At 46.9% G+C, this 71,062-nt stretch overlaps 4 protein-coding genes, 1 long non-coding RNA gene and 1 pseudogene across 6 annotated transcripts in view; 3 read left to right on the plus strand and 3 right to left on the minus strand.

The window, feature by feature from the left end:
- LOC120644778 (GDP-mannose 3,5-epimerase 2) overlaps window positions 1-930 on the minus strand; it is a 4,833-nt gene extending 3,903 nt beyond the window's left edge. Inside the window, exons 1-2 of the mRNA XM_039921487.1 lie at window positions 756-930; window positions 1-42 (exon numbers count right to left, since the gene is read on the minus strand). The exon at window positions 1-42 is cut by the window's left edge and continues 354 nt beyond it. Coding sequence (XP_039777421.1) covers window positions 1-41 — 41 coding nt within the window. The 5' untranslated portion in view covers window position 42; window positions 756-930. The remainder of the gene's footprint in view (window positions 43-755) is intronic.
- A 6,153-nt stretch (window positions 931-7,083) lies between these two features.
- On the minus strand, window positions 7,084-10,692 carry LOC120644779 (3-ketoacyl-CoA synthase 20-like). Of its 2 annotated transcripts, XR_005663954.1 has the most exons (3): window positions 9,832-10,692; window positions 7,488-8,387; window positions 7,084-7,174 (listed from the first exon to the last, which is right to left on the minus strand). XR_005663954.1 is itself a non-coding variant. In XM_039921488.1 (2 exons), exons 1-2 carry the CDS (start codon window positions 10,606-10,608, stop codon window positions 7,572-7,574), a joined length of 1,593 nt encoding a protein of 530 aa, XP_039777422.1. In that variant the 5' UTR covers window positions 10,609-10,692; the 3' UTR covers window positions 7,390-7,571. The 2 variants fall into 2 exon arrangements, 1 of the variants encoding a protein (XP_039777422.1); XM_039921488.1 differs by lacking the exon at window positions 7,084-7,174 and having other exon boundaries at window positions 7,390-8,387.
- Window positions 10,693-12,299: 1,607 nt separating this feature from the next.
- LOC120645781 lies at window positions 12,300-27,709 on the minus strand. The gene is made up of 5 exons (XM_039922522.1): window positions 27,557-27,709; window positions 14,243-14,580; window positions 13,739-13,806; window positions 13,503-13,600; window positions 12,300-13,402 (listed from the first exon to the last, which is right to left on the minus strand). The coding sequence occupies exons 1-5, from the start codon at window positions 27,707-27,709 to the stop codon at window positions 13,100-13,102; spliced, it is 960 nt and encodes a 319-aa protein (XP_039778456.1). The 3' UTR covers window positions 12,300-13,099.
- A 1,740-nt stretch (window positions 27,710-29,449) lies between these two features.
- On the plus strand, window positions 29,450-41,042 carry LOC120645782 (annotated as a pseudogene).
- Window positions 41,043-48,104: 7,062 nt separating this feature from the next.
- Window positions 48,105-50,236, plus strand: LOC120644780. Its single transcript, XR_005663955.1, has 2 exons — window positions 48,105-49,194; window positions 49,989-50,236. It is a non-coding gene; the product is annotated as an uncharacterized LOC120644780 (long non-coding RNA).
- Window positions 50,237-55,820: 5,584 nt separating this feature from the next.
- On the plus strand, window positions 55,821-59,571 carry LOC120644781 (disease resistance protein PIK6-NP-like). Its single transcript, XM_039921489.1, has 3 exons — window positions 55,821-56,766; window positions 56,938-58,849; window positions 59,234-59,571. The coding sequence occupies exons 1-3, from the start codon at window positions 55,970-55,972 to the stop codon at window positions 59,258-59,260; spliced, it is 2,736 nt and encodes a 911-aa protein (XP_039777423.1). The 5' UTR covers window positions 55,821-55,969; the 3' UTR covers window positions 59,261-59,571.
- The last annotated feature ends 11,491 nt before the right edge of the window (window positions 59,572-71,062 follow it).

Below are 71,062 nucleotides of genomic sequence, written 5' to 3' on the forward strand. Positions count from 1 at the left end.
TTCTCCAGCTCCGCGTACGTGTACTCCTTGTTGAGCGCCATTCTGCGTGAGCCCCAAAAGTCAAGGTTAAGATGAAAAACTACTCAAGCAGAATCATTTGTGACCTAGCTCAGGGGCCATGAGAACAAACACCCAATCTTTCTAGGAAATTTCCAATGCTCTTCTCGGAACACAGGGGCCAAAGCCACCGGTACTGTTTCTGCTAAAATCGTAACAAAAGTATGAAAAGCATCCACAGCAGTCGTGCGCTTCACAGAGGCTCTCAATTGACACAGTCCAATCAAATCTATTGATAGGATTTTCCAACAGTCAGTACTCAGTAGTGCCACTGTTGAACTACCTGTTGAGCTACTATGGTTTAAGAATCTTGCTATGTCCATACTAGCAACTAAAACATCCCCCCTCTATCCACCTAATACGTCCTACGGGTCAACGCGGATCGATCTTGCGCGATGGACGCAGCAAGAAAGATTCGGATCTGATCGGTCTCGGTGAAGGAATCACCTCCTACATTAATGCAATCCATACAACCAGGCGAACAAGTAAAAGCCGGGGTTCCTCTCGAAATCAAGAAGAGGAATGTGCCGGCCTTAGTGTCCCCGGCAACGGCCCGAGCGAGGCACCCAATGCCAGGGCACGAGCGCGCCACCCTATACCGAGCCCCCAATCCAAGAACCGGCGCAGTAGCAGTAGGAAGTAGGAACCGAGCGCCGGCGAGAAAAATTTCCCCCAAAAGAAAAAGGAGGCCGCTTTACCTGGCAAGCGATGGGGTGCCGGCGCCGGAGCAAGATTCGGGAGCGGCGGAGGGGGATTCCTGACAGGGGAAGCAGCTCGCCGGATCTCCCCCTTCACCTCCGGCCGCTCTTAAATACCGGTGGCGAGGTGGCTGATGACCCCGTCTCGTGGCCGTGGAGGTGGCTTGACTCTGAACCAGAGGGCTTATCTCGTTTTTTGCACGATGGACCCTGACGAATTTGGTTTTTCTGTGCACGCGCTCCAAGCTTAATTTGAGTTAGCGGATTCACTGGGACGCATCTTAGAATCTGTAGATTACGGGGGGCACTACATTAAACATATGTGATTTCCTTTGTAACAGGGATAAGAACATTAATCATGTGCTTATGGAGTGATTTTTTTTCAAGTATATGATCAATCTTTTCGTTTTTTTCTCCCTTTGCTCCTAATGTTTCAGCGGAGAATGTTACCGCCATTATTGTTACTGCTAGTCACATAGTAAAATATAAACAAGGATCGGATCGCACACAGTTAACAGTATTTTTCTCTCACACCAAACCAGCACCAGCCACCAGCTAGTCAAGTACATTTTTCTTACAGTAGCATCCACCTACCATGATAAGTTTATTTGTACTTAAAAAAGTCAAATCAAACTCGAGTGCTAATTGAAGGAAAAAATAAAAAAAAAATACTACGAAGAGATAAAAAGATCATGGTGTGGCACAACCGAGGCGTGCAGTGCGGCGGGGATTATTGGCGAGCACGCGTACGGAAGCGGGAACGAAATGGACTCCATGAAACACCCATGACCTAGGTTTACTAAAACCATTAATTAACAAATTGATCTGGATGTGTTTGACCTAGGGTTCACGGTTCACCACTTTGCTTCACTAGGATGGAACACAAACTCCATCTCCAAGCAAGACCAGTGGCGGCTCAATGCATTTGCCAATTGACAAGGTCAAGCACTTTGCTTCACTAGGATGGAACAAAATGAAAGTGATTAAAATAAAAATGTGCACAAGAGAGCATGCATGCATGATATGAATAGGCATGCGTTCTTCCTGGTAAGCTATGTGTTTGACTATGATTTTGTGGGATGATACATAAAAGATGTCAAAGAGAATATTAAATACTGCAAGAAATATATCATAATTTCAAAGTATTTTCTTATCTTAAACGTTATAGTATGTATGTATATATATATATATATATAGTATGTATGTGTGTGTATATATATATAGTATGTATGTGTGTGTGTGTGTGTGTGTGTGTGTGTGTGTGTATATCCTATTTAACACCCTACGCGCTAGATAAGCATATAGCGCGCCAGCCCAACACCCCTTCAATCGAACCAACCAGGTAATCATCCCGCAACTGAAAAATTCATTTGCTCTTACCGGAGATTGGTTGCCTTGACCGGAAAAAGGTTATGTCACCAGAAATATCAGGCTGAAACCGGAAATTAGATTGGTTTGACCGGAAAAATCTTGAGTAATCGGAAATTCCTTGGTGGAACGGTAATTTTTGAGTAGGACGACCGGAAATATTTTTGAAAATTGAAATTTTGGGAACCACGCCAGATCCAGGTCTTTGTGGGCCCAGGCTGCGAAGCGGTTCTCGCTTCCTGCATTCACCACCAGTCCGTCCCGAGCAGGGTTCACCTTTTCGTTTTTCTACCGAATCCCGCCAACTCCCGGAAACGAAATTTCGGCCGAAATTTCGCCGAATTTCGCTAATTCCGAACGGAAAGAGAATTCAAATTCAAAAAACGAAATTTCGGTGAATTCCGACCGGAAAATGATGTCCGTTGTGATTTTCGTACTGTTTCGGAGGTCAAATGAAAAACTTTTGAATACCAACTTTGTTCAGTTTTTCGAGATCTATAACTTTTGTTTCAGGAACTTTTTCATTTGAGTAATGGTTTGAAAGTTATTTAATTATTTCAAAAACTACCAATTAAAAGTCTTGTCATTTCATGTGACAACTTCCATTTTCTCTCTTAGGTCTCAACTAGACTTTTATTATTCTTGTTATTGCGGATATGCCTATTAAATTTCAGGGACATTGGTTGATCCAATTGAAAGTTATTTTAAATCCAGGACAAACATGATTTGAATTGGTTATCAATTCATGTGACAGTGTTTGAATTTTTTTTTGATTCAATTTGTATAGAGAATTCCTAAAATGTAATTTGTATAGAGCGAGGAGGAGTCTGGAGAAATGCCAAGCTGCGTCGGATACTAAAAAGCTATAAATTCTACCTCATTAGACTACAAATAACCTTGTTTTTCAACTAAAATACAATTTTAGCCTAGTAAATGATCTTAGATTTGAGTGTGTTCTAGTCCTATTTGCTCAGAAGAATACCTAGTTTTTTATCGTATTTTTTCGAATTTTTTATAAATATTTTTGAATTTTTAAATTTGAAAACAAAAAATAGCGAAAAATACCGGAATTTCACTTCCCGGTAACTAGCGAAAACGAAAAAAACGCCGAAATTCGACCGAAGTTGAACCCTGGTCCCGAGGTGCGTGCATTCCTCCTCAAACGCGACGAGAGGGGCGGTTGATGCGCCGATCCAATCCGGGGTTGCACGCCCCCCGTCCGCAGCCTCCCGCATCTGACGCCGGTGATTCTTCTCCAATCTGCATCCTCCCCCGGTCACATGCTCCAGGTCAGGCACGGCGAAGCGGCTGGCCACCAGGCACCTCGTCGGGAGTCAACACCTGCCAGGCGTGCGGCTCCTCGTCGACGGCGCTCCTGGCCGGCTTTCCCCATCCGGCAGGCCTCCGCGGCGTGGTGCCATGGCGGATTAGGAGCCCGTCCAGCTCCGGCGTCTACAGCTCCCTAGGTGCTGATCTGGTGGGCTCGGTGGCGCGGCACAGTGGTTGCAACCGGCGTGCTAAGGCGATGCAGCGGCAGCCTCGCCAGGCTTGGCGACCCCATCTTCAGATCCGCACGACGGCATTGCCAGCTTCCACTCGTCTCCAGGTTCATTTTGTGCTACTGTGTACAAACTGAGAGCTTTTTTTTTATTTGTGTGGGACGAAGCCTGATTAGCATCTCGTAGTGTCCCCCCTCCTCGCAGATCCACCACCCTCCCTGCTTCCCCGGCGTTGGCGTGAGCAGCTCCCCCGATGCAGTCTCGTCCCGGAGTACCGCGGCCGCTCCTCCGTCCTTCCAGCAACTAGCCGTCGTGCACATGGCTGTGGTGGAGCTCCGTGGGCGGCGACCACGACCTGGCTGGGCCTCCCGGCTGTGCGGACACGCCGCATGCCTATCCACGGCAACAATTTATGTAAAATATTATTTTTTTTTGCTTGCTTTATCAATACAAATTCTTCAAAAATAATTTAAATTTGACTATGTTTGCATAGTTTTTTTAATAAAATGAGTGGTCAAACTCGGTTAAAAAGTTCAAAGGACTCATAATTTGGAACTTAGTAGTAGTAGTACAACCGAGTGCTGGCGAGATCGAGATTCCTTTATTGCAGGTTAGACGCGCACAGGATCAATCAAGGGTGAATCTGCAACTAGCCATTAGGGCCCGCCGATCTCGATGATTTTTTTTTTGTTGCAAAATCAGTGGTAAATCACTGTTTCACAATGTTTTAAGATGAAGTCGACTCCGGCATGCAAAAAGATGACCCCGGCGGCTTTCTCGGCGGGCTTGGCCCTGGGATCAATCATGTGCCCATATAGCGTCGAAAAGGAGAAACAAATAGCCATGCTCAGAGGGGGGATTAGGGTCAGGAACCAGCGGCGCCATGGAGATTCTCCGTGGCGGATTGATAGTGCTGTCAATTGGGCGCTGGATACTGCACATGATCTTTGGCGGATTCAACATGAGGATAAAGAAGTACAGAAGCCAGTACGCGCTATGAAGTGGACGACCCCTGAACCGGGATGGTTCAAGTGCAACACAGATGCGGCGTTCAATACTGAGTCGATGACTGGGGCGTCTGGAGCTGTTGTCCGGGATGATCAAGGCAGACCGCTAGGTGGATGTGCAAAATGGTACACCTATGGCTTAGATGCCTTGTCGATGGAAGCGATTGCTTGCAAGGATGGTATGGAGCTTGCGAGAACATTGGGTACTCATCAGCTGATTGTGGAAACAGATTGCCAAGAGCTCGTCAAACTGTGGCAGGCAGAGTCAGCTCAGAGGTCAATCATCTATCCAATTCTTCAACAGATGAGGGATATAAGTTTATCGTTTTCAGGTTTCAACCTAGTTTATACTAGTAGATCCTGTAATAGGCTTGCACATGAGAGTGCTAAACTTGTGAACCCGGAGTGTGTGATAGTGGAGTGGCGCACTGAAATACCACTAGCACTACGGGGTATAATAGAGTCGGATTGTAACAGCTCTGATGTTCAATGAATGAAAGCCTGTTCTACTCAAAAAAAAAAAAGAGGGGGGATTAGGGGTTGGTTTAGTTAGTTGTTTAGGACCTTGCGATCGACCGGCTGGTAAACGTCACACGCTGGACCTTTGAGCACGATAGACTCGACCCGAGGCGCAGAGAGCGCGAGCTTCCCTTTGCTTGCCGCTTGCACGCCAAGCGCCTGCATACATGCTCATGCCTCGCGTAGCGCGGACCCGGTCAAGATCAACGAGGCCCTCGATCGGCGACGACGACCTCGGAAACCTGCAGCGCCGTCACGTGCCGCGCAGTTGCCCACCGCTGCGGCGAGCGCCGGGAGGATCGAGAGTCCATTCCTTCGAGAAGAAAAGGCTGTAGATGTTGATGATCAATGGCAGATGCACCGGGTTAACCAAGTCACTACTCAAATGATCTTGTTTGATCGAATCGAAGCTTCCTCCTCTTCCTCTTCGCCCGAAGCTCCTTCACAGCCTCGGATCCCGTGCTAAGCTTTGAGGGTGTGAAGAATGGAGGGGGGTTGAGATTCGAGAAGCAAAAATGATGATAGGCATAAGAGCATCTCTAATAGGCAAGAGCATCTCCAGCAGTTCTCCAATAATTTTTTCCTAATAACTGGTATCGGGAGATGTTCCAATAACAGTTTTAGAATTATTGGGGTAGTTGTTTTTGCAATCTCCTAATACTTGTACCAATACAACAAATATATTGGAAGAGTATGAACTCTCCCTTTTATTTGAGAGGAGTTGAGGTGAAATATTGGGACAACTCAATACTTATTGGAGAAAGGGAAATGTACTGGGGAACTGCTGGAGCACGCCCTTCTCTCATAGTAGAAGTTTATTGGAGAATGAGAGACTGCTGGAGATGCTCTGACTTTCTCTATTCCTAATTTTTAACACTAAAAAGTTATTCTCTTGATAAAGGGAGGTGTTGTAGCATATTACGAATTTTGTCCTCAATACTGAAGTAGTTTTGGTGATTACCAAAGCACACATCTTTCCTACTCAAATATAGAAAATTTGTCACTCTATCGATTGAGTAATCTGCTGCGAATTGAGCCTAGCTCAGCTGGTAAGGTTCCTTGTGGTGGAACCTGCCCACCAGGGTTCGAGTCTTCGACTCGGCACTGGTGCTTGCATTTTTTGGATTTATTTCAGGATTTAACCATATACTAGAGTTGGGCTAAATCATCGCTTGGGCGACACAAAATGGGCTAACTCCAACAGTTGGGCTAATCCATATACTAGAGTATCAAATATGGCGCAGCATCCGCCCATGTTTACATCATAATCAATTTTGGATTTATACAATTTTGCACTCTATATCCTCCGTCCTTATTCCCCAATGCCAAATGAACTCGGCCCAAAGAATCAACATTAGGTCAGCTACATCTCAACCAACAACCTAATTTCTTGTATGTTTTTACACAGTTCAAACCTTCACTCTACCCCCAGCCACCCACAATCAAATACTTAAGTAGATACTATTTTTCTATTGTCAATGCATTTGCATTTACAGTTCAAACCTTCACTCTACGCAATTTTCAATCACAACTTCTATAATTAATTAAGAATAATAAGGTCATTTCTCGCTACTAGTAACGTAATACGTTTGAATTTTTTTATAAACGAACAGTCTTTGTGGGCGGCTTTGTGGGATTAAGGGAGTAGTTGCTAATACCAGGTTACAAGCCGGGATAATCATGTACTAATAATGGAATCCTAGGCCGAAATGCTTTGTAGCCCAAGGTGCTCGTTGGGCCAAGCTGGTCTGCTCAATAGAAATGGAAAAATTGGCGCCCGGGCGTCACTCAATGGGCTAGCTCCCACAGCTGGGCTGATCCATATCCTAAATATGGCCCAACATGCGCCCATGTTTACATCCTAATCAGTTTTGGGTCACTCAAAAAAAAAACAGTTTTGGGTTTGTACAAATTTATGCCAAATGGACCCGGCCCTAAAGAATCAACATTAGGTCAGCTACATCTCAATCAATCATCAACAACCAAATTTCTTGTATGTTTACACAGTTCAACACCTTCACTCTACCCACACACTTTGACTTTTTTTTTTGGGGAATTTTGTATTCCATTAACTAAGAGGCTCAGCGATATCACTGGCCACTAGGTTCTCAACGCCCGGGGGCATGCTTTCCCAACATAGGTCGGCATTCTGAGAACACATACAACCTTGCGCCGCCAAAGCGTGCGCCACCTGATTACATTCTCTAGGACAAAAACACAAAACACAGGAGACAAACGACATGTTCATAAGACTTTTGGTTTCATACGCTATGCCTCCTATTGGTGCTAGAGCAAAGGAATTTGTTTCCAACGCCGACTTGGCCAACAAGGACTTCGACCCACACACTTTGACTTCGACCCACACACTTCACCATTCTCCAAACAAACAGTTACAAACAGATACAAGCCTCGCACCACCGCCCTCACGACGCCGCCGCCTCCGCCGCGACGACGACGCTCTCGACCTTGGGCACCTCGACGGGGAACCTGTGGATCTCGTCCACCCAGGGGTTCCCGACCTCCTCCTCCGCCGGGTCGACGTCCCGCAGCGCCCGCCACACGGCGCTGTTGCACTTGAACCCTGACCCGAAGGCGATCTGCCACGCGCGGTGGCCGCGCCGCACCCGGCCCTGCGCCTCCGTGTACGCGAGCTCGCACCACAGCGAGCTGCTCGACGTGTTCCCCCACCGGTACAGCGTCATCCGCGACGGCTCCATGTGCCAGGCGCTGAGCCCCAGGTTCTTCTCGATGGTGTCCAGCACGGCGCGGCCGCCGGCGTGGATGCAGAAGTGCTCGAACGCCATCTTGAAGTCCGGGAGGTATGGCCGGAGCGAGCGGAGCCCGAACACGCGGCGGCCGACGAGGGACGCCAGGAAGAGGATCTGCTCCGACATGGGGAGCACGAGCGGGCCGAGGGTGGTGATGTTGGTCTTGAGGGCCTCGCCGGCGACGGCCATGAGGTCCTTGGAGAGCGCCACGCCGACGCGCCCGGTCTCGTCCTCCTCCTGGAACACGCAGCGGTAGGCGCGGTCGTCGGCGCCCTGGTGCGTCCGCACCGTGTGCACCAGCTGGTACTTGGCGCGGCACCGCGCCGCGCCGCCGCGGTTGGTCAGCAGCACCGCCGCGCCGCCCATCCGGAAGAGGCAGTTGGACATGAGCATCGACCGGTTGTTGCCCCAGTACCAGTTGAGCGTGATGTTCTCCATGCTCACCACCAGCGCGTACGTGTTCCGGTGCACCTGCACGCAACCAAGCAGCAGCCATCAGCCATGGACCATGGTCGGTCGGTCGTATTTATGACGACGACGACGATGATCAGATAAGCTATCACGGCTAGTTGTCGTCGACTCGTCGTCGTCGTCGTCAACCCCCCGTGCGTCCCTTCGCGTCGCCGGCGGCGTGCCCCCAACCACCAGTATTTATGGCGGCGACGGGTGGGCGTGGCAGGGCATTGACTCCGCGAGCTTTCCGTCAGCTAGCTGTCCGCGTCATCAATGGCTGATGACTAGGGCTAGCTGGTACCGCAGGGACCCTGCTGCACGCCCATGCGGAGACCACCACCACCCTGTGGCTGTAGGCGATACGTGCAGCAGGCCGGCAGCAGCTGGCTGGCGACCCAGAACAGAACTGTGCATTGATGTGGACGACCCACCTACGGACCGGTCGCCATTAACGTTACGGGAGAGAGAGGGGAGGAGCAAGGAAGAAGCAGCAGTGGGTTGCAGGCAGCTGGTGATTGGCCATCAGATCAGCTGACCTGGCCCGATCTGATCGCACACGTCGACGGCCTCTAGACGCTTCCTGCCGCCAGGACCAGTTCCTGGAGAGTGTATAAATGTGCAGGACCAGTTGTTAGGGTGTGATCTGGAACTATTGATTCTGGCAACCTGCTGAAACCGGCAGATTTCTTGGTCCTACAGTCCTACTAATGGACACTACTTGTACTTCAATAGGACTTATAGTAACAAAAGTATTGAAGCCAAACTTTTGTGGAATCTGTAGAGCTTGTATTTTCTAAAGTTTGCCAACCTTCATGATTTACTAAACTTTCAAACTTCCACGAAAAAATGCATGATATCGATAACGAGTGGTAATCAGGGTTCACCGTTTCGGTCGGAAAGACCGAAATTTCGGTGATTTTTTTCGTTTTCGGTGAGCACCGGGATACGAATTTCGGTCCGGAAAGTTTGTGATTTCAGTTTCAAATTCAAAAGTATGAAAGTCAAACTTTGGTAAAAAAATGAAATTCGCTACAGTGAAAATGAAATTGTGAACCCTGGTGGTAATCGATGGTTACACGAAACAAACTACATATCCTTCTATGCTTGTGTAGTACTCCGTACGTTGAAGCATTCATCAGTCCAAGAAGAATGATTGGTGCCAATTACGTAATTAATTCCAGAGCTCGTCAGTCAAAGTTCGTCACAGTTGCACAAGCGACACGACTGACATGGATCGTGCACCCGTGCAACCTCATGCAGAGTCAGCGCAAGTCAAAAGCACCCCCGGCCGTCCGTTCCGGGATCACCGGTGGAGATCGATCGAGTTTCAAACCCACCTCTGGCTCGATCGGCGATCGCTCAACAAACCCACCAACCAGAAGTCCAGAACACACTCACTCATCGATCGCATCGCAGCAGGGTGCCCAAAAAGAAAAGAAGAAGAAGAAGAAAGAATCCTAACCTGGAGCAGCTGCTTGGCGAGGTCGACGGCGATGAGGCCGGCCGAGCATCCCATGCCGCCGAGGTTGTAGCTGGCGACGTTCCCGCGGAGCTTGTAGTGGTTGACGAGCATGGCGGACAGCGACGGCGTCGGGTTGAAGAGGCTGCAGTTGACGACGACGACCCCGATGTCGCGCGCCCGGACGCCCGTCTTGGCGAGCACCGCGTCGACGGCGCCGAACATGACGGCCTCCGCCTCGGCGCGGGCCTCCGCCATGCAGGGGTTGGGCGGCGAGTTGAGCACCGCCCGGGGGAAGTAGGTCCCCTGGCCGAGCCCCGACCGCTCGAGGATCTTCCGCTGGAACGCGAGGTTCTCCGGCGTGAACGCCCCCGCCGCCGCCGACTGCCGCATGAACGTCTCCCGGGTGACCACGTGCTCGGGCCCGGGCTTGTAGCACGCGAAGTCGAGCAGGTAGACGGCGCGCGGGCGGCGCAGGAGGTAGACGGCGGCGAGGACGGCGGCGAGGGCGAGGAGGGCGACGGTGAGGGTCGGGTTGGAGGTGACGGCGGCGGCGAGGTGGGGTAGCGGGTCGTCGTGGCGGGGGAGGCACGGGGCGATGAAGGCGGCGAGGGGGGCCAGGAGGAGGTAGAGGGAGTTGGAGACGGCGAGGTGGTAGCACTGCTTGAGCGTGCTGGGGCGGGGACGCGCGTTGCGGATCACCGCCGGAGTTGGGGTAGTGCTCGTCCCCGCGGCGGCGGGCGGCTCCGGTTGCTGCTTGGCGGCGGCGGCGGTGCTCATGGTGGAGAGGCGGCGAGGGGGAGGAGGACGAGCGAGGGTAGCTAGCTAGATGAGCGGAGCTGAGCTGCTGCGGGAGGGGAGGGGGGCGTGTGGGCTTGGAAGGTGGGGCGGGGAGGTTGGGCGAGTATATATAGGGGTCGCCTGGGAGGATGGGGAGAGCAGGAAGACTGTGAGCCGGGCGTGGCGAAGGGTTTGGGTGGGTGCAACCACCGGAGCGACCATTAAGACGGTGGTGGTGGTGGTGGCAGAGGGGAGGGGGGTTGGGGCAGCGCGCCAGCGCCCAGCACAGCGCACAGGCGGGTTCCCGGGCGAGTAAATGCGCGTGGCACCGGGGGCAGGCAGCGAGTCGGCCGCCGGCCTGCTGACGACGCGCAGCGCCGCCCGAGCGGAGTCACGGCCGCGAAGCTGCCGAGCGCTGGCGCGGCGGCGCTGCGGGGCCGACGGGCGCTGGGCGACGCGCCGCTGCCCTGCGCTAGCTGCTCTGCCCGGGCTGCGCGTGCCGGAAGTTGACCCTGGTTGTTGCATGGCTGTTTCGTTTGGTTGTGCGCTCCGGTCTAGGCACGCGGATGCATGGGCCCATCCGTTACATATGCCCAAAGGACGACGCTCCATTCCGTGAGTTGCGACACGCACTAACAGTGGCTGTTGGTTATGGACGCAGCTAATTTACGGCCGGTCGTAAATTAGCCTGCCGTACGGCCTATCAATTTTTAACAATTCGAGTATCACGTTTTTTTCTTTTTTGGCAAAAAAAGCTACCCGCTTCATTTTTTCTTAGGGCAAAGTGCAACCAGGCTATTAGAGCAGAATAAGGACAAAAATGATGACATCAGCACATGCAAAATCAATCTCAAGTTTAAAAAGCTATAATTTTACATCTGAGCATCAAAATTAAAATCTGATTGCACCACTGAGTTGCCCTCAACAAAAGCATCAAAACAAGATCCCACTTCAATATGTTTCGATGATATTTTTTCTCATGCAATCCCAAAAAGCAATTTTGTTAAAAGTTGAAAGCATATCATAATAAACTTTGAAGCAATTTAAAATAAATGTACAAACAAATAAAACTGATAGATTAGAAGAAAAATTAAATAAAATTTACAAGCAAAGAACATTAGAGGAAAAATACATATTTGCTTCCCTTCCTGACCACGCCATGACCTACAATGTTTTTAAGAAAGAATATAATTAGAGGGAAGCACTAGAGGTTGAAGACTTTGCAATATATTGCCTATATGAAAACATTAGATGGGCTTTTCATATAGATGGGCACTACAAGACACAAAATACATTATTCTTGCCTGATGAAACAATAGATTTAGCATCTAATAATTTATGGTGATCCAGTTGCACCTACATGTGCATCAACCAACATGCAGGAAGCTGCATGTAACCTTCTGTAGAAAGAATACCTATTGTGACCCATATTATTGCCTATCAAGAATAAATATTATTGCCCAATTCCGACCAATATTATTGCCTAGTTCTGAAAATGCTTCTAGTATTTGATGTATTTGCCTACTGGAAAGTACTGAAATGCGTCTCGTAATTGATGTATTTGCCTACTAAAAGTAATGAAATGCTTCTAGTAATTGATATAATTCTCTATAGGAAAGTACTGAAAATGCTTCTACTATTTGACAAAAATGCCTATTGCAAGTACTCAAATGTTATGACGATGTGAAAAAGAATGAGATAACCATTTCACAGCTCCATTCTTGAAAACCAAATTAACAGCGATATGAATATAGAAATGTGTTCCTCTATCTGAATATAGAAATGCTAACCAAAGATGGATAGTGCTAACATGATTCCATGAGTTCCAACCAAAATTATTGTTAAAATTCGGGAAAAGATAATGACAGAAGTCAGAAAGGGCTAACCATCCTATAATTTACAATAATTGGACTGCCAAGTTGCTCTATTAACATTCTGCATATATGTTCGGAGCAAAATGAAATCAATTCACAAAGAGTAAATACATGCTTCTAGGCAACCCCAATTGGATTTCCACGCATATGTTCCTCAATAACAGCAGCAATGAGAAAAAAGAGAACCAAATCAGTTAGCATATAGCATGCAAGAAAAGGTCCTAGTGCATGCATGATCATTTGGATTAATATTTTGTATGCATTTTAATGATACCAAATAAGCATTTTAGATGTCCATTCCAGGTAGTTTGTTGCCTAATGAAGTATATTGATTTGTATAATTCAGAACTATAATATTTTCTAATTCCCCCCATATTATTGCCTAGCTGGGGACCGTAATTATGCCTAACAAAAGTATATTGTTTTGCCTACCAAATATTATTGAATTGCTACCTCAGTACTACTTGAATGCTAGTTAAATATTATCAAACTACTTTGTTACTGCATAAGAATGTGAACGCGACCCCTAGAAGAGATGATGTCAATGTGCACTGTTAGTTGCGGTTTTTACAGGGATGTGATATGGATAAAAATGACTGATAAAATGGCCTAGTAGGCTAGCTGCATGATGTGTATAGAAGAAAAAAATGGCCTAGTATTTGTTTTTGTGTAAAAAAGGTAGGAAAGTGTGAATTGTGTACCCATGCTCTCATGGTATATTTGCAAGAGAGCCTGCTATCCCTCCATATAGAAAAAACGGAGGAACATGTCAAATGAAAGCAGCAAAACAGATGCAGGAATGCTCCTATACCTCCCTTGGACTTTCTGAACCCAGGAACCGGCGGTGCATCACGAGCCAAGAATGTTAGGGCTTCATAAAAAATCTTTTGTGTTGCCTTCCCAGGCAACTGTACTCGTACCTGCATACAAATAAAGAATTGACATGGCCGGATCAAATTGAAAGATTCAACTGCATGTATGGGCTGTTATAACATGCATGAACCGAGTTGGCGAGCTCACATTGATCATTTCATCGTCGCGCGACACGATGGACGTCTTGACGTTCTCCAGCGACAGGTCGCTCTTCCTCTCGGCCTCAGTGATGGATGAGTCCCGACCTGCGTGGATTTCTTGAGGACATTAGCAATGTTTGAAACTCTGAACAGTAAGGTTGCCCTAGTAGTCTGAATGTTGTGGAACCAAACAGATGATATGATGCTTCTGCATTGTACGCAGTAGCAGAAATCGCATATCACCTGATCCAACTGCAGACACCAGCTGGAATGTGTGCCTTAAACCCGTTCCTCCACTGGAAACAAGCAACCTGGGAAAGCAAGCCTGAACACTGAAGATCGAAACTCTGAAAGTGACAAGCTACAAAGGGGAAAAGGTGCAGTTTACCCCCGCGCGGGTATCTGGCACTTGCAGGCATCGCATATTTTGATGTGCGTACAAACTGGATCGATCCCCTGAGGGTTGAGAATGCCGAGATGAGTGCCCGCTGCCTAGGCTAGTGCAGTTGCTGGAAGTAATCAACAGGGCAACTGATGAACTCTATTGCAGCGGGATCCGGCCGCGGATCCCATGGTATCCGCCACAGATCTGGTGGAGCAGCGGGAGGGAACGGCCAGGGCGCATGCAGATCTCGAGCCAGGTCGCTCATATCTAACCGCCAGAACACTCGAATGCTGAAGTAGGAACTAGCACGTGGGGAGATCGCGAGTAGAGCGGCTTGGGAGGGGTGGAAAGGAAGAGATTACCGGGGGCGGAGCCAAATGGAGGAGGAGGACGATGCGGCGGCGTGGAGGATGGGAGGAGTGGCTACGCTGCGCCGCCGCCTCCCCGCACGCAAGCTTGCGCCGCCGCAGAGGAAGGAGGTGGGGAGAGGTGGAGGCTTCGTCGTCAAAGCAGCAGTCCCGGGCTTCGAGCGCGAGGCGGAGCGTGGGAGGAGGCCTCGATGGCGAGCCAGCGGTAGCAGACGAGGGAGCAGTGCTTGCGGTCGCAGGAGCCGAGCAGGCCGAAGATGAGGCGAGGAGCTCCTTGGGGAGGTCAGCGCTGCGGTCCTCTCTGCGATGGCCTCGACAACGGAGGCGAGGAGCTACGGTGCCATCACGGCAAGGGCCGCTGGAGGGGATGACAGTGGGGGCAGGGGCCTACGGCAGCGCGGGCGTGGAGGAGTGCAGGCCATTGGGGGCGGCGGCGGCGGATCAGCAGAGGAAGGGGGCAGGGGAATGCGGAGAGGCGTGGGTGGGTGGGTAGTGGGGAATGGGACCGTTCCAATGAAATGTTTTGTTTGATGCTGGACGGACTCAGCCATCCGTTCTGATCGACGAGAATACGGCGGGCCAGAAACAAGTCATTACCTATGGGTTTTGGCGTGCTGCACTGCCAGAGGATGCAAAGCACAGGTGCACCTCGACGAGCAGAGCTGGCAGGTGTTTCAGGCAGTTGTACCTAAATTTTTTTTGAAAAACTTTGGTACTAGTTGCATATTTTTTATTTAAAATAAATTAGTTTTGATTTTTAGATCTAATTATTAGATCTTTTTTATTTTTGGTCAAAATTTCGGTTTTGACAATTGGACAACCTCTGTCATCCGGTTTTATATGAAGGTTGGAAACCGAATTTTTGCGATTGTTCTAGGATGTAATTTCATTTTTTCCGCCGCAGCGTGTGGAGTATGGAGAAGGTGTTGGAGTTGATGTTTAAAGAGGATTTTAGTTTTAATTTGGTGTGTTAAAGTGCCATAACTGACGACGCTTTTGAACCTTTAATTTCTATAAGAGCCTTTTTGCATCGGAGAGGAGAGGTCTACTCGATCACAAATGCTAGCGTGCGTTACTCATGTCCTTTGTGCCCTAGATGCACGTACACAAAAAATGTACGGAGGGCAATCGTGGTTTCAGCACGGCGGTGGTGAACCATCACATTCAAGTAGCCCGATCGATCATCAATGCGTGCAAAACTGTTACGACATCATTGGCTTCAGACACGTCAGTAACACTAATCTATATTTATTATTAAAGTGAGTAAGGTTTCTACCCAAATTTTTAGTTTGGCACGTTGGTTTGGTCCGCCTGTGTTATTAACAGGTGGACCTTAATCCATCCCGTATGTGAGTCGGACCAACCCCTTTATCCACGAGACCACGACTCAATCATATAGATCCCTACAAATTAATACACGGGCACTAATATATATCTGGTACTTATATTAATTTTATCTGTAGCAACGCACCAGTATAATTGCCTAGTAATAGAACGAGGAAGTCGTATGATTGTAGAAGAACGAGAGGCCGTACATTTCCTTCTACTTGCAAACCCCCAGTTGCGTGCGACCAAAGGAAGATGGTGACCCGTTGCGGTGAAACTGCATGTAATGAAGACATGTAATCGCCGCGATCGCTTGCGCACTTAGCGCGTGTTTAGTTACCACCTCATAAATCTCGTAAATAAAAAAACGTCACATCGAATGTTTTAACACATGCATGAAATACTAAATGAAATCTATTTATAAAATTTTTTGCATGGATGAGCTGTAAATCGCGAGACGAATCTAATGAGCCTACTTAATTCATGATTTGCAACAGTGATGCTACAGTAACTATTCTCTAATTATTGATTAATCATGGATTAATTAGCATCATTAGATTCGTCTCGCGATTTACAACTCATCTATACAAAAAGTTTTGTAAATAGACTTTATTCAGTATTTCAAATTAACAAAATTCTAACACAAAATTTGCGCGTGGAACTAAACACGCTCTTAACCAAAGACGACGACACGCGCGCGGCAGCCATGATGCCACGACGAGCAGCTCCTGCATGCCCGTGTATGCACGCGTCCCCCGGCCGGCCGCGCTCCCTCTCCATGACGGTGTACCGCACGTCTTTGTTTCCTGCCGTTGCATGCGCCACGTACAACGCACGGGTCTGGCGGCGGCAGCGTTTAATTTAATAAAAAAAAGAAAAAGAGAAAAAAGAAAGCCCGGTGACGTATACGTACGCGGCCCGGCCGAGCCGGTGGCCTTGCAGCTGCCTCCTGCGGGCCCTGGGAACAGCCGGTGGCCGCGGCTGCAGTAGCAGCAGGTGACGTGCGCGCGCTGCTCGCCGTGCTCCGATCCCTCCCCGGCGGCCGCGCGCGAGTGGTCAAGGGCAGGGTTAACCAAATCGACCGGTCCGGTCAAACCGCCGCCCTCCGGTAGCGGTTTACCGGACCGGTTTGACCGGTAACCGGTGGAAACCGGTTGAATTCAAATTCAAATTCAAATAAATTCAAAAAATACCGTGCAACCGGTTCCGACCGGTTTACCGGCCGGTTTGACCGGTTTGAATTCAAATCCAAATTCAAAAGCTCCCGTGCAACCGGTTTACCGGCCGATTTTACCGGTTTACCGGCCGGTTTTACCGGTTTACCGACCGGTTTGACTGGTTTACCGGCCGGTTTGACCGATGGGCCTTAATGGGCCGGCCCATTTTTTTCTTTTTTTGATTTAACTTTAAATCCCCACAAACTATACTAAATGAACGAATTTTTGAGAAAATTTGACATTATTAGATTCATTGCACCTTGAAGTATTTTTAAGAATTTTTTGAAAATTTTTCATTTTTTGAATTTAAATTTAAATTTTGAATTTTGACCGGTTGGGTACCGGACCAAACCGGAACCGGGCCGGACCGGTTTGACCGGTTACCGGTCAAACCGGACCGCCCACCGGTTTGGTGAACCTTGGTCAAGGGATGGCCGCTTGCCGTCGGCCAAGGCGCGCGGCGGCGGCGGAGGGCACATGCCTGGCCGGTCATGTGACGGTGAGATGGGCCCGGTGGTCTCCATCTGACCATCTCCTCCATTCCCCCGCGCGCTGCCAACCAACCAGCTGAACCCACACGCACCTGCCTGTTGCATTGCAGCTTCTAGCCGCGCCCGATGGCATCAATCAGGTCGGCTGCAGGGGCTCAACCGCTCAAGGCTCCGCGTTCTGCGCTGCCACCTGCCAGCGTCAACAATACGCTCGCTCGCTCTGAAAGACAGGTGGCGCGCTCTAGCATAAGAGGGGAGGGGTAAATTAGACAAACTAAAAATTTAGACATATGGCTCCAACTATTTACACAATATTAAACTAAACACATGCTATCTAAATGTGCAACTATGGTTGTTCTAATGTGAAACCCCTATCCCAAAAAAATTTAGCAACTTATAGCCTTTTCTAACAAGAAACTACTCTATGAAAGTAAAGGCACACAAATTGCTAGTATGAAATGCGGAAACTTAAAGAGCTGGATAGGAGAAAGACTCTCGACGTGGGTGTTTATCCCGTGGTTCGGCTAGCTACAAAGACACACCTACATCCATGTTGTTGTAGCACTCACTAAGAGTATTGCTACTCGGCCACCAAGTCTCTTCCGCGAACACAATCACGGTCACCTTGGCTCCGGGTTCCACTAAGGAGCTTCTCCACAAAGGATGGGGGTCTCCACGTCCCCCGCACAAAGTTGTCGTCGCCGCTCCACAACAAGTCGGAGGGTCGATGACGTGCCGGCGAGCCTTCAAAGCTCCAAGGTACCGGCGCATCGAAATCTTCTTTTGGTTCACTTAAGAACCACAGCACAAAGGCTCAAGGCCTTGCAATCTCACTGACTAAGAGCTAATCCTTTACACAACACTCTCAAAGTGTGCTAAGGGCTAAGAATATGATCACTATGCTCTTGTATGGCTTGGAGGTGTTCTTGAGTATGTGTGGGAAGTTCAGCAATTCAAGCAATCTTCAAATGGCCGGGGGATGCCATATATATAGGCCTCCAAGTCGTGGAGCCGTTGCTCCATCGGCCAGCAGAAATCTGCGTACCATCGGATGAACCGATGCTTCTGCCAGGGATGGCGTCGGTTCATCCGGTTACTCTAAGTAACTGAAGTAGCCGTTGGCTTCACTGACTTGCAGCGACTCCAGGGACCATCGATTAGACCGATGCTTAGGGCGTCGGTTCAACCAGTCACACAGCAACTGGACTAGCCGTTGGGCCTCCCTCTTCTACTGATGTCAATGCACCGATGCTATGCTCCGATGCCTCGCCGGTTCAACTGGTGCTGAAGACTTGGCTCCTGCACGCTTGACATCGTCTCTGGAACATGGTACATTGAATGCACCGATGCCTATCTTGAAGCCGTCGGTTCAACCGGTGCTTCACTTGATCTTCACATTATCTCCAGAGGCGCACAGACTTGTGCCAATAACCAGGCCGTCGGATCATCCGACAACCATCGGATGCACCGATGCCTATAGCATCGGTTCTTCCGGTGCTACTGATTTCAGTAGAACTCGTCCAATTCAGTGTTTCTTTGTGTTCTTTCTTCGTGTTTTGTTTTGTATGGCCTTTTTACTTCATCCCTGTGATCTAGAATTGTTTACTTAACAATACCATTAGTTCTATTGATTGCGTTGTCATTTGATCACTAAAATCACTCGAAATGATATAAACGATGCCATGTTCATTACACGCTCCGAGGCTCCGAGCTGATCGACAGGCCACTCGGAGCAGGCGCTGCTCGTGCCGTGCGCGGCGCGACGGGGCAGCTGGCTGGCTGGCCGGGGAGCGGGGAGAAGCGGCTGCGGCAGGGGTATATATATACTAATATACTATCAGCTACTAGCTAGTAATTAACAATCTACTAACCAACAGCCGCAACAGCAACTCGTAACTCGTTATCAGCAGGATCAGCGTCGGATTATATTATTATTAGTACTATAGAGATCGATCGTCATGTGTACAGTTAAACTGCGCTACGCTTCCTGCAGTAGGTACTATGTAGGTAGAGGTTAGATTGTAGCTAGATTACCCAATTCACGTTCGGTACTTGTAGTTTTGATGGGTACATCACTCTGTCTCTCTACGGCTCGATCGATCTGCTGCCATGAATAGGGTTCAGCTCCGAGTCCGCGTCTCGCGCTGCCATGCTGGTCTACGTCGTCGTCGTCTCCCTCGTTCTCAGTCGTTGCCGGCCGGCCGACCATCTCCCAGCCACCATCACACACACCAGGTCGTCATCCTTGATTACCTTCGACACCGTACGATGGCTGCCGCCGCCGTGTGCTTCATTTCATTCGTGTGGGCTCCGTGTGTCGTGTTGCGTTTGGGCTCGTGTGTGCGTACGTGCTGCTGATTTCTTATGATTCATTAGAAACAAGCTCATCAAGGGAGTTGTTGAGGTTTCCTACTACCAATCTTGTTCCGGAAACGGATTTCATCCTGAGCAAGCGTAAGGAAACATCGTCCTCGTTGAGATCATCCCACGCACGCACGTTCCAACAATCGTGGGCTCTGCATGCGTCGTTCGTGCAAATTTTCGCACGGTCACCCAGCAATGATTTTAGGAGCAAATTATTATTCATATACGAAAAGGAAAAACTTTTTTATAGCTTGGTTGATGATTCGTCAGGTCAGATTGTAGATCGAGCGTAGCCCGGTTGGCGGAGCCTCCTGTCGTGGAGCTTGTCAAACCGGGCTCGAATCAGGACATGCGCAAAAAAATCCTCGTCACCGGCAATACCGGGGTTCGGAGTTTTTTCGCAACTGAAAGCCGGTATCGCTTCCTCTTAATGAAATACGGTGGGGAGCGTCACATCCCCCGTTGCGTTTTTTTATTCATCATCAGCTCAGATTCTACGAAACCCCAAGGTTTCAAGGCTCAAGTGTTGGACATCTATTATATTATTATACGAGTGTTAAATGAAGCCACTACATTCGCCAAGAGGGTCTATAAATTCTCACGTTCATTGAAAAAGAAGGATTTGCATTGTTTGATTTTATGAAGATTTAATGGTCAAAATAATTCAAAAGTCCACATCACATATGATTCATAAATAAAAAAGAGAAGAATTTGCTCTATTGGATTTTGTGAAGATCTAGTGGTCTAAACAAACTCAAGAGTCCATATCAATAAGATTGAGAAATATTTAAGAGCGGAATTAAAATATAAAAAAAATGAGGATATGACCAAAGAGTCAGAAATATATGAATTTGGAGTAGAAAATAAAACTAGGACTATCTAAACTAACTCAAGAGTCCATATCAAAAATTAATAAATATCTAATTTTGTAATACAATATTAAAAGTATAAGTACATGAGCGAAAATCCAAAGGGAGTACAATTAAAAATAGATAAATTTAGAACTAAAACTTAACCAAGAGTCCATATCAAATACGATTAGTAAATAGTTAAATTTGGTATTATAAAAATATTAAAATTAGCACTTTATAAAAAAAGACTTACTTTTAGTCAACAGCTAAGTTCAAAATTATAAACATAAAAAAATTTGCAGTTGACCAAATAGTCCATATCGAATACGACTATAAAGAAATAAATTTAGGAATTACAAAATAGAAAACATTGGTAGTTGATATGAATATCATTATGAACCAAATTAGAAAGAAAATGACTAAATAATTAGTATAGATCACATCAAATAATAAATAACCTACTTTCAGTTAAAAAAGAACTACAACTTCATAAACATTTCATATCAAATATGACAAATAAATAACTAAATAGCTAAATAATTTTAAAATTAGCATATAATTTGTTTTTTTAATATAAAAATAGCTAAACAATTTTATGTCAAGTATGATTAATCATTAACTAAATTTTAAAAATAATGGAAATATGCATTCCTATTTCTATTGAGTTACGAAGCAACTTACATATGTAAGTAGCCCAGGTAAATTTATTTAAGCTCTATTTAAAAGTTTGGTTTGAAATCACCATACTAAAACTAAATATATACCATATTGATTTTACAATAAATCTAACAGTTTAGGTTAATCGAAGAGTTCGTTGAATATGATTAATATATACTTTAACTTGAAGTTAAAACAATAAAAAGATTATATTGTTCTAAATTATAAGAACAATAATGAAAAATGTTAATATTTTTTGTTGATATTTGGCAGCAAATTACTTACATAAAGAGCGTAGAGACCTAAATTTCCATATTGTTACCCGTACTGGTACAATTTTCTTTGTCGCTTTTATAATAAGTTAGCCATTATCTCGATTACGTAACATGCATCTTGCTTAAGCAATTATTCATCATTGTAGATTATAACAACTACGAACGACAATTGACACCTTCTAACATTCAATTTTCTTATGGTATTAGTTTGAAAAAATGTTAGAAAGATGCATACTTCTACTTTCGATCGAGTTACAAATAAATAAATAAATATTAAATATTACAACAATCATCATGGATGAAAGCTAAAAATATGGCTTTACTATGGAAACTATTAAGTCTTGCATGTCCTTCATTATATTACCAATATCTCAAACACCGGTAGCTAAATAGATCCTAGTAACCCTCACGATTATTAGGATCTATTTACTGGGCTTCTCCAATAACTTTAGGTAAAGTTCTACCAAATACATATAAATAAAATGGGTTCGCCTAAAATGACCCAATGAAATCTCAGAATTGCTTACATTAGAGAGAAGAAGAAAAAATACCTTCACCGGCTTCTCCTCACTCCTTAAGTTCTAAAGTATACTCAAAATTACCACGTTACCACTAAGAAACTGTTTTGGTAATTATTTTTTACAAAATAATTTTGACTCCATAAAAAATTTGGTTTCATCGTTGAAGCTACAACTAAAGCAATTTTAGGAGATGAGGTTCTCAGTGTTCAAATTAGGGAATGTGTTAACAACAAAAAAAGAAATTATTGGCATGGCCATGAAGAAGACAATTTTATAGCATTAGTTTATAGGGAACAACTATGAGTAAAAGAAAGTAGAGAAAAAAAGTTAACATGAGTTAGATTCCTAAAGAGTGATGACAATCATAGAGGATAGTGAGCATAAAGGAGAAGACTACACATTGCCAGCTGCAATAGTAAATTTGTAGATTCCGTACATGGCACGTGATGAGGAAAAGATGCAGCAATCATAAGACAATATAGGTGCATATGTATAAAATTTTTGAAATTGGAGATGAAAGAATAAAGAAAAAACTAGCTACATGTGCTATTGCGCGGGCCACCTTGCTGGTTTTACATAAATTACATGCAAAAAGTATGCTGGGATGGGGAAATAGTAGTTAACTGTTTTATACTTTATTAATTGATGAAAAAAACATTTTGAAAGCAGAATCACTTTTACCATGCGAAAATTTGCACGAACGACACATCCAACCAACGCTTGCTGGAATATTGTTAAATTATAAACTAATTAAGCTTATTGGATTCATCTCTTGAATTAGCATCTATTTTTGAAATTATTTTTTAATTAGCCTATATTCAATACTCCTAATTATTCTCTAAACATACGATCTAATGGGGATTTGTCCTAATTAATAAAATCTGAAGTTTTATGATATTTTTGGGTATTAATAATGATGAAAATCAAGTGTCATAAATTAGTGATGATAGAAGAATCATCATGAGATTTATGAAGAAACTTTTTTTCACGGAATATCATTTATTACAGGATATAGGCAACAAAACGGATTTTCTTCACGCAAGCATCACAAATTGCAAACCATAACAAAAAGCTAGCTAATTTAAGTGATACTCATTCGTTCCAAATTATAGCTTGTTTGATTTTTTTTGACCTTAAGTTTGAGCACCGGATTTGTTCAAAATTTTGTACAAAATATCACTTCTTTTGTTGTGGCTTGCTTTATTAATAGAAGTTGTTAAAAAATAACTTAAATTTGACGATGTTTAATCAATTTCTTTGAATAAGACGAGTGGTCAAACTTTAGCTCGAAAAAATGAGACTAACTATAATTTAGAATGTTGAGAGTATAAGTGAGACATCATATAAGAACACATGCGTTGTAGTGGCCGTACGTCACTGTTTCTTGAGGTGCGTTCTTTGGACGGCCCATAATAATACCTCCGGCATCCATCACCTCCGGGAGAGCCTTCCTGCCACTAATAATGTCGTCCTCATTTGCCTTTCCTTTGCTCTCCGCGTTCTACGAATCTTGGTTTGGGTGTCGGTTCTTGGTTTCAAATAGTCGTGCTCGTGGCTACGGAATTCACGGCAAACTACTCAGGGTATACAAGCTCCGGCAAAATGGCCCTTTGCCGTGGGTCATTTTCTCGAGCATACGACAAAGTATTTGTCGTGTGCCCCGCTGGACTACGGCAAAAAAATGAACTCGACGGCCACTTGAACGGAAATGGAAGCTTTGTGGTGTGCCCTAACAACGCGGCACACGGCAATTTTTTTAATTTTTCTTTTTTCCCTTCTTCTCCTTTTTTCATAATGTGTTCTAAATTTATTCAGATGCATTTTGAAATACCTTGTCAAATTCACTCAACAATATGTATTTGATTTTTGTAATCATATTATTTAACTATTTTGTGCAGTTATAGCTCAAATTCAATTTATATTAATTAAAATTCTATAATTATGTTAAATATATGAAAATTATTAAATGGTTTTTAAAAATTACCAAAATTTCACATGAATCGACCTATGATCTCCGTTGTCTGTACAAAAAGTTTTGCAATCAAAACACAATTCTATCACTTTGTCTCAAAATCTGATTGAATCCTTCTTAACACTGCAAGTCTTCTTCGATCTGTAAACATCATACATGACAAAATATGTGAAACCGTCTCAATTTTTTACCACAGCTTCCATGTATGATACCATCACATCATAACAAGTCTCATAATTTTTAGACTTTGTTTTTTTAAAAAAAATTAAAACTATTTTGTCACAAATTCGTGGTTGTGTTTTCTGAACAAGATATCCGAAATTCCTTTTCATTTCACACGTAAGGCCTCAGACTAGGCTGAATAACATGAATTTGAACCACTTGCAGTTCAAATTTCACTTCCATGTGGTACTCTATGTTTGAAATGCAATTAATTGGTTAAATATAACAAATAAATACAAAAATGTACCAAATTTTAACATGGAGTACCATATTTTGTATGTAAAGAGTAGAAAAAGTTTCAAGGTAAGAAGAGAATTTTTTTATTACTTTGCCGTATGCCAAAAAAAAGCACATGACAAAGCATGATTTTATCATGTGTTATATATTTATCATGTGTGCGCACGGTAAAGTGGTTCTTTGCCGTGTGCCTAATATAAAGCACACGGCAAACTACCGGGCACACGGCAAAGAGCCGGATTCCGGCAGTGGTCCCCACTGGCGCAATATCGGCGCCAAGCTCATCGACCTCAGTCCGGGCTGATCTCCGACGCCATGGCTGCCTCCGCACGAAGCGGTGATGCCTCCGCTCCAATGCACAAAATAGCAGACTATAGTGGTGCTATAGCGTTTTTCGATCACTACATCTATAACACTGTTGTACTAAATAGCGGGCTATAGCGGCTGAAAAGACCTCTCCACTAATTTCCATAGCCTGCTATTTTTTACACTGCTCCGCTCTCAAGTGCCAAGGGCAGCACTCCATCCATGCCCCCTGCTGGTTGAGATTCTGAAATCTAGGTGTCCAGGTGCGATTGGTTCTGATTAGCTAGATTTCTTGATTCGTTTGTCGCGGACTGGAGGCAAGTCACAACTGTGAGGCTTACTCTTCTTTGCTAGTTAGTCGTAGCAGGTGGCATATCTTTAGAACTGGAACTCGGGGTTACGGTTCAGTTCCAATAAACACTTTGTGCGTTGCCTTCCTTTTCATGTGGCGTGACCGCCTGAATAAACTGAAGAGCATCTTAAATATAAGTAACAGTTCCATCTTGCTATTCTTGTGAGAGTCTTTTACCACTATACCATTAAAAAAGATGGTGCTTACCTGTATACCACTAAATAGTTCGTTCGCACCTGTGTATCACCGCACAAACTTTTTTTTGCCCTGTGTACCATTTTGGATGGTTGGAGAGGCAACGGAGACTAATGGGGCTGCAGTAAGACCATTATACCCTTCGGTACCCAAAATTGGTCTGTCCTCCATGCCACTCCACGCCATTCTGTCGTGTGCCTCCAGATGTAGAGTGCATGCCTCCAAGCAAGGTAATATGGTAGGATTGTGGTATTTTCTTTAAAAATCGTACACATAAATAAATGAAGAAAAATAATCAAACAATTCAATAAAAAAAGAAAAAACATATGATCGGACGTCCTAACATCACTTGGACAGCAACACAGCTACTCATGTGGACAGCAACACAGCATTATCTTTGCATACATAAGAGGAATAATAATTCGCAGTAACAAATAATAACACCAAGTACTTGTTCATGCACCAACATTTAACAACTAAGTTACTGATTTCCATCACAAAAGGACTGGGCATCCAACTGAAGCTTCTTAAATTACATGTCCATTGCATAAAAGAACAGAGTAGTTTTGTTGACTGATACTTTTCTCTTCCTTTTCTTATATGTAGCTTTGTCAACTGCCTCATTGCGTGGGAATACCATCCCTAATGCAGGAGTGGCCACAACAATACTAGTCTCTATGTTAGAACTAGCTGCTTTCTTTAGCCTTTTCTTTGGTGGACCACTGCAGATACTTAGAGAGCCAATCCAGGTGTCTCATCATATCAAGCTTCGGTGCAAGCTCCAATATCACCGCCCTGATGTCATTGTATGTGAGACAAAACTTTCTCAGAGCACAACAGAACAATAATGGAAGCCAAGAAAGCTTCAAATAATAGAACATTTTCAAAAATGGAATAATTTGATTAGTAGTGGTTCATATGACAGGCAACACACTCTTATAATCCAAAATGGAAGAGAGGGAAGGTGCTAGTATCAGGTATAGCACCTGGAGGCGGCAATGGCGAGCGTGTGTGCGAGCGTCCTACTGCCGTCATCGTCACGGAGGGTAGGGAGTGCCAGCTTCAGCGCAAGGAAGAGAAGGCGTGACAAGGAGGAAGTCGCCAGTTCCTCCCCCATCCGCTCCATCAGCTCATCGAACGCGCCCACTAGCTCCGCCACCAGCCGCCCATCGCCCTCCGTCGGGGGCGCCGACGTGGATGGTGCAAGTGGGGAAGACGAAGTGGTTGTGGCGGCGGTGGTGCGGGCAGTGCAGGCGTGGTGGACCGCAACGAGGTTGGGAGCGGCAGTACGGGCGGCCGCCGGCGGGAATGGCGGCTGTGGCTGGGGCGGTCGCCATGGACCCTACGCCCGAGCAAGGTAGCCGGGCCGACGTCCTCGCACGAGCACCGGAGCCGCGTGTCCTCCTCGCGGATCCTCTCCTCTGCGGGGCGACGGTGCTTCATGGCCGCGGGGGGAGGCGGAGGTCGATGCCGACAAGGGTGGCGGCGAGACGGTGCGAGTGCTCGGTCTGGGGACTGATCCAGAGGATAGGGTTCGTAACTGAAGGTACAAAGGACAAGATGGTTAATTTACACGTTCGATCCTAGCTGTCAGTGCTCTCAAACCATTAAAATTCTAACAAAAGGTGGACGGAATGGTACAAAGAGCAAAAAAAAAAAAGGTTCGTACGATAGTACACAGATGCGAACGAATTTTTTAGTGGTACACAGGTAAGCACCATCTTTTCTATTTAGTGGTACAGAGATAAAAGACTCTTCTTGTGATGTTATCTGCTCATTATAGCTATTTGTGTGAACCATTTCATTGTAGATAGTGCTATTTTATCTGACTAGTTGATCCAGTTGAGCAGGGAGAACCAGGAGCTAGCTAGTTGCTCATATATATATTGGTCGCTCCGGTGGTTGCACCCACCCACACCCTTCGCCACGCTCGCCTCATCTTCCCCTGCGACCCCTATGTATAGACGCCCCCTCCCTTCCCTCCACTACCGGATTTCGATACACACGGCGAAGCCCCCCAGGCACACAGCGAAATATTCGCCGAGGGTGGCCCACGGCGAAGCGCCGACGATAGCTACAGGCACGGCAAAGGCCGAGTTTGCCGTGTGCCAAATTTCGGGCACATGGCAAACACCTTTGCCGTGTGTTTGTCGAGGTACACGGCGCAAAAAAGCAAGAAGACGGTGTGACCGGAACCTGACGGCATCGGGATGAATTCGCCGTGTGCCACGATCTCAGGCATATGGCGAAGATAATTAGTTCGCCGTGTGCCACGGTCCCAGGCACACGGCAAAGCCTGGTCACCCACCAAAAAAAATTCACCTCCTGCTCCTCGGACGCCGCCTCTCTCCACCCCTCAACTCCTCCCAGCTCCTCAGCTCTGGCCGGAGCAGAGTCCGCGTACCAACCCCGCCTATGCACCCATCGCTCATCCGCCGCCCACGCTACCGCTGCCGCCACCACCGGATCCGCCATGGCCGATCCGCGGCTGTTCCCCGTCCCCGACCACGGCCGCCGAGGCGTAGGCGCGGCGCCCCCCTTTTCCCAGCCGCGGCCGCCGATGCTGCTTGGTCCCCGGCCCCATCCCCGCCCGTGCCGGCCCTGCTCCGTCGCTCCCCGCCCGCGGCCCGCTCGGCGCTGCCACTCCTAGCGCGCGGCCGGCCCGGCGCCATCGCTCCCCGCGTGCGGCCCGCCCAGCGCCGCGGCTCCCCACCTGCGGCCGGCCAGGCGGCTCATGGCCTGCTCGGCTCGGCCCCTCCTCGACTACGACCGGTCCGGCGGCGTCGCTCCCCGCCCCGCGGCCATGCGAAGAGCTCGGACTCCGCGGCCTCCGCCGCGCACACGAGCTCCGCCGGCACGCTGCAGCCTCCTTCTCACCGGATGACAGAGGGGAGAGAGAGAGAAAGAGAGAGAGCTGTGGAGAGATGGGACGAGCTAAGAGATAAGGAAGAGGGAGGATGGACGCGGTGGTGGGCCCGTTGATCCTCCATCACCGGATTCAGCCAATAGCCTTGCATCTCGTGGCTCCTCAGCCAATAGTTTTGCTGTGTGCTATGCCTAAAGGACACGGCAAACAGTCATCTTTCCCGTGTGCCAAAGGATGGCACACGGCAAAGATATGCCTTTGCCGAGTGTCTTTTGTGGCTCTCGGCAAAATAATATATTTTTTTCTCTTCTCACTTTAAAACTTTTTCTATTCTTCACATACAACATGTGGTACTCCATGTTAAAATTTGGTACATTTTTGTATTTATTCGCTATATTTAACTAATTAATTGCATTTCAAGCAATTTTTTGAATCAAGTCAAATTTGAATTGCAAGTGATTCAAATAATAGAATAAAATGAGTGAAAAAATGATATTCATGTTAATAACCTAGTTTGAGGCCTTACCCATAAAATGAAAAGAAATTTCGAACATCTTGTCCATGAAACACGACCACGAATGTGTGGCCGAATCATTTTAAAATTCTATAAAAAGCAAACAAAGTCTGAAAATCATAAACTTTGTCATGGTATCATGATTTCATACGTGGAGGCTGTGGTAAAAAATTGAGAAGAATTCGTACAAGTTGTCACGTACGCTCCTTACAAATCGAAGTATCTCCGGAGAAGATTCTTAGAGTTGAGAAGTAGCCGTTCAGATTTTGAGTTAAAGTAACGGACGAATTGGGGTTTCACTTCAAAACTTTTTGTATATGCAATAGACAACTTAGATTATGTCATGCCAAATTTTGGTAATTTTTCAGATAAGTTTGAAAATTTTAATTTTTTTTTGCAATTAAACAATATCATGTGATATATGTCGACCCGGATACTCCGGGTTGCCGTTCGGACATCCGATCGGTAATCCGGATACTCCGGGTATCTGTCCGGATATTCCGGACATAAAATTTTTGTTTGAAAGAGAAAAGAATTTTTATTTATTTTACCGTGTGCCGGCATTTGGCACACGGCAAAGGTGCAGCTTCACCGTGTGTCTAGCCCAAGCACACGGCAAAGTTGGACGGCGTCGACCGGCCGTTAGGGTTGTGGGCGGACGGCACACGTGGTAAGAATTTTGCCGTGTGCCGGCCTTTGGCACACGGCAAAGCTGCGTGTTTGTCGTGTGCCTTAGGCTCGGCACACGGCAAAGCCTTTATTTCACCGTGTGCCGGAAGTTCGCCGTGTGTTTTTTGTATGGCGCACGGCAAAGCTGCGTTTCGCCGTGTGCCCGTGGATTTGCACACGGTCAAGATCTAAGCACACGGCGAACTCCTGATTTCCGGTAGTGCTCCGTCCTCGACTACGATCCTCGCTCAACAGTCCACCCCACAGCAGCTCAGCTCAACTCAGCTAGCTAGACCTGTCCTTCTCCACTCCACCTCGCCGCGCTAGGGCGGGCACCATGAGCGGCGCCGCCGCACAGCAGCATGCGGAGCCCGCCGCAGGGATGATGAGCACTCCAACGGTGATCCGCAACACGCGCCACCGCCCGAGCTCGCTCAAGCTGTGTTACCACCTCGCCGTCTCCAACTCCCTCTATCTCCTCCTCGCCCCCCTCGCCTCCGCCATCGCCCCGCGCCTCTCCCGCCACCCGCTCCCCTCGCTGTCGCCGCCATCCAATGCACCCTCGCCGCGAACCCGCCCCTCGCCATCACCATCCTCGCCCTCGCCGCCGTCCTCGTGGCCGTCTACCTCTCGCGCCGCCCGTGCGCCGTCTACCTGCTCGACTTCGCGTGCTACAAGCCCGGGCCCGAGCACGTGGTCACCCGGGAGACGTTCATGCGGCAGTCGGCGGCGGCGGGTGTGTTCACCGGCGACAACCTGGCGTTCCAGCGCCGGGTCCTGGAGCGGTCAGGGCTCGGGCAGGGGACCTACTTCCCCCGCGCGGTGCTGGCCTCGCCGCCACGCCCGTGCATGGCGGAGGACCGCGCCCAGGTGGAGGCCGTTATATTCGGCGCCGTCGACTAGGTGCTCGCCAAGACGGGCGTCCGGGCGTGCGACATCGGGGTCGTCGTCGTCAATTGCAGCCTCTTCAATGTAACACACGCCTCGCGGACGGTCCGCTAGGGGCCGGCGGATGGTCCGCCAGGCATCGCCCAGATATTTATCTGGATGGACGTGGGACCCACCTGTCATTCCTCTCTTCCTCCTTACTTCGTCCAGAGCCGAGCTCAGCTCGTGCGCTCGCCCCGTCATCGCCCCCTTCCGTTGATCTCTCTCCTCCGGCCACAAAACCACGATTCCTCGCGCAGGAACCTTCCCCGGCACCTCCTCCACCTTCCCAAACCCCCAGTCCGGCTTTTCCCCAGCCGGAATCGCCCAACCACCGCCGGTCACCATTGGAAGTGCTTGAAGTTTGCTCCACCGTCGATCCGCCTCTCCGGTCGTCCTCCGCTAGAACCGACCACATGAATGGATTCGTGGTGAGTTCCTTCTGCTTCCCGGTCCTTTTTCCCCTTTCGGGGTGTGTCGCCGGTGCCGGTGAGCGGCCATCGCCGTCGCCGCCGCACTTGCTGCCGCCTGCGGCGCGGGGCAAAAGTTATGTATCGCAGACAGTCCGCCTGGGAGGCGCGGACAGTCCGCCGGTTAGATTGAGTTTTGTCCAGAGACGATGTTGTCTCTGGAGGTTTAGCAAAATGGACTGCAGACAGTCCGCTATAGGGGAGCGGACGGTACGCCGTTGAAAATCGAAGTTTGTCCAGAGACGATGTCTCTGGTGGGGGTCCACAGGATTGAACTGCAGACGGTCCGCCACTTGGGCGCGGACAGTCCGCCGTAGAGTCTGGGATTTTGTCCAAAGACGTTGCCGTCTCTGGTGGATTGAATACGTGAACTGCGGACGGTCCGCCAAGGGTGGCCGGACAGTCCGCAGGTAGAATTAGAAATTTGTTCCAGAGACGTGGTTGTCTCTGGTGGGTTGGTAGGATAGTACGGCGGACGGTCCGCCACTTGGGCGCAGACAGTCCGCATGGCATTCCAGTTAAAGTAAAAATAGTTACATCATTGAGCTGCACTCATTTATTTCATATGCATACGTGTAGCATCCGCAGCTGAGGGCGCCGTATTTGAGGTGATTGCGGCACCGCAGGAGTAGCCGTCTCAAGCCCAGGAGGAGAGGTGTGAGCACCCGGCCCAAGGCCCGTCTGACCCCAGCTCTGTGCAGCAGCCCGAAGGCAAGCCCCGGTGCACATCCTATTAATTTAAATTATGACACCTATATATGTATTTATTACTTATGCATTATGTGTAGGAGTAGTTTGAAACCCTAGTTGCATGAACCCTAGGTTCCCTTGAGTTATACTAGTATGTATAGGACGATAGAAATGCTATGCTAGATAGGGTTCGGTAGAAGTCGAGTAATTCTTGGTTACTCGCGAGATATACGATAGCTTTATGTTTCCATATATGAGTTACTAATTTATGGATGAAACTCTTGAAATGAAAGAAAGAATAGAATCTGAGACCGGGCGGGAGAAGAGTAGTTCCGCCTGTGTCGGTTAAGGACCGAGCCGTTGTTGGCCCTGCTGATCATGTTTGAACTGTACTAACCGCATGCCGGGAGTAGGAGGTAGTCGAAACCGGTAAGTTGAGTACTGCCTTGCTTCGGAAGTATAGAACTTCTACCCACCCCTTAATGCGAGTCGAGTGGCCGCGGAGAATTGGGATGCATGAGTTTACTTTTGGTGGTCTCTCGTAGGGCTCGGCTGACTATATGCAGGTGGGGCGGTTCTTTAGTTAGAGGCGGGGAGTGGAATGGTTGGCTCGTATAGTCCGACGGGGCTAATGCGTGCCGTGTTGGTTAGGTCCACCTTGCAAGGTTAAATTGAATCGATTCGCCGTCAGTCGCTCTCGGATATGAGCACCTTGGTCACTGCGTCGCAGCGTAGTGTTGTGGGTTATATCCATATTGATGAATATATGCATTATTATTTATTGTTCCACTATGGTTGCTCTTGAATTGGTTATGCAAATATTAGACTATGTTAATTTATATAGAACTTGGGCTAAAATAAGAAAAGTGAGGAAGTATTTTAGTCGCTGTTTTCTGCAAAATAACCACTAGCCAAAAGCCTTGCATGTCTAGATGTGTGGGCTAAGTTATACCCACTGGTCGGGTAAGCCTTGCTGAGTATTAGTATACTCAGGGTTTGTTGCCACAATGATTTCAGGACACGCAGACGTAGACTTCTGTCCCTGCTGCGCCAAGTTCATCCGCCGTGATGCAGAGGGATGGGAGGTTGTGGAGCCAGACGTTTAGTTAAGGATCTCCCTAGGGCACACTTTTGGTAGTTGTAGGCACTTTTCTCTAGTTGAACCCGGATTTCAGTAATGCAAAGTTTGCAAATTTTGTATTTATTCAAACTTGGTTTGTAAAACTTAAGGTGAAGTCTTATGTATATTTGTTGTATTTCCAAATTGTGTCGTGCTTGTACCATCTGCGCCCTCCTTCGTGTGGGACTACTGGTGATGTTTCGATCGGGACGTGGGTTGAGAAAGGATCGCCAAAATAAGCCATTAAGCTAATGAGCCCGATGTGTTCAAATGACGGCCATTACGCTTAATTAGAGTTTTAATTTGGCGGTTCCGTCACAGCTGGTATCAGAGCCGAAATGCACCGAGGATGGTACATGCATGACTAGTTTCAAAGTTTTCCAAAGCATGAAAATTTTTATTGGCAAGAACGCAGGGCGAGCATGCATCTCATTGTATAGTGAATTTGAGATTTTTCCATAAAAGTTGATGGGGGGGGTGAGTTAAGGTCTTAAGGACCTTCGTAGGCGACGTTCGGGTCGTAAGGTTGTATGGGCGCGGCGCGAATGGGTTGTGAGAGCGTGTCGGTCGGACCGGAGAACACCGGGAGGCAGTTCAAATGTGTTGCGCGGACGGTCCGGTCCTGACAAGCGGACGGTCCGCCGGACATTAAGGAAAATTTCCCAGAACCATTTGAAACTGAGTTGGGTGGACATTATGTACAGCAGACGGTCCGCCCAATCTCAGCGGACGGTCCGGTTAGCTGGATTTTTGGTAAAGCGGACGGTCCGCCCATGTACTACGGACAGTCCGCCATACCATTTTCGGCTGGACCTGGGCAGATCGGTCAGACCGGCTGGTTGCACCGATCGATCGCCTGGCCCCGCCTGCAAGCATCATTCAGAATTGTTTTGAAGCTCTACATTCTGCATTGTACCATGAATAGAAAGGATTAGTTACTATCGATTTTGTTTTAATTTATCTGAGTGATGGAACTAACTTTGTCATGGTTGAATGCAGAATGGGAGAACCACCGAACCCTCCTGAGTTGGCCCAGGCCATTGCGGCCATGCTCACCGGGCGCGACGAGAAGACCGCACTCCTCCGTGAGCTCGTGCAGCAGGGCAGAGCGCCGCGGCCTGAGCCTCACCACCAGCCACCTGTTCCTAGATACCAGGAGTTCCTGGGGACTCAGCCGCCGCTGTTTCACAAGGCCGACAGCTGGTTTAAGACCATAGAGTCCAAGTTCACGCTGTACCCCTACAATGACAACGACAAGGCGTCATTTGCTGCACAGCAGCAGTGGGGTTATCGGGCACCTCAGTACACTCAGCTACAGGGGACAGTCAGGCCTCCTGCCTCTCAGTAGAATGAGCAGAAGGTCTGGGTGCAGCAGCCGGGGGTGCGCCCCAATTTGTTCCCTTGTTACAAGTGTGGGCAATCGGGACACTTCGCCCGTAACTGCCCAATGCCACCTAAGCAAGGCCAGCAGTCGAGCCAGCAGAACCAGAAGCAGCAAGTGGCTCACTTCAAGCCGGGGCAGGTGCACTACACCACCCTTGAGGATATTCCGGAGGGAGCACCAGTGATGTCGGGTACGTTCTCTATTAACGGACATCCCATTACGGTACTGTTTGATTCTAGGGCATCTCACACATTTATTAGTAAGGAATGTGTAAGCAGACTGGGGTTAGAAGTGGAGAGCATACCCAGGCCATATAATATTCACTCACCCGGGGGGCACTTGATTACTAATCAACTTGTTAGGCAAGTACCCTTGCAATTACAGGGAAGGATTTTTGCCACCCATCTTATAGTGTTGCCATCCCAGAAGCTGGATATTATTCTTGGCATGAATTGGATGGGAGTTCACAGAGTCGTTCTTGACACTGTTTCTCAATTTGTGCACATCAACTCTCCTACTCATGGTTCGATGACCTTAAGTCTTATGAACTCCACCCCGTTGGTCCATGCGGTGCACCACGCCGAGAGCAAGAAGCTAGAGGACATACCAGTGGTATGTGAATACCCGGATGTTTTTCCGGATGAATTGCCGGGCATGCCACCTGACCGTGCTGTGGAGTTTTCTATTGAACTGCAACCGGGTATGGCGCCAATCTCCAGGAGGCCATATTGGATGCCACCTAATGAATTGGCAGAATTAAAGAAACAATTACAAGAACTGCTTGATAAAGGTTATATCCGTCCTAGCACGTCACCTTGGGACTGTCCTGCACTCTTTGTGAAAAAGAAAGATGAAAGCCTCAGGTTGTGTGTGGACTATAGACTTCTGAATGCCGTCACAATCAAAAATAAATATCCCCTTCCCCGGATTGATATTCTGTTTGATCAGCTATTCGGGGCCAAAGTATTTTCCAAGATTGATCTCCGCTCTGGCTATTATCAGATAAAGATTAGAGCTGAGGATATTCCCAAGACGGCTTTTTCCACCAGATACGGACTTTTTGAATATCTGGTCATGTCTTTCGGGCTAACGAATGCCCCTGCTCATTTCATGTATCTCATGAACTCGGTGTTCATGCCCGAGCTAGATAAGTTCGTCGTGATTTTCATTGACGACATCCTGATATTTTCTAAGAATGAAGAAGAACATGCAGAACATCTCCGCATTGTGCTTTAGCGCCTACGGGAGCACAAGCTGTACGCCAAATTCAGTAAATGTGATTTCTGGCTCAAGGAAGTCCAGTTCTTGGGCCACATCATCTCGGACAAGGGGATTTCTGTTGATCCTAGCAAGATTCAAGATGTCCTGAATTGGAAGACTTCAGAGTCTGTTTCAGAGATCCGGAGTTTCCTTGGGCTAGCAGGCTATTATCGCCGGTTTGTACCGGAGTTCTCAAAAATTGCTAGGCCCATGACTGAGTTACTCAAGAAAGGGGTGAGATTTAGTTGGGACGACAAATGTGAGCAGGCCTTTCAGACCTTGAGAATGCTTCTGACGTCTACCCCTATCCTCGCTCAGCCAGATATCACCCGGCCTTTTGATGTGTATTGTGATGCATCAGGTACGGGTCTCGGCTGTATTCTCATCCCTGTTTGTCTTCGCCGGATATTATTCGGCCACTAATAGTTGTTGTAATGATTCAGGTACGGGCCTAGGCTGCGTCCTTATGCAGGATCAGCGAGTGATTGCCTATGCCTCCAGAGCCCTCAGACGGCATGAAGAAAATTATGCTACTCATGATCTGGAATTAGCAGCAGTGGTGCATGCGTTCAAGATCTGGCGCCATTACCTTCTGGGCAATCCAGTGCACATATACTCAGACCACAAGAGTCTCAAGTATATTTTCACCCAGAGTGAGCTCAATTTGTGCCAGAGGCGGTGGTTAGAGTTGATTAAAGATTACAATCTGGAGATTCATTACCACCCGGGCAAGGCTAACGTTGTAGCCGATGCCTTAAGTCGCAAGGCAAGTTGTAGCTGCGTGTCCGCTACAGTTCTGCATGAAACCTTGTGCCAAGAGATGGAGAAGATGAACTTCGCTATCGTGTCTGAGGGCACACTTGCTCATATTACCCTCACACCTACACTTCGAGATCAGATTATTGCTGCTCAGAAGAATGATGTGGGCTTGGATAAGATCAGTTAACGGCTCAGTGAGGATGATCCTAAGGTGCAATGCTTCCATCAAAACAGTGAGGGGGTTCTTTGGTTTAAAGATCGGTTGGTAGTGCCTAAGAACTTTGAGCTCCGAAAACAAATTCTTGATGAGGCTCATCTTTCTAGGTATGCAATTCACCCGGGCAGTAACAAAATGTATCAAGATCTCAGGCAGCGGTTTTGGTGGACCAGGATGAAACGTGAGGTCGCCAAATATGTGTCCGAGTGCGATATCTGCCGAAGAGTCAAGGCAAGTCACCTCAAACCTGCTGGTATGCTACAGCCTTTGGATATTCCTTCGTGAAAGTGGGAGGATATTAGTATGGACTTCATTGTTGGGTTGCCTCCCACGTCAAAGGGATATGATTCTATCTGGGTTATCGTTGACCGCCTCACTAAGTCCGCTCATTTTCTTCCAGTCAAGACACGTTATTCATCCCATCAATATGCTGAGCCATATATGGCTCGGATTGTGAGTCTTAATGGTGTACCCAAGACAATTATTTCCGACAGAGGCACACAGTTTGTTGCCCGTTTCTGGGAACAGTTGCATGCATCTCTGGGTACTCAGCTTATTCGCAGCTCAGCCTATCATCCTCAGACCGATGGTCAAACTGAGCGAATCAATCAAATTTTGGAGGATATGCCTAGAGCCTGTGTGCTCTCTTATAGCAAGAAATGGGATGAATGCCTACCTCTAGTGGAATTCTCTTATAATAACAGTTATCAGGAAAGCATCAAGATGGCTCCTTTTGAGGCGTTGTATGGGCGGAGGTGTAGAACTCCAGTGAATTGGTCAGAAGCCGGAGAAAGAAGTGTGTTCGGCCCTGACACGGTCAGTGAGGCAGAGGAACAAGTCCGATTCATACAGGAGAATTTGAAAATAGCACAGTCTCGACAGAAAAGTTATACGGACAAGAAACGCCAATCCGTCACATTCCAAGTGGGAAACCATGTCTATTTGCGAGTATCTCCAATGAAAGGAGTCCAGCGATTCGGAGTGAAGGGAAAGCTCGCCCCTCGCTATGTTGGACCTTTTCCTATCATTGAGCGGTGTGGGCCGGTGGCATATCGCCTGGAACTTCCTGCCCAAATATCCGCGGTTCACAATATTTTCCATGTCTCCCAGCTCCGGAAATGCCTCCGTGTTTCAGAAAAGGTGATTGATATAGAAAAATTGCAACTGGAGCCCGATCTTGTCTATCCAAAGCATCCAATCAAAATTGTTGATCACAAGACCATGGTCACTCGGAATCAAACCAGTGACTTCTATAAGGTGCAATGGAGTAATCACTCCGAGCGGGAAGCCACTTGGGAAACGGATGAATTTGTTCAATCCAAGTGTCCGGAATTGCTACAAGCCTATCAATGTACACACCAATTTCTAACTCTCCCTTTAGCCATTCATTAAATCTCGGGGCGAGATTTCTTTTAGGGGGTAGGATTGTAACACACGCCTTGCGGACGGTCCACTCGGGGCCGGCGGACAGTCCGCCAGGCATCGCCCAGATATTTATCTGGATGGACGTGGGACCCACCTGTCATTCCTCTCTTCCTCCTCACTTCGTCCAGAGCCGAGCTCAGCTCGTGCGCTCGCCCCATCATCGCCCCCTTCCGTCGATCTCTCTCCTCTGGCCACCAAACCACGATTCCTCGCGCAGGAACCTTCCCCGGCACCTCCTCCACCTTCCCAAACCCCCAGTCCGGCTTCTCCCCGGCTGGAATCGCCCAACCACCGCCGGTCACCATTGGAGGTGCTTGAAGCTTGCTTCACCGTCAATCCGCCTCTCCGGTCGTCCTCCGCTCGAACCGACCGCGGGAATGGATTCGTGGTGAGTTCCTTGTGCTTCCCGGTCTTTTTTCCCCTTCTGGGGTGTGTCGCCGGTGCCGGTGAGTGGCTGTCGCCGTCGCCACCGCACTTGCTGCCGCCTGCGGCGCGGGGCAAAAGTTATGTATCGCGGACGGTCCGCCTGGGAGGCGCGGACAGTCCGCCGGTCAGATTGAGTTTTGTTCAGAGACGATGTTGTCTCTGGAGGTTTAGCAGAATGGACTGCGGACAGTCCGCTATAGGGGAGCAGACGGTCCGCCGTTGAAATTCGAAGTTTGTCCAGAGACGATGTCTCTGGTGGGGGTCCGCAGGATTGAACTGCGGACGGTTCGCCACTTGGGCGCGGACAGTCCGCCGTAGAGTCTGGGATTTTGTCCAGAGACGTTGCCGTCTCTGGTGTATTGAATACGTGAACTGCGGACGGTCCGCCAAGGGTGGCCGGACAGTCCGCTGGTAGAATTAGAAATTTGTTCCAGAGACGTGGTTGTCTCTGGTGGGTCGGTAGGATAGTACGGCGGACGGTCCGCCACTTGGGCGCGGACAGTCCGCATGGCATTCCAGTTAAATGAAAAATAGTTACATCATTGACCTGCACTCATTTATTTCATATGCATACGTGTAGCATCCGCAGCTGAGGGCGCCATATTTGATGTGATTGCGGCACCGCAGGAACAGCCGTCTCATGCCCAGGAGGAGAGGTGTGAGCACCCGGCCCAAGGCCCGTCTGACCCCAGCTCTGTGCAGCAGCCCAGTGCACATCCTATTAATTTAAATTATGACATCTATATATGTATTTATTACTTATGCATTACGTGTAGGAGTTGTTTGAAACCCTAGTTGCATGAACCCTAGGTTCCCTTGAGTTATACTAGTATGTATAGGATGATAGAAATGCTATGCTAGATAGGGTTCGGTAGAAGTCGAGTAATTCTTGGTTAATCGCGAGATATATGATAGCTTTATGTTTCCATATATGAGTTGCTAATTTATGGATGAAAGTCTTGAAATGAAAGAAAGAATAGAATCTGAGACCGGGCGGGAGAAGAGTAGTTCCGCCTGTGTCGGTTAAGGACCGAGCCGTTGTTGGCCCTGCTGATCATGTTTGAACTGTACTAACCGCATGCCGGGAGTAGGAGGTAGTCGAAACCGGTAAGCCGAGTACTGCCTTGCTTCGGAAGTACAGAACTTCTACCCACCTCTTAGGGCGAGTCGAGTGGCCGCGGAGAATTGGGATGCATGGGTTTACTTTTGGTGGTCTCTCGTAGGGCTCGGCTGACTATATGCAGGTGGGGCGGTTCTGTAGTTCGAGGCGGGGAGGGGAATGATTGGCTCGTATAGTCCGACGGGGCTAATGCGTGCCGTGTTGGTTAGGTCCACCTGGAAAGGTTAAATCGAATCGATTCGTCGTCAGTCGCTCTCAGATATGAGCACCTTGGTCACTGCGTCGCAGCGTAGTGTTGTGATGGAAAAATGGTTATATCCATATTGATGAATATATGCATTATTATTTATTGTTCCACTATGGTTGCTCTAGAATTGGTTATGTAAATATTAGACTATGTTAATTTATATAGAACTTGGGCTAAAATAAGGAAAGTGAGGAAGTATTTTAGTCGCTGTTTTCTGCAAAATAACCACCAGCCAAAAGTCTTGCATGTCTAGATATGTGGGCTAAGTTATACCCACTGGTCGGGTAAGACTTGCTGAGTATTAGTATACTCAGGGTTTGTTGCCACAATGATTTCAGGACACACAGACGTAGACTTCTGTCCCTATGGCGCCAAGTTCATCCGCCGTGATGCAGACGGATGGGAGGTTGTGTAGCCAGACGTTTAGTTAGGGATCTCCCTAGGGCACACTTTTGGTAGTTGTATGCCCTTTCCTCTAGTTGAACCCGGATTTCAGTAATGCAAAGTTTGCAAATTTTGTATTTATTCAAACTTGGTTTGTAAAACTTAAGGTGAAGTCTTATGTATATTTGTTGTATTTCCAAATTGTGTCGTGCTTGTACCATCTGCGCCCACCTTCGTGTGGGACTATCGGTGATGTTTCGATCGGGACGTGGGTTGAGAAAGGATCGCCAAAATAAGCCGTTAAGCTAATGAGCCCGATGTGTTCAAATAACGGCCATTACGCTTAATTAGAGTTTTAATTTGGCGGTTCCGTCGAATTCAACCCAACGCCGTCGCTCTCCGCCCTGCTCGTCAACCACTACAAGCTCCGCGGGAACGTCGCCAGCTACAACCTCGGCGGCATGGGCTGCAGCGCCGGCCTCATCGCCATCGACCTCGCCAAGCAGCTGCTCCAGGTTCACCGGAACACGTACGCGCTGGTGGTGAGCATGGAGAACATCACGCTCAACTGGTACTGGGGCAACACCCGGTCGATGCTCGTGTCCAACTGCATCTTCCGGATGGGCGGCGCGGCGGTGCTGCTGACGAACCGCGGCGGCGCGCCAAGTACCAGCTGGTGCGCACGGTGCGGACGCACAGGGGTGCCGACGACCGCGCCTACCGCGGAGTGTTCCAGGAGGAGGACGAGGCCGGGCGCGTCGGCGTGGCGCTCTCCAAGGAACCGGTGGCCGTCGTCGGCGAGGCGCTCAAGACCAACATCACCACGCTGGGCCCGCTCGTGCTCCCCATGTCGGAGCAGATCCTCTTCCTGGCGTCCCTCGTCGGGCGCCGGGTGTTCGGCCTCCGCTCGCTCCGGCCCTACCTGCCGGACTTCAAGATGGCGTTCGAGCACTTCTGCATCCACGCCGGCGGCCGCGCCGTGCTGGACCTGGACACCGTCGAGCGGAACCTGGAGCTCAGCGCCTGGCACATGGAGCCGTCGAGGATGACGCTCTACCGGTGGGGGAACACCTCCAGCAGCTCGCTGTGGTACGAGCTCGCGTACACGGAGGCGCAGGGTCGGGTGCGCCGCGGCCACCGCGCGTGGCAGATCGCCTTCGGGTCCGGGTTCAAGTGCAACAGCGCCGTGTGGCGGGCGCTGCGGGACGTCGACCCGGCGGAGGAGAAGGTGGGGAACCCGTGGGTGGACGAGATCCACATGTTCCCCGTCGAGGTGCCCAGGGTTGAGAGCGTCGTCACCGCGGCGGCGGTGGCGGCGGCGGCGTCTTGAGGGTGGTGCGAGGCTTGTGTTTGTACTGTTTGGACAATGGTGAATTGTGCGTCGAAGTCAAAGTGTGTGTTGGTCGAGTGTGGGTAGCTGGGGGTAGAGTGAAGGTGTTGAACTGTGCAAACATACAAGAAATTTGGTTGTTGATTTGTTGAGATGTTGCTGACCTAATGTTGGTTCTTTTGGGCCCGGTTCATTTGGCATTGGGGAATAAGGACGGACTGCAGCAAAATTGTACTAAACCCAAAATTGGTTATGATGTAAACATGGGCGGATGTTGGGCCATATTTGGTATATGGATCAGCTAGTATTGACTGATTAGTGGAATAAGTGATTGCTAAAAGGTCCCTAGTATTGACTGATTAGTGTTCTCCTATTGTTCACCTTTTTCAGTTTTGCCCAGTTTTGGGCGGATTGAAGCTCAATATCGCAACAACGATAACCAACTGAATTTTTTGCGTGTTCTTGCTTCTTCAGTTCTTTACCAACATCGAGCCTGCTGATGGCAGGACGAGCGCCCAATCTGGACCTGCAAATAAAATTCCTCTCTGGAACCATGCGCCATCGCGCAATGATCCATCCTCCACCTCACCACTCCAAATAGAATCCCTCCATTTCAGGCTCGCATTGCTTGGCCTGCTGAATCTGAGCGTTTAATCGGAACAGAGAAAGGTCTGAACATCTGAATGTGCTGCAGCAGCTAGCCAGCGCACCACTTCTGAATCCTAAAGAATCTGCAGCGATCCAGGCAGGGTGCAGCCAAGGTAAGTTGTGTTTTCCTTTCCTTCTCCTTCTCTAGTCATTTATTTCCTGTTTTAGTTTGTGTTAACCAGTTTTAATTAGTTAGTCTTGTTTAGTGATTAAACTAGCTTGTCTTTGTGCCTAGTTAGTAGTTCCGTATCTTGATCTAGTGCTTTGTTTAAATAGCTCTTGTTAGGCCTAAGTGAAAAGTAAAAATAAAATAAAAATTGGTAAGTTTGTGTTAGTGCCAGTTAGTTTTATTTCCAGTTATTCTAGCACTAACACACTCTAAGTAGCTAGAATAAGCCCTTTGCTCGAGTTCTTGAAGTGTTTTTTCTCCAATGGTTTTTCTCTTGCTTGCCTTCGGCCTTGTTTGGCAGGGCTCCGGCTCCAGCTCCAAAACCGGCTCCAGCTGGAGCCCTGCCAAATGGTCTGAAATGGAGCAGCTCCCGCCATGGAGCCCCTTCCGGCTTCCACTGGGGAGGTGGAGCCACGAAAACATGGCTCCAAGCGGCTCCAACTATTTTACACCCCAATTTAACAAGTGAAGCTGTTTTGTCAAATGTTTCCCAAAATACTCCAGCTCCACCAGAGAAGCCGCTCCACCAGAGGAGCCGGAGCCGGAGATGTTTTTGAAGGAGCCGGAGCTCTGCCAAACAGGCCCTTCGTACATGTGCGCATGTAAGCGTGTATTTGTACATTCCTCTGTCCTGCTTCCGCGTGTGTGTTCCGGCTTCTCTGTGGGGAATTTCTAATGCCGGTAGTCGTCCTGAGCTATGTGGTTTTGATACTCGCCATTTGAGGTGCGTCGAGTGCAATCAAAACTCTATCTCTAGTTTCTTGAAATTAGATTTGAGGCTCTCATTCACACCCCTCTGGCGTCGTGTGTTCCTCCCATAACAATAACAAGAGAGTGTCTAAGCGGACCGTACGCCCCAATGTGTGACCGACCAGCTCAGAATGGCCGTAAATAGATAAGGGCCCTGTTTGGTTTCAAGTAGCACAAGTAGCACAAAAATTTTGACCAATAATTAGGGGTACTATATAAAAGCAATTTACAAAACTAACTCCACAACCCTGCGCTACTTCGCGAGACGAATCTAATGAGGGCTTTGACCGCAAGATTAGAGCATGGTTACTGTAGCATCACTGTAGTCAATCATCGATTAATTAATATCATTAGATTCGTCGTGAAAAATTACACCCATCCGTGAAAAGGTTTGCCAAATAAACTTCATTTAGTACTCTATGCATGTGAGATTCTTTTCTCGAGAATCGTGTGCGATAGATATGATAGGGAAACCAAACAGGGCCAAGACTCATCGTACCGGCTCCACTATCGCGTCCGGCACCGCGTCTGCAGTACGCATTTACCGTAAAAATGGCTGCACCGCGGGACGGTAAAGCCTACGCTAAAATAGCGCACGCCTCCGTTTCAACTATTGTGAGCGCACGTAGCGTTCGTCCGCTACGCTGCCGTGGGGCCCGCATGCCCCAACCGTCCAAGCGCTCCCCACGCCGCGTGGTCCTCGCTCCCGCACCCCACTGAAGCTCCGTTGCCGCGCCCGCCCCCATCGCCAGGAGAGAGGAGGAGAGAGTGGGCCGCCACCGCCGCCGGGAGCCGCGCCGCCCAGAGTCTGCGCGCCCCCGCCGTGGCCGAACTCTACGCAGCAGCTTGTCGGCGACGGCCGGAGAGCTGCCAGACCAATCAATCCTCCTCACCTCTCTGCGACGGAGAGCTGCGCATCGGCGAGCGCGTGCATGGTGTTGACCTGCATCTACAGCACCACCACATAGTCGACCGCCTCCTCGAGTAGCTCCGGAGCGGGGAGCTTCCGGCATCCCGGGACGAGGCGGCCTAGCACGCGCCTGCCTAGCTCCTCGTGGTGGGCGTTGTCGCCGTCGTCGCTCCCGATAGGCGCGCGCGGGACCTGCTCGGCAGCCCCCATGCCATCGCGAAGACGGGGGTGGGCGCCGGAGGGGAGGATAAGGGACTCGGGTGGGCGCCGGAGGGAGAGGGAGGACGGATCCGCTCGTGAGGCCCACAGATCTGCTCGAGCTCCGGCGAGGAGTGGGAGGGAGGAGGGAGGGGCGCCGGGGAGCCACGGCGGCGACGGAGCGGAGCTCGCCCGCCCGCGGCGGCGCGGCGCCGAGCTCGCCCGCCCGCCGGGGAGGGAGGAGCGCCGGGGAGCCGCGGCCTTGCTCCGGCGTCCGGTCGAGAGGAGGGAGGAGAGAGGGAGAAGGAGGGGATGGGCAGAGAAAGCAGGGGAGATGGGAGAGGGGAGGGGGCGGGGCGGGTGAGATGGGGTAGAGAGAGAGGAGAGGTAGGAAAAATAGAGTATGATACGTGGAGTCCACTTGCTGGTAGTTGATATAAAGGATGAGATTTAGGGTATGGCGGGCAGGCCCGGCCCTGAGGGGGCCAAGAGGGGCGGCCGCCCCGGGCCCCCGAAATCTAGGGGCCCAAAATGATACAATATATATGTAGGAGTATGTAGTAATGTAGGTATAACTATAATACTATGTTGATGAATAAAGCAAAGCTAACAATTTAACTAGCTGTGGACTGTGTTATTACCACATTATCATAAATCTATCTAATACCTAGCCCATATAATAGTTGGATGTATAGGTGGACTGCACCATTAATACATTATTAATCTTTCTTCTCTCATTCTCTCACCAAGTTTATTATAGGTCGTGTTACAACCGACTAAGAGCTGCCAGTAAACTTCCAGCCCACTTCTCTTCTCTCTTCCTCTATCTCCCCTCCAACTTCGCACAAATATAACATGACATTTCATTTAGTCCGCCTACATCACCTCATAATCTTGCTCTAAATGAAACAACTCGTCGCGCGATTCCCCACGACTCTATGTGCCATGCTATACCATCTCATTGTTCCTTGCCATGCAATTACTTGACATTGATTAGCAGCCGTATTGGATATTACACAATCCATACACACGACCATACTGGTCATACTAGAGGCTCCACACGTCTAGTGCTCCGTGCAAGAACATATTTTTACGATAATACCATATAATACTAATATGTATAAATTTTTTTACATAAATCTATTTTGGACGGGCTTATTAATTTATATATATATTATCACTATTATTATTATTATCACTATCTTTTTAGGCCCCAACTCTAATCGCTCGCCCAGGCCCCCAAATTCTCAGGACTGGCCCTGATGACGGGTGCGGGGAAAAATAGTATAGAGAACCGAATCTCGATGACTAGTATGAAATATTCTGTTTAGATGATCGATTTAGAGCATGACGAGTATGGATAGCCTAAGTACTGGAGAAATCCCCACTTATTCCTCGTTCTTTCCCGTGCTACTTCTAAACTTTTTCCTCTTCTTGTCCAATTCCCTTATTCTTCCAATCCCTAGCTACAGCTAACAAGCAATCGGATATTCTTCGGAAAAAGTCTATATCACCCCTCACCTATGGGGGGTGGACTACATAACTCCCAACTTATGAAACGGTCTATATCACCCCCTGAATTTTCCAAAACCAGTCAAATTACCCCCTAAAGCAGTTTCGAAAAATCATAGTAAATCACAGAAAAATTATATAATAAAAAATCCAATTGTGTTAGACTCCAAATGAGTAGACCTACACAACGAACTTATAATATGGTATGCTTTAGTATATTTTTTATAGCTATGAAGAAAAGCATAGATCTAAAGCTACAGCAAAATTGGATTTTCTATTTTCTGATTTCTTTGTGATTTACTATGATTTTTCGAAACTGTTTATAGGGGGTAATTTGACTGGTTTTGGAAAGTTCAGAGGGTGATATAGACCGTTTCATAAGTTGAGGGTTATGTAGTCCACCCCCATAGGTGGAGGGGTGATATAGACTTTTTCCGGTATTCTTCCAATCAAAATCTTGCCCTGGTAGCAATCGAGAACCAAATCAAATCTCGCACGAGTTCGCATATCCTAGTCTTCCCTGGTAGTGTTGTCCAAGCACATGCATGAAGATTGCACCCATGCTGCCATGCATCCCTGTACCGCGGCGGCCTGCGCACTACTACAGAACATAGATACTGTAACATACTCTAGTAACACATGCATCATTGTGTTACAGAGAAGTTTAATAGTAACATAAAAGTATGTGTTACAGATGAGTGTTGTAACACAAGCACATATTCTAGAAAATTGTGTTAAAAAAATATTTATAGTAACACAAAAGTAATGTTACACCTAAAATGTTACAAAGATAGTAGTATTGAGTAACACATACAAAATAATGTTACAATTTAAGTGTTCCAAAAAAGCTCTTCGAATTTTTTTTACTTTCACTAAGTGTCATGAATGTGATGACACTAGATAGCATCATGAGTAGATAATTGAGAATGTTGAAGAAATTACAAAAAAAACAAGTATTAGTAGTAAATATGAGGTCAGGTCAATAGATGATGATAAGGTAAGAAGTACGTGTACGAACAAAACCCATTGAAAAATATGACAATAATATATATTATACTAGCTTTTGTTACAAATGCAGCTTTTGCACTGTCATGAAAAGAAACTATGATAGATCTACAACTCATGGCTATCTCCAAGTTTTATTGTTCTGCCGAGGGATGAGCTTGGACGCGGTGCGCATGGCGTCGGCGAGCCGCAGCTCTTCCCCGAGGTGGGTGGGTGGGGGGGGGGGGGGGGGAGGGGGCGCTCGGTAGAGACATCGCCATGGATCTCGAGCGCCCGCCAAGCAGGGCCAGAGGCAGATGCGCACAATCGAGGGTATGCGCAGACGGAAGAGAGAAAAAGAAAATATTTTTTAGCAAAAAAAATTCTCGGTATGCGATTTCTATGATCCACTCCATCATAACTCCGTCGACCGCGACACGTTTAGCACTTCAAATGACAACATCATCAGTGATACTCATCGTCATGCACGGAAAGTTTTTTTTTTTGAGTGGGGAGGGGATCATGCACGTGCTAAGTTGAAAGGGGCAGCTTTGGGTGCCACGATGCGTGACCAAAAAAGCTCTTGAACCCCCTGTATTTTTCCCGGTGAATTTTTTTAGGGGGTGTGCCAACTTTATTCAAACAGCATAGCTAGTACAAACTCCATCAGAAAGATAAAAAACCAAACATGTCTTCATAATGATTCATAAATCGAGCTTCTAGCTAAAACATTATCATACCCTAGAGTATTCTTCAGACCTTCTACCCGTGTCTTGTGCACCTGAGTTTTGAGCACACACAGCACGGTCGGGGCACCCTTCTTCGCAAGATCGCGAAGTTCCTTCACCGTCGAGGCGTTGCCCAGTCCTCGATAGTTCCAACTTAAGCAACTCATTGCTTCTGGCGGCGCTCCGACATGGAGCCCGCCTCATCGTGTGAAAATTCACCCCCTGCGCTCGTCGTGCTCTTCTTCCTGTCTCTCAGCAAGACGTACACTGCAGCCATCCATTTGATCGCCGGTAAAACCGCGCTGTCATCCTTCGTTAGCAACACCCCCTCTCGTTCCGTCTCACTGAGGTAGAGCTTCCGCTCCTCCACCTCGACGTCCTGCTTCCCTATCTTCGTGCGCGAAAGTCCCGCCGCCGTGGTCACCCTCATCCTCACAGATCGAAAATTGAAATCCACCAAAACCGGACAGCTGAGTCAGATCAGTCTCATGGTCAGCCCAAGTAGGAACAGATCGAACCCAGACGAGGAGGAGGTGCGGCGTCAATGGAAAATCCTTCGCCCGGCGGAGATTGTGGACGGAGTCGCCCGGAACCCTGGCCGCGGCGCAGCCTGGTAGATTTCTTGGTCCCGCAGGGGCCCGGTGAATATTTGATAAATTAGCCTTAGTCATCATCGGCCAAGCCAACGTTGTGCCTTGGGCCCAGGTACTCGCGGCCCAGCAAAGCCTGACACTGATAGCCCATCTCGGTGTTCCCAGATGCCGACCTCCCCCTGGATCCAATCGCCCACAAGCGGACTCGCCCAGACCTAACCGCTGGCTGGCGGGTGGCCGACGTGCGAGGGGGCGAGGACGACCGCGCGACCGGCGAGGCGGCGAGGCGGCCGACCGCTCAGGCGTACGGCGGGCGTCGGTGGCTCGGGCGCATGGCGCGAGTGCTGTGCTGTGCTGTGCTGTGCGCTTCCCGGCCGCTCGGGCACGGTGCGCGGCGGCCCGACGCGCGGAGGCCAGGCGGCCAGCGGCCAACGCCGCTAGGCACTAGCAGGCAGTAGTTCAGCACGCAAGACAGGCAGGCGGATGGCAGAGGCCGCAAGTCTGCAAGCAAACAGGTGAAATTGATTCTGAAACCTTCACCAATCGGCCAATCTTGCAGTGCATATACATTTTTTCTGCTAGAATTGGAGAAATTGACTTATAAGATTATTTATCCCCCATTATGTAGACTAAATCGGCCTGCCTCCATTGCCTCCACATGGTGCAGGTTGTATGTTGCATCCAATTACCATTTTCCACTAATTAATTGTATTCTGCGTATTGCTTGCCTAATTCCTTTCAAATGTCTAACACTCCAACTCACTCGAGCTCAGGTTCACTTCCTACAGATGATGAAGATATTATAGATTTATAGATTGATAGGTGGGGATGAACAGACTTGGCACTTGTTAGGCATTTTTTTATAGTTTTCATTGTGTTTGTTGTACAATTAGACTTGGCATCGGAGATATAATATAATGCGCTGGGGTGATTTTCTGCTAAAGGTCCTTAGTTTGTTTCTAAAATATGACAATTAATTGGTTAGTACACAGTACTGACAATATGGGCAAGATCAAAATTTACACTATCAAGATTTTTGGGTTGCTCTCACAAGCTGCAGATTGCAGAGATATACGTGTGTTGCATTACCTTTGTGATGAACTTCATTAAATTGGTTACTTATATTTGTTGTAGGATTTCCACTACAACTATCTATTCCTTTTCACTGTTTCCATAAATTATACTTATAATTGAACCCTGTCCTATGCTGCAAATGCAAGGTTCATCATTTGTGAAGCCACTTTGGTTGGCAAGAATTTTACTTAGATTAACTTTGTTCTGTACTGCAAGCTTTGTCATACTTCTCTGTTTATGAATTAAGTTGGTTACTACCAACTATGCATCTTTCTTCAAAGTTAGATCAAAATATTTTCTCCATACCACCTGCCACATGACTATACAATTACCATGTTTGAGAAAAGATATTGCAGCCATTCCTTTCAATGCAGGTTTTATTTGCTGGGCGATGTTATATATGATCATTGGAGGAGTAACCTTAGGGTGTACTAAGTATCAAATGATATCACATAATGTAGTGGGTATCATTGAAAACAGATTTGACTGAACATTAGAGTCTCACTCTCACACAAGGGACATCTTTTTATGTGTTTCTCAGGAGAAGGTTACCTTGAATTTCGCCGGCCTTCTTTTAAATGATATGGTAAATATGACTACCACTACTCTACTTTCTGCCTTCTTTTAAATGACATGGTAAATGTGACTACCACTACTCTAGTTTCTATCATGTGCCGTATGGAGATTGATGAACTCTACTTATATAAACAATGAAAATAGCATGGTTGGTGAGATGTTATATTAGGTTCGATAAAAAGGGCAAGGGCGTACCCAGTGCCGTAGGCTTCCCGCACTGTGTGGAGTCTGGGGAAGGGTTGTTTTTAAGCCCCAAGCCTTACCCACACAAATGTGCAGAGGCTGGGGCTCGAACCCGGGACCTTCCGGTTACAGACGGTAGGCTCTACCGCTGCACCAGGCCCGCCCTTCAAAATTATTTTGTGCTAACTCAAAGGATATTGTTTCAAAATTATTTTGTGCTAACTCAAAGGATATTTAATTCATGCTATTTTCTGGTCTTGATTGTGCTCGTGGCTATCCCTCTGGACACTACTGGTAAGTATCCATGGATACCTTATGGTATTGAAATAATTCATGATTTTGCTATTTTTGGCATCTTGTCTAGCTAATGTTTGCAATTGAGGTTACTAGGCATTGTCAGCATTATAATAACATGCATTTACTTCTTGCCTAGCTGATATTTATAGGTTATATGCATATGCTTGTACTTGCAGTCTATAATGATATTAAGGACTATCAATTGCTTAGCCTTGGAGTTGTGTGTAATGTAGTTGATTTTTTAATAATATATAATATTACAACTAGCTTAATTCTCTAAGCAGTTTGAAATGATACATATTAAAGCTATATTTCTTAATGCAGGTTGAAATGATCAGTGACAGAATTCTTATGTTTGGATGCATTCAAGAATGGATCAAGAAACAATGGATTTTAGGATTTCTGGATACTTATACTTAATTTCTTCTTTCCAATAGTATAGACTGTACATTTCACTACAATGTATTCTCTAAATGTATACTTTTACGTATACTACATATACGTTTGTTTCCTTTCTATGATCAATGTACCTTCTTGTACCTTCTGATTATTGAAAATTATAGTTTGTGTTATTGTGCAAAGTGATGTTTACTCCACAAAAAATAATGTCAACATTATTTGCCATATGCAATGTGTAATAATGTTTTTTCTTAAAAATTCTTCAATGTGTTACAATAGGTAAAATATGTGTTACAAACCATATGTTACATTTTCCAAACTATGTTCTCTATGACAATGTGAAAGTGTTACTAAAGGTAAAAAAATGTGTTACAAAAGACAAATGTTGTAACACTTGATAAGTGTTCCAATAGATCACTAATTGTGTTACAGTGTAGTAACATATTCTGGGATGTAAAGGAACACATGTATTTTGTTCTAATAGATTAGGCTATAGTAACATCGCATATAGGAACACTAACAAAATGTGTTACTAGGAGACATGGTAACACATTTATTGAGCTATTGTAACACAAGTTGGTGTTACTAAAACCCTGTTTTGTAGTAGCACCCCGACCAGCGTGTCGAGCGTGCGCGACACAGTGGCACGGCAAGGCAACGTGTGCGCCAACTCGTGCGCGTGGCGTCGCCGCAATCGGACGGGGTGCTACATACGGTCAAAGTTTTAAATCTCCAGCTATAGCTTCCGCTATCTCCCGCTGTAGCTGTTTAATAGAGATTTAGTTAAGTTTTTTCATGTATAATTTAGCTCTTAGCTGCCGCTATAGCCCGCTATAGCCGGCTATAGCTTGTTTTTTAATATAGAAAGCTAAGTGGCTTAGCCCGCTATTTAAAACATTGCTACGTTACGGCGCCCGCGACCTCGTCAGCCGCGCCGCCAACACCTCCGTGGCGTACCGCCGGTGCAGCGCCAGCACGAGCGGCGACGCCGGGTTCCTGAGCGCCCGCGGCACCGTCCTGGCGGAGGAGCTGCAGCAGCGCGTGGAGGCCACACGGCCGCGTACGAGGTGAGGGCGTCGGCCAGGGCCCGTGCGCGGCGTTGCGCAATGCCTCGGCAGCATCCCGGCGAGCCAATGCGCCGCGTGCGTGTCGCAGGCGGTGGCGCAGCTCGGGGCACGTGCGGCGCCGTACCTAGATTATTGGGAGGAAGATGATCTTCTCAGGGATCCATTTTGCTTAAGAGAGGAGGCCGCCGGCGACATCTTACTGCCTAGGACATCTTTTTTTCGCGAACTGGTACATTGTGTAACTAGTAAAAATGGTGGGTTATTTTCAACTGACTCCAGGAAGGTGTACAACCAGCTGTATAAGGAGAAGGTGGACGGTGAGCAATTTGAGGCGGTCAGGGACCTGTTGCCGGCACGGCGCTGTGCGATCCCGGCACTTGGCCTTTTGGCTTGAGCTGCCGACCCCGGTTGCTGCCTACGATCCATGGATCATATCTGAGGTTTATCCTGAAACGTCCGTGGGCTCAGTACTCGAGCTCGACGTGACGTGGTCCGTGTTCTGGTCGACGACACTAGGGCCGTGTTTGGTTGCAGTCTGTAAAATTTTTGAAAAAACATATTTCTATATTTGAAGTACTAAACATAGACTAATAACAAAAATAATTACAGAATTCGTCTGTAAATCGCGAGACGAATCTAATGAGCCTAATTAATCCGTCATTAGAGGTTATTTACTGTAGCATTACTGTATCAATTTAGCGTCTGATTACAGCCTAATTAGGTTCATTAGATTCGTCTCGCCATTTACAGACAGCAGTCGCAATGCGTTTTTTATTTCGTCTAGATTTAAGTCTACATGCAGGTGCCGGAATTTTTTTTTGGAATTTTGGTTTTGGAAACCAAACACAGCCTAGGGTGTCGATTATGTGTCTGCAGGAGTAGTTGATGATGCTGTAATTCGCTACATGTGTAGTACTCAATTCAGAGACTTCCGGCACGCGCGGTGGTGCGCTGGTGACTTGTCACCAGGACGTTGCTGCCGTCCCTGGCATGCTGGTTGGTTGCTTTTGGGTGACTGAAGGTCACACCATGTTCCGGTGATTCTGATGGCTCACAGCGGTATACCTCAGGAAGATGAAGAGAAAGTCCACTTCCTTGATGATCTGGATGCGGTGCACATGCCTGCGCCGGGCCTTGGGCCGTGGCAGGCGATTTCAAGCTCCAGGAGCGGATCAAGCTGGACATCGAGCTTTGGATCAAGGCGGGAGCCACATACTTAGGTTGCTTATATGAAGGGAGTAGTCAGTAATCAGGTTGGGGTTTCTTGTAGCTCTCTCTGCGTTGTTGTAAACTTTATTTTCATCTTTCGTCTTAATACAATGATACGCAGCTCTCCTGCGTATTGGGGAAAAAAATAGTGGGTTATTTACTCCAGCTTCATGAGGATTCCCATAACTGTGCATTGGGGTGCTCCATAAAAAATATGAAGTTGGCCCCCAACTCCACATTTTTTCCTGGAGTTTCTGGATCTGGAGTTTCTAGAGCTAAAGTGTTTGGCAAGGAGTTCGTGGAGCGGAGCTCTCCCAAACACGTCCTTAAATTTTACTAGCCTATCAACCCGCACATGCTGATTACAATTAATATAAAAAAGACCTATAGCTAATAATTACAAGAGCATCTCCAAAAGAATAGCTAAATCACACTTTTCACATTGTCATTTAACTATCCATATAGCCAGCTTTCACTCTCCATGTCTGTACTATCCAACGGACTAGCCATCAAACTCTTCTTTTCTCATCCTCGCCACCCATCCCTGCCGTCCACTGCCCGTCCGCCACCCCTTCCCTGCCGCCCCTTCCGATCCTATTGCCATTCCCTACCATCCGCGCCAAGGAGTTTTGTGGCTCATCGGCGACTCCTTCCGGGGCGAGCCCAGCTGCCGAGTTCAGGGTGTGAGGGGGCCGGAGTGGCGGCGCGAGGGCGCGGGGGTGTAACGAACATGGCACCATTGATGCCATTTCGAGTGATTTTGGTGATCGAATGACAACACAACACTTGGACTAATATGATTGTTAAGATAATCATTCTCAGGCTTTTAGGTTCAAGTGATGACAAAGAGAAAGAGAAGATAGGCGTAGCAAGGCCCGATGGACTGCCCCTACGGGGGTTCCGCTACCCGGTTAGCGGACGGGGGTCGAGGGGGAGCCGCCCCTCGCGGGTCTCAGGGCAGCGCCCTGAAAGCTCTTCGATTCAGGAGCACCGGAAGAACCGACGCCAGGGCATCGGAGCATCCGATGGTAGTCGGAAGAACCGACGCCTTGATACTTTGGTGCAGAAGGGAATCGAAGCCAAGTCAGCCTATAGGCACCGGTTGAACCGACGGTCTAAAATAGGGCATCGGTGCAATGGCCGTCCTTTGTACCAGAGACGATGTCAAGTGCCCAGAAGAAGTTTCTTCAGCACCGGTTCAACCGACGGTGCATCGGTGCATACCACCGGTGTAATGACGTCAGCGTCCAGGAGAAGATTCCTTCAGCACCGGTTGAACCGGTGAGGCATCGGTGCAAAGCATCGGTTCAACCGGTGGTCTCTGCGTCAGCCATCAGGAGTCCAACGGCTACTTCGTGTTATGAGTGACCGGATGAACCGACGCTACCCTGCCAAGAGGCATCGGTTCTTCCGGTGGTACGCAGATTTTCAGCTAACCGTTGGAGCAACGGCTACAAGACTTGGTGGCCTATATATACGCCTCACCCCGGCCATTTGAAGATTGCTGGAGTTGCTGGACATCCCACACACACCCAAGAACATCTCCAAGCCATACAAAAGCATCAAGATCATATCCTTAGCCCTTAGCACACTTTGAGAGTGTTGTGTAAAGGATTAGCTCTTAGTGAGTGAGTTTGCAAGGCTTAGAGCCTTTGTGCTGTGGTTCATTAGTGAACCAAAACAAGAGCTTGGTGCGCCGGCACCTTGGAGCGTGGAGCTCGCCGGCAACGTCATCGACCCTCCGACTTGGTGTGGAGCGGCGACGACACCTTTGTGCGGGGGACGTGGAGACCCCCATCCTTTGTGGAGAAGCTCCTTAGTGGAACCCGGGGCCAAGGTGACCGTGATTGTGTTCACGGAAGAGACTTGGTGGCCGAGTAGCAATACTCTTAGTGAGTGCTACAACAACGTGGATGTAGGTGTGCCTTTGTGGCTAACCGAACCACGGGATAAACACCCGCGTCAAGAGTTTGCTATCTCCTATCCCGCTCTTTAAGCTTCCGCATTTCATTCTAATAATTTGTATGCCTTTACTTTCATAGAATAGTTTCTTGATAGGAAAGGCTATAGGTTGCTAAACTCTTTTGGGATAGGGGTTTTACACTAGAACAACCTAGTTGCACATCTAGATAGCTTATTTTAGTTTAAGCTTTGTGCAAACTAGTTGGAGCCATAGGTCTAAGTTTTTTTTAGTGCCTAATTCACCCCCTCCCCCTCTTAGGCTAGAGCACCCGATCACTTTCAGGGGGCGGCATCAGGGTGCCGCCGCAGGGGCGGTGAGCGAACGGGAGGGAGAGGTACCGCGAGCTGAGCGGCTCGGCACTGTTGCTGAGCGAGGGGCGCGGGATGGTGAGGTGGATATTGAGCGGAGCAATATGAAGAGTCTGTTGGATGGTGATTTCTCCTCCTTTTTCTTTAATTTTTTACCTATCCAATCAAGTTTAGCTAGCCTCTTTCATCAATTTAATATTCTAACACATACTCAAAAATACATATTTATTATTATCTAGTTGCAATAGATTTTATTTCGTAATTTGTATCTGCCATATATGTTTGATATATATTTAATTGAACCATTTGTTTATGAATTGGTATTCTTATCTCTTCTATCAATACACTGCATGTATGTTTGACACATATCATGGGTAGTATTTTTATGTCAATAATAATATATTAATAATAATAGAAATAGTAATTTAGAATTCTATATTGGTGTACTTTAATATTTTATTATAATTTTATAATTTAGATCCGGATTTAAGGGTTACATTAACTTTTAATAATGACACAATTGGATAATTTATATGCAAATTTAGTGGGTTATTTGCATTATTTTTTATATAGTAGTATATGTGGGTAATTTACATGAAGATAAGGGGATAACTTTAGATTTTTATAATAACAGAGGTGGTTAATTTAGATATATATTTAGGGGGTTACTTTAGTATATTTTCACAATGGTAGGTGGGTAATTTATTAGGAAATATAACAGATCTAATGACTATTGTGATCAGAGTTGTCAGATTAATTGCTTGTGTGATTTAGATACATATTTAGGGGGTTACTTTAGTCTATTTTCATAATGGTATGTGGGTAATTTATTAGGAAAGATAATAGATCCAATGACTATTGTGATCAGAGTTGTCAGATTAATTGCTTGTGTGAATTTATCTATTTTTTGGAGTGAATATAGTAAGATAGTAAGATTATGCCAAACTACCTTGGTCATGAATCGATGGCGACGCTGGTCACGCGGCGCCAGCTTTTTTAAAGCTGCCACGTCAATTGTTCGTTCTCCGGCACTTTCCTTTGCACACGGTTTCCGTGGAAAGGAGAGAAATTCCCTCCGATCCAGCCAATTCCACAGCACCTTCCTTAACCGACGCGCCAAAGCTTGTGTGACTTTCCCCAGCGCGTATTGACTCCGAGTCGTCGCGGCTGGTCCTCCTGGGTTTGCAGCTACTGCTGGTGCCTGGTGGTGGTGGGGTGACTCAGTGGTGGCTTCATATGGAGAACCGCTTCTTGCCCCCCACCCACTCTCCCATCCTTCTGCTGGCCTTGGGTCTTCCATTTGCCTGCCTCTGCAATCGAGCCAAGTTCTGCTAGCTCTCCGTCGATCGTCTCCTGAGAATGGAGGTCGTGACAGGGGCGATCAGCACCCTCCTGGCCAAGCTGGGGGACCTGCTCATGGACGAGTACAGGTTGCAGGCAAGCGTCAGGGGCGACATCGCGTTCCTAATGGACGAGCTGGAGAGCATCCAGGCAGCCCTCCTGAAGGTCTCCGAGGCACCCATCGACGAGCCACCTGACATCCAAGTCAAGCTCTGGGCCAAGGAGGTCAAGGAGCTGTCCTACGACATCGAGGACAGAGTCGACACCTTCACGGTGCGCGTCGACGGCCACGCACCGAGCAGGCAGCTGCACGGCCTCAGGGGCGTCGTTGGCAGAAGCCTCAACCTTCTGAAAAAGGCCGAGATCCGCCACGACATCGGCATGGACATCAAGGACATCAAGCGGCGCATCAAGGAGGTCAGTGAGCGCCGAGACAGGTACAAGGTTGATAATGTTGCTGTTAAGCCTGTTGGCCCAAGTGTACATAGCCTGCGCCTGTCAGCTCTTTATAGGAAGGCAGCCGAGCTCATTGGCACGGAGGAGAAGGGCGATTACCTGGTCAGCAAACTTCAGCTGCAGAAGACGGTCTCTATTGTTGGTTTTGGTGGATTAGGCAAAACCACTCTAGCGAAATTAGTGTATGAGAAGCTTAAGGTGCAGTTCCACTGCGGGGCTTTTGTTTCTGTGTCTTTTAATCCCAACATGATCAGCCTTTTCAAGAATATGCTCCACCAACTTGGCAACTACAAGAATGTAGCAACGTGGGAAGAAGCGCAACTCATCGACGAAATAAGAGAATTTCTTCGGAATAAGAGGTCTCTCTCTCTCTCTGCTGCCATTTTTTAGTAGCCATCTTATTAGAGTTACCCTTTATTATTCGGAGTATATCACATTATTATTTGTTTTATATTGTTTTGAAATATTTAATTAGGACACATTATTAGAGCTTTACTGATACATGATTATTGCCCGGTATTCCCATATAGGTATCTCATAGTAATCGATGATATATGGAGTACATCTGCATGGAAAACGATCCAATATGCTTTGATCGAGAATGAATGTGGAAGCAGAGTAATCACAACTACTCGCATTCTTGATGTTGCAAAATGTGCTGGTGGTGTCTATGAACTACCACGTCTAACTCCTGCTGACTCAAGAAAATTATTCAACATAAGAATATTTGGAACAGAAAAAAAATCTCTCCCTAAGGAACTAGAGGAAGTATATAACAGTATTTTGAAGAAATGTGGTGGTGTACCACTAGCTATCATCACAATAGCTAGTATGTTGGCCAGTAAAATGGGAAAGGAGAATACATACAAGTACTGGTCTAAGGTGTACAGAACTATGGGTTCTGGGCTAGAAGATAGTCCTGATTACAATGACATGAGAAGAATACTGTTAATCAGTTATTATGAGCTGCCTCCACATCTAAAGACTTGTTTGCTGTATCTAAGTTTGTTTCCAGAAGATTCCGAGGTCAGCACAGAATACTTAATATGGCAATGGGTTGGGGAAGGTTTTGTCCAAAAAGAACAGGGGAAGACCATATATGAAGTAGGACAGGATTATGTTGATCAGCTAATTAACAGAAGTATGATTGAAGCAGCAGACTTTGACCATGATAGTAGTAATGTATCCTATTGTCGAATACATGATATGGTGCTTGATCTCGTTACTGGCTTGTCAAATGAGGATGGTTTTCAGACAACATTAGATGGGCAGCGGACCACGTGTCTACCAAATAGGATACGTCGACTGTCCCTCCAAACCAGCAATGAAGAGGATGTCAAGCTGGTATCAACCATGAGCATGTCCCATATGAGGTCGCTTACTGTGTTCAAGGCAGCTTTCAATTTGCTACCAGCCCTTTCAAACTTTCCAGTGCTGCGTGTATTGGATTTAAGTGGCTGCAGGCAAGTTGATAACCATCATTTTAAGGATATTTGCAATCTGTTCCACCTTAGATTCTTGGGGCTATGGCTTACAGGTATTACTGAGATTCCAGAAGAAATTGGGAGTCTACAGTTTTTGCAGGTATTGGACATAAGTTGTACAGAAATAAATGAGGTCCCCGCAACTTTTGTCCAATTACGACAATTGGTGTGCCTGCGTTTTGATCATCTGAAGAGACTGCCAGAAAGATTTGGAGATCTGAAATCTCTGGAACGATTGGAGGGTAAGATTGATCTGGAGTCTCCAACCATCCTGCATGAGTTGGGGGGTCTTACTGAGCTGAGGCGTGTGCATGTCAACTTCAGTGAATGGGATGAGAGCATCGAGAACCATATTCTCCAATTTCTCTCTAACCTGGTTTGTCTAGAGGACCTGAAAATAAGTGGCTACAATGGTGACTTTGATTCCCAGCGTGACAGGTTGTCGCCTAGACTTCAACAGATCCAGGACATACGGATGATGGGTTGCATCATCCCTGCAGTACCTAGTTGGATGTCCTCACTCTCTGCACTATCCATCCTTTCTATGGCACTATATACAATTGGAGAGGAGGACCTCCATGTCCTTGGGAGCATACCATCTCTTTCTCATCTGGAAATATTGGTGAAGGAACCTACACAAGGCAGAAACAAAAAGTTGGTCATCAGCAATGTTTACCCATTTTTGTTTCTAACAAACTTCAAAATCTATGGAACAATGGAGGCGGTGTTTCTGCAAGGAGCCATGGAAAAGCTTCAAACCCTTTTTTTGAGCTTCAATGTGCAGGAGACAATGGATCAATTTGGTGACCTCGACTTCGGCTTGGAGAACCTTTCTTCACTTGCGCATGTCGCTGTTGACATGAGTTGCACAGGGTCCGAGGATCGGAAGGCTGCGGAGGCTGCAATTCAAAAAGCAGTCGACATGAATCCCAACAAGCCCGCACTGAATTTTGGGAAGGTAATCATACTAATGCATGCTTTGAAGCAAACATATGTTAAATTAATTACCTTACATTTATCAGTAGTAGTTTTTTTTTGTTTTCATACCTCATTTATTTCGTCATTTGAAGTTCTAATGATTCAAGATGACAATTTTCTCCGTGGGGACGGATCCCCACGGATCCCGACCCGAGCAGGGTGAGAAATCTCCCCGCCAACTCTCCATACAGCAGCAGGCTAGAAGTAGCACTTCATTTATAGAAGTTGTCCGATCTGGTTTCATTTCTTTAAATATGCTCTACTATTGGTTTTTGGCTCTACTATGTGCGTCCTTCCGCTGGATTATGCCTCTTTGACTTGCAAAATCTTATCACTGAATATGATTTTGACTCTTATTTTGCAGCGCTTCTTTTTTTCTTGGAAATCCTGACCACGAGCTCTACCTCCGCAAAAACTGCATCATCGTCAGCAAGAGCTAACCAAGATCCTTGGAATCCAAATCAAATCCCAAGTTGATTTTTCTTTCATGAACTCTTGCAATGAATTGTGATGCTACGTGCTCAACGTATGACGAGATGATTTTTTTGGAGTACATTACTGCTGTGACGTAATCCCCACGGGTCCCCGAGGGATCTCGGGGATCCGTCAGAAAGATTTAGGATTTGGGATGCTTGAAAACATGTATCTTTGGATATACCTGGTTCTCCAGAAACCTGATGGACTGGTTTAGTTTTGTATCTATGCAATGGGTCATCTTACTATTACTAATTGGAGGTTCCTTCGAAGCATCCATATGAAACCACCTAGGAATCCTATGTGGACACCTTAGAAAATGAGAAAATCATAAAAAGTCTCTACGTAAAGCCACCTATGATCCTATGTGGACACTCTAAAAAATTAGATAAATCACAGAAATTCTGTAAAAAAACAAAACATATCCGGCCATCAATACGTATAATGTAACCATAATAGCCTTTGGATCTACACAAGCAGATATCAACCGGTACGTACAGGTTGGTGACCATCAAATCGTACCAGATACAACTAACACTACTACATAATAGACCTTTGTTCCAGGCCATTTGTCCCGGTTGCCTTTGGACCCGGGACAATAGGTGGCTTTTGTCCCGGGTCCAAAGGCTAGCCGGGCCAGGGGGGGACATGGGCCTTTTGTCCCGGTTGGAGGTACCAACCCGGACAAAAGGTTCCCCTTTTGTCCCGGTTGGTGGCTCCATCCGGGACAAAAGGCCCAACCCTTTTATCCCGGTTGGTAACACCAGTCCGGACAAAAGGGTGACCCTTTTATCCCGGTTGGTAACACCAGCCCGGACAAAAGCCCCCCCCCACGTGATAGTTCAAAAGAGAGTTATTCTTTACTGAGTCACATGTACTGCTTAGGTGAGTTGGCAAGAAAGCCATGCGCTACCCAATAGGTCTTGGGTTCGAATCCCGCAGGGCGCAAAGATTAGCGCGAGGGACATTTTGTCCCGGTTCTACCACCCGGGACAAAAGCCCGAGGCTTTTGTCGCGGCGGCCGAATCCCGGTTCCAAAACCGGGACAAATAGCCATTTGGAACCGGGACAAATGGCCCGATCTATAGTAGTGTAACGGATCGAATGGTTTTTTTTTGTGATCTCTTCGTTATTTAAATATCACAGAGAATCTTTATCCCCAAGCCTCGGTAGCTAATGCAACTAAGAAACATATAAAGAGAATTAGCATCCTTCCGACAAAATCCTCTCTCTGCTTTGTACCCAAAACCCTATCACGTGCAAGCACACCACCAACTGTTCTCACGTCGACTCCGCTGGCCGGAACACGTCGACTCCGCCGGCCGGAACAAACGACGGCCGTTCTCACGTCGTACCGAGGCTTCTGCAATCAACGCAGGTAAGCGTGTTGGTCCCTAACCAGAACTAAGAATCAGAACTGAACGAAGGACTTATGCAATCAGTTTAGTGTCAACTAATATAGCTTGCCTTTTTAGATTCGTTTCATCATCTCAAGAGCAAAAGCTTGTGAAATATCATATTTTCTATTTGTAACAAATCTATTTCACATGGTCGTTGTTTCCCACCATAACTTTTGTATAGAGAAGTAGATCAATTTTGTATTCATTCCAAATCTACTCTGTATACAAAATAATTTCAATTTTGTATTTCTTTTGAATCTATCTCGCTAGGTCGTTGTTCTTCTCGAATGGTTGCAGTCCCATCTTTGTATATACAATACCTATGTATAGAAAAATAGCTGAATTAGATCCATCACCACCTTTCTCATGCAGTTGAACAAGTCGCGATGGTGAGCAAAAGCTTAAGTGAGATTAGAACAGGAAAGGAATTGTGGGAAATCAAGGCGCAAGAGTAACCAGAGTATGGAATGCAATATTGCTCGGTAGTGGTGAACAGTTAAGTCTTGATATGATCCTTATTGATCAATAGGTATAATAGTATTTCACTTTGATTGCAATTTTTGAGATCATTTTCAGTTTACAAATTATTAATGATGACTATAAAATAGGGGACCATGATGCACGGGGTTATCAATAAAGTCTATATGGAAAAGTTTAAACCACTAATTGAGGAAGGTAACGTGTACATCATTGCAAATGTTAGAGTCACACCAGCAGCACAGAAATATCGGCCAATGGAAAATGATAAGATACTCAACTTCTTGCTGACAACTACTCTAAAAATGATCAAGGATACAGAAGACATTCTAATGTGCAGTTTCAAGGTCTTCACCACAGATATGCTTTCTAAAAGAATAAATGTAGACATGTACCTCTCAGGTAATATCATTGACCTTATATTTTTTTAAATTATTTCTCTTGTAAGATGCCATCTAATAATAACTATGTTCCATATATGTTATAGGAGTTGCAGCACATATTGGACAAGTAGAAGAAATCAGGACAAACTTTGGATTGACAAAAATTCGTGATATCGTGCTGCTGATCGAGTAGGCTTTTAATTCTTTCTTCTAACAAACAGCTATGAACCTTCAATGTGTGCATGCATGGAATCAGCACACCTGTTGAACAAAAAAAATATCTCCTATAGTGGCCCTCAAACAATTTATTGAGCAGCCAGATATTTCAATATCTATGTTTTCAACTGATGTGCGTGCACATCTTGAATTACATTATTTTTTTACTTTTAAATTTGCAGTGATCAGGAAGTTAAAGTTAGATTTTGGGGAGACAAAGTTGAGGAAGTTGATGACAGGACAAAATCCCAAGTCATCGCAAGAACATCTACAACTGTGAGGAAATTTGGCAGTAAGTCTTCAGTCAATCTCAGTCATTCAATGAGCTAACATCCTAGAAAAATAAATAATTGATATGTCTGCAGGGTATTCTTTATCATCAACCAATCCAACAAAGGTTTATGTAAATTTACCTATTCTTGAAACTATGGATGCACGTGAGAGGTAAAACAAATTTAGACATTTGTATTTCTATTTTGACCAATGTAGCATGCACTCTGACATGATAATTTGTTTGTGCCAAAAAACATTTTTTTCATGTGATAATATTATGAAAGAGATACATATTGAGGAGCATCTAAAAGGGACAATGGAGGACCAAATGAAGTACAATAGAAGAACTTTAGAAGAATTAAATTTAGTATTGTTTGACACAATGAACCAGGTATATATTAGCCTTTTCATTATAGACTATACAGTTTAAAAACTTATGTACATATAGATCATATTGTTCCTACTTACAGGATAAAATATTTACCATTGAAGCAACAATAGATGCAATTAATACAAGATATATATGGCTGGTACTACATCTCATGTAATAGAGGTGACTGTAAGAAGCAACTTGAAAGTTTGATCACTACTATTGCAACAAATGTGACAAGAGAGCTGAACCTAAAGCATGGTAAATGATTTAGTAGTTTTCAATTTTATTGTAACATTTCTATTTCTAATAGGAGAATAATATTTGCAGATACAAAATAAAGCTTGAAATAAGTGATCCAACAGGAGCTGCAACTTGCATACTTTTTGACAAGGAAGCTCAAATAGTAATTAATGAATCAGCAGATTCCATGATCACCTCTATCGATCATGATAGTAAAGAGCTACCAAAATCAATTCAGAAAATATGTGGACAAACATTGATTTTTCAATTTAGATTGACCGAGTACAACTTGACAAGTTTTAGACCCGACTATACAGTTTCAAGGATCTTTTTCCCAAACGAAAAGAACCGTTCAAGAATTGACAAGGAAAATGTCAAAATGGTAATACTTCTGGATTACTACTATGTATTTTATAACACTATTTTTATTTAAGACCATATTCTTTTAAAACTTCACTGGATCAATCAAACAAATAGTGAGGTAAATTTGTTCTACTTTTGATTATTTCAAGGAAGTAGAAGACAACTCTTTCAAAGGCTACACAATAACTTCTGAAAATAGAGACAGACACATTGATGATGCTTTCACCACGAAAGAATTAATCGTAGATGAAGCCACAAAGATTGGAGAAAGATTGGCTAGAAAAGTATACTCAGATCACTCCTATCTCAATTTCTATTCTATTTTACATTGTGTTCAAAATAATGTTATCCATGCAAAATTGTGGGTTTACTAAGCAACCAAGGAATAGTGCATGATGGCATATTATCTAATCCATATAAATCAGCAATTGTTATGGAAATTAATTAAGTAAATTTATTATATTTTTTATTATTTGCTTTTAGGACTATACTCTCCAAGTAATGATCCGAACAACCGAACATCTCATTTAAGCATATTACTAATTATTTATTCACATGTAAACTAACAATTGTCATTTTCAATGTAGTTATTATCTGCAAGCTTCAATTCCAAAAGAGGGGCCTCCCACATGCCCATTTACAGATTTACTCAAATTTCTTAGCACCTGATACAGGAGAAGACATGAACCATAGTGATTCCACCATATAGTCATAGGCATTTAAATATAGCAATTTTCGATCACAGTGTGCACTACTTCTTCAAAATGTATGGAGCAAGCTACCGAGAATAAAATAATCATTAATATATTATTTACTATTAAATTTTATGCATCTATGTTGCAAAATTGTGTAAATTTTAAAAAATCTAATGTTAACATCACCAACAAATGCTAGCCCGTGCAGTAGCACGGGTTGATGGACTAGTTCTGACAAATGCGGAAGAGAAACAAAAAGGTACGAATCACCTTCCTACATTCGGCTGCACTCTGAAATTTGGCGTTAGCAAGCTCTATGATTTGTGAAGTTTCAGTTCACTCCATGTCAGGAGCAGTAGGAGAGCAGCAGAGGTCAATTCCTGAGCAAGATCCGGTGGCCCAGTATGCGAACAACATGGAGGCCATGATGCATGATGCAGCAGCGATCGGGGAGGTGATCGTATCGCCGAGGCCGAAACAGACTCCATCAGACATCCATTGCAGCTAGAGGTACTCCTTTTTCCAAACTGAACCTGAACAAACACCTCTGTAAACGCAAATGAACCACCACCAACCGAGAATCACCCCCGGCCAGGCAAACATCACGGCCTCGCGTGCACGACAGCCAAGTGAGGCAAACAGTCAACGCAAAAAAGGCGCTTTCTGCCAGCAAAATGCAGTACAAGTTGCACAAGAAGTACTAGCAAAAAAGCTAGGAGATTCATCTCTATCAACCAAAGTTTCTGAGTCTGATATTTTTTATCGCTGTGCGCAGCTCTTCGATCGCCCCACTATCCACGCTGAAGATGGATGCGATCAAGGATGTGGTGGGGCATGTCACTCCCAAGAAGGCCAAAGCAATGGGGAAAGAGCAAGATCACACCAGTAGGCGCCTGAGTTTGCGCCGGGAAGTATCAGACTATCACTTAGTTGCTAACCTGGCTGTGGCCCAAATGCAAGTCCGTCATCTGTTGTCAGTAAAGCTACTGGTGGTGTTAGCTTCCATTTAGTGTTGCTCCTATTTATTTCCTAGGCCCCAGGTTAGCCTCAGTTTATCTGTGCTGACTGGTTTATCCGGCCCAGCATCCAGCTCTCTGGGACTAATGTTTTGGGACTCCAGAACTGTAACCCAAATTGGACTCCGTCAGTTGGCTCTGTTAAAGCCCTGTGCCTGTGCTCCTTAGTAGCTCGCCATGTGAGGATTCTGTTAATTGGTCTGCTCCAGCTTTGGTTGCAGCCTTGCAGGTGCTGGCTCGGCGAATTTTGTGATGTCTGCTCTACATGCTGATGAAACAATTTTTACCATTAGCTATACGTCCATTCGTGGTTGTCATCGTGAGACTAAAATATGCTTCTTATTTATCGCTCGGAGCCTCCCAGGCTCAGACAGATGCAAATTTTCTGGCAACTAGAATTTGATACGGTTTGTCGGATCATTCTCTGGGCATTCAGAACACCAGTGTTCAATGTTCTAGGAGCCTCGGAGTTTGCAGAGCAGAGATGTGCGCCCCGTCCTTGAGAAAAGATCCGAAGACCAAAGAAGAAAAACAAAGGGGAAAGCAAGATGTAGACCTAAACTTGAAATCACACTCAAATCTCAACGAAATGAAACGAATTTCGAGCCATAGGTCCGCAACAACTAGGCCTAACACATCGATGGAGAAAATCGTGAAAATATGGAGTAGATCTTGCGAATCAAAAATCACACAAGAATACACCAAAAAATCACAGAAAAAGAAAAACGCAGGGAACAAAAAGAGGAACACCAAAATCACTCAAATCTTAATGCCCGGAGGACAAAAGGAGGCTAGGGCCCCCCGTTCCCATAAAAATCTCCAACAAAATGTAGACCTAAAATCTAAGGAAAATAAGAGAGCAAAAAGAAAACTAGAGTGGCAAGAGCACCCTCCAACTAGACATGCCTATCAATACATGGTCTTTGGCGAACGAAAGTACCCGTATGCTAATAACTATGATACATACCCACGCAGGTGCAAAATGGTCCAACTTTTTATAGAAACTGGTCCAACTTTTTATAGAAACATTGGACGGACACGCCGCCTTCACGACTTTGCTTCGCCTCGACGTAAGATTCGCGATGGCGTCACTTGCCCTCCATCTCCGCCATCCGGCTACATTGGACATGCCCTTGGTTTTGAGGCCCAAATCGGGAAACCTACCAACGTCCAATTTTGAGGCTCAAACCGGCAAACCTGCCACCTCCGATGTCGACGCGTGTCCTGCCTTCAAGTCTTTCGCACTCCCGCTGCACGGGCAGCCTACTCGAACTTGCCATCATCTTACTGCTTGACTTGACCGACGCTGTCTTCATCACAATCTCGCCTTCCATATAGTCTTGCTCGTTAGTGCACCACGTGGATCGTCCGTGACTCCGTCCGAACTCCTCAGATCCCTTAGTCCATGCCTACTCGCATTCGCTCTTCACCGCCCTTGGTTCATCAACATGAACCTTTCGTTTGACCTTCACCACATCCGTCGACCGTCACGTCGCATCCTACGCCTGCACACTATGAGCCAAGAGACATCAAATTCACACAATGTTGTCAATCACTCATCTGACCACCATTGGTCCTCACTTGTCTTCCTCCTGAACTACTTCAGTGACTGAATCAGCTTCATCAGACTGACGCTGATCAGGAGCACTGGCTGTGGTTCTGCTGCTCTGGTTGAAGTTAAACAAGCAAGCACGTTATGAAGTGTGCACTTGCACTGTCGAACCGAAGCTTTAAATTACAGGCCATGGATACGCGGGATTGGAAGTCATTGGGAGGATGCCGGATCCGGAGCTCCGCTGCCAGCTGTCTGCCTACCATGGTTGCTGTTGTTTTTTTAGAGGAAGGGCTTTTGAGCGTGTGCCACTAGTTAGAATAGCAAAAGAAGCAATTGTGAGCTAAGCTCTTTTGAGTTACAAGATGTCCCCTTCGAAAATGTTGGAGTAAAACACCACCAGTTATGTCCGTCATCCATAAATACTGACTTCTCTCTCATGGACACAACAAGGGATGCTGTCTTTTGAGTGTAGGAAGAATAATTAGGATCACCTCAGCACGCGCGCATAGAGTACTTCCGCCCAAAAATTTAGATCCTAGCAAAGAGGAACAAAGGATTTTTCTCTCAAAAAAGAAGGAGTATAAAATGTATTGAAATTCATGGAGGCAAAGCTCTCCCCAAACCAGCTCGTGGCCAAAGCAAATACATTATTGAAAGTAGATTAGGATAATAAAACAAAAGGTGATCTATAGGTTGAATAAAACCTACTAGCTGTTGATGCTGTTTAGGTCAACACACAAAGTGCTAGAACACACGGGTCGCAAATGACCGTCACCAGCGAGATCCCACGTAGACCGGGTCAGACCGGCTGCACCAACCGGTCAACCCGGTTGGAGCAGAGATCACACGTGTCAACACTAGCATGACAACAACAAGCAGCAATGAAGACCCGTACATCAATACATAGGTGCACAAGGCATCTTCAACAATCTTTATTTCTTCACGCAGTGATCGTTGCAGTCGCTCATGCAAGGGGTATATCACTATTGGGCAGCCCCGCCTCTGCAAGCTTGGCATCTTATTAAGATATCAGACGCATGCATGCTGCAGGGGAGCGCGCAGCTGGTTTGAACGGCGGTGATGCAGTTGTCACAGCTGCAGGTCGTGCAGTTACCACTGACACAGTCGTTAGGGCAGCAGGAATAGCTGCTATTGCCATTACTACTGCTACAGAAGTCCTGGCAGCATGGCGGGAGGATCTGGGACTTGCAGCTGTCGCATTGAGCCACCGGGGGGGCTGCAGTCATAGCTGCAGCTTGGTTCAACTACGGCACTGCAGTTCGTATTGCACAATGATAGACAATCGCTGCATAATGGCTTCGTCCTCGGATGCCCCTGGGAGGACATGACCAGCATAGTGAAAACGGCAACAGCCATCACTACGGCCTTAAGACCTGCTGCACCTGAAACCATTGTTGTGGATGGATGCTGCAAGCTAGCTTTTCTATGTTGGAGCTGAGCCCTCTGTTCACTCTCTCTCTCACGCACGGACGGTCCGGAACGGAGGAGGAAGACGATGAACAGTACAAGCTAAGGTGAACAGTACACAAAGAATTGGCTACGAACGCCCCGGCTGCTCGAACGGCCTATATGTTGGCACTCTATAGCTCTGATAGACTCGACTCAACTCGTACACAAGGATTACATGCCCATATATAGCCCAGCGGCGTCACAGCGCCCACACGATCTAGCACGGCGAGCTTGGCGCGCACTAACGCACCACCCCGGCCGACCCGGCCTCCTCTGCATTCCGAGCTCAATCTCCTCTGCAAGAACTGGTCCTCAGCTCCACTCGCACGCCAGATCGCCTTCCGCTATTGTCGCCCCGGCCAACGACTTGGCCATCCCTGCACCTGCAACTAAACTTGCCAGAACGTGCACATACACGGTCCTGGCTTGACACACGACCTGGAACGCGGCCACACCGAATTCCAAACTAAACGCTGTCCCTGGCGCGACCCTGAGCTCGAACTCGTGCACCACGGACACCACTGACTCCCTAGACCTGAACTCGATCAACCCTGACAAGCTAGCTGCCATGAATGCCCGCACGCACACGACGAACACGACGCAGACACGACACGCACGCCACGCACACACCATGGCGTGGTTTATTCCAACATGCTATAGAGCAATATTGTAGAGAAAGAGAATAACACAAAATGTAAGATGTGAATAGCTTGGTGCCTATATGATGCTGCGTGGGTGATGGTATTTATAGGCTAGCAATAATGTAGGGCAAAGATCTAAACTAAATCATACAACTGCTCCATCGTAGATCGATGACGCCATGCATGCATGCTACAAGTTGACATGGAGTATATGATATTCATCTTGAGCAGGCTCGGTTCCTCACATACACACAATAAAAAATTTACTATTGACTTTTGACGATGTCAAAGTCTTCGCCAAAGGTGCAACATAAAAATAAAATGTTGTCATCGAGTAGTGTGCACACTCAATTTATATGAGCAACATGCTCTTAACTAACAATGGAAATTCCATTCAACTTGCATTTTGAACTTGATTCGTCATATGTATTAATCAGTACTCCCTCCATTCTCCTTTAGTAGGAATAGTTTCAATGTAGAGAATAATGAATTTTTCACCGTGAGTGCATTTTATTATATTTTTTGACAGTCACAAAATTGTAACCATTAGAAAGTTATTTGAATACGAATCAAATTGTTCCAATTTTGTGGCACACTACTAAACTCGCATTATAAGACTTACTAATTCACAGTGAAATCGGGTTTTGGACGGCCATACTATACTCGTTAAAACGAATGGAAGTAGTAATACTACATTGCTTGTGCAATTTCCCCGACTTTGATCTTGTCATCCAAAGCGAATATTTGGCAAGTGGATCGGATGAGATTCCCTTATTTCGCTTCCCCAATTTGGGGCCTAAACGGATGAATCAAATGCTAGATGGTTTAAATGGTCAGTAGTGCTGAAAACAATTTGGTAATTTTATGGCTAGTGGAGTATATGGGAGGAAACCAGTGCTTTGATATCAAGCAATGACACAATCGGTCAAAAGAGGCTTTATTAGCAAGGATGTGATCGGTCAAAAAAGGGGGCGAGTGATTCAGAGCCAAGCCGAGCTTATCCGCCGCCAGTAAAAGTTTGAGTGTGCCACGCGCTGGGGAGCGATGAGGACAAAGTGAAGCAGGCAAAGCAAGGGGTGGAGCTTGCTGGGCTGGTGAAAATTCAAATAAATACTGCGCCCCGGCCTTCCTCTTCTTTTTTCCTTCCGCCATACCAATCTCCTCCGCCAAAAGCACGTCACCGGAGAAGTCCAACGCCACCGAGCCATCTTTGTCTGTTTCCTCTTGCCTACAGCACCACCACCAAGCCAAGAAGCTGTCTGAGACATCCCCAACAAACCAAGCCGACCACCACAACCCTTTGTCAGAGCCGTCATCTTCTTCATCGGCCCGCCGTCGAGACGAAGTAGACCGCCCCTTCCCGACCTCCTTTGAGTGTTCTAGTCACTTAGCTGGAGCCGGTAGCACGCTCTAAAAAGGTAAGAAGGATAAAATGCAATGAAATTCATAGAGGCAAAGCGCTTCCAAAACCAGCTCGTGGCTGAAGCAAATACATTATTGAAAGTTCATTAGGATAATTATACAAGGTGATCTATAGGTTGAATCAAGCGTAGAATGACCATAAGGAGCAATAAAGACCCGTACATCAATACATAAGTGCACAAGGCATCTTCAACAATCTTTTTGAGGAACGATAGTAATCTATCCTGCCGGTGATGAGTGAATTGTCAACCGTGCGGTGTGATCGTGTGCTTGGTCTTTGGATTGCAGGTACACGGGCGTCGAGTGTCGATGGGGAGCTGCCGTGGAGGTGCTGTGGCCGATGGACCGTGCGGTGGACGGCGGTGAAGGGCAGCCGGGACCGGAGCTCGGACTGGGCGGCAGTTGTGGCGTCCACTCCTGGATCGAGGGCGCAAGCGGCGACGGAAGGCGGGTTTCTTGGTTTGCGCCACAAAACCAAGGAGGCGGACGACGGTTGAAGACGCCAAGTCGTGGATGCACGGGCGTCGGTCTCGGGACTGACGGAGGCGACGGGCGTCGACGGCGTCTAGGGCCTCGCTGTGGGCGAGGAGGTGACGGGCGTCGGGCGGCATCTAGGGCCGTCAGAAGGCCGAGGCGGGAACGACGTCTAGGGCCACGACGTGGAGGCGGGAATCTTCCCGCGCGTGAGGTTTTGGCGGTTTTCTCAAAACCGGCCACCTACCCAGGTTTTGCGGACCCTCCAAAACCGCGGACCGGATCTTTGACGACATGGCGGCATCGCAGCAAAGACTTCGAGTCAAAGAAAGAAGCTCCGCCGTCGATCGAGGCTGTACAGCGGGGTACTGCTGACCCGACCGGTCCCCTGGACCGGTCTGACCGGTCTGGCTGCAGCAGCCGGGTATAAATACCCCCACCAGCCCGTGGCTGGTTGAGTCTCTTGAGTCTTTTGTTTTCTCTGGGTTTTTCCTTCTCCCTGCCCCTGCTCTAGGTTAGGGCCAAGGACTCCAACGAAAAGAGAGTTTAGATTATAGCTATTCTCTTCAATCTAGTGGGTGGATGATGGGCGGATGGCTCTAGCTGTTGTATAGGTGAATTCCTCTGAGAATTAATGGATGAAATTTGTTTGTGATTCATTTGTGTGTGCTGAGCATCTCGTCCTCCCCTTCTCTCTTGCGTTTTGGGTTCAATTCTCCTC

Source organism: Panicum virgatum, chromosome 8K (assembly GCF_016808335.1).
Source record: "Panicum virgatum strain AP13 chromosome 8K, P.virgatum_v5, whole genome shotgun sequence".
NCBI lineage: Eukaryota > Viridiplantae > Streptophyta > Magnoliopsida > Poales > Poaceae > Panicum > Panicum virgatum.

Excerpts from the sequence above, each read along its gene's own strand:
- LOC120644781 (XM_039921489.1), top strand. The coding sequence starts at position 55,970 with ATGGAGGTCGTGACAGGGGCGATCAGCACCCTCCTGGCCAAGCTGGGG. Across the intron at positions 56,767-56,937 it reads GAATTTCTTCGGAATAAGAG|GTATCTCATAGTAATCGATG; the intron begins GTCTCTCTCTCT and ends ATTCCCATATAG. Across the intron at positions 58,850-59,233 it reads CCGCACTGAATTTTGGGAAG|CGCTTCTTTTTTTCTTGGAA; the intron begins GTAATCATACTA and ends CTTATTTTGCAG.
- LOC120645781 (XM_039922522.1), bottom strand. The coding sequence starts at position 27,709 with ATGGCGGATCCGGTGGTGGCGGCAGCGGTAGCGTGGGCGGCGGATGAG. Across the intron at positions 14,581-27,556 it reads CGGCGTCCGAGGAGCAGGAG|CTCCTCGCCTCCGTTGTCGA; the intron begins GTGAATTTTTTT and ends ATGGCACCGTAG. Across the intron at positions 13,403-13,502 it reads GCGACGATGAAATGATCAAT|GTACGAGTACAGTTGCCTGG; the intron begins GTGAGCTCGCCA and ends ATTTGTATGCAG.
- LOC120644779 (XM_039921488.1), bottom strand. The coding sequence starts at position 10,608 with ATGAGCACCGCCGCCGCCGCCAAGCAGCAACCGGAGCCGCCCGCCGCC. Across the intron at positions 8,388-9,831 it reads TCGCCAAGCAGCTGCTCCAG|GTGCACCGGAACACGTACGC; the intron begins GTTAGGATTCTT and ends GGTTGCGTGCAG.